Raw genomic sequence first — 72,089 nt, forward strand, 5'->3', positions numbered from 1 at the left:
GCCGCAGGGCGGAGAGCACTTCATTGCGAGACGTATGCTTGAGACTGACTGTGATGACTCCAGTATTGGACGCCATTCGTGGGGCCCAGGCGGAGGCCGTGCGACCAGAAATGCAGAAGAAAGAGCGGGTTGTGGGGTTAATCTCAGAGTTTGTCAAGGATAGTCGAGGCCTTATGACGTTTCAGGGTCGGATTTGGGTACCGTTCGTAGGCGGTACGCGTACTACCTTGATGGAAGAGGCTCATAGATCGAAATTCTCGATCCATCCTGGTGCTACAAAGATGTATTTGGATTTAAAGAAGGAATATTGGTGGCCCTGTATGAAAAGGGACGTGGCATGGTTCGTTGAGAGGTGCTTGACCTGCCGTAGGGTTAAGGCTGAGCACCAGAGACCGCATGGCAAGTTACAGCCATTGGAGATCCCCGAGTGGAAGTGGGAACAGATTACTATGGATTTTATCACCAAATTGCCGAGGACTGCTAGGGGAGTTGACGCAATTTGGGTGATCGTGGATAGGTTGACAAAGAGTGCACACTTCCTTGCCATCAGTGAGAGTTCTTCGGCGGAGAAATTGGCGGAGATATACGTGAGAGAGGTGGTATCTCGGCACGGGGTGCCGATCTCGATTGTGTCGGACCGTGATGTGCGCTTTACTTCCAGATTCTGGAAGAAATTTCATGAGGAGCTGGGTACTAAATTGCATTTTAGTACCGCATACCATCCCCAGACAGACGGTCAGAGCGAGCGGACAATTCAGACACTGGAGGACATGCTCCGAGCGTGTGTGTTAGACTTCGGGGGTAGTTGGGATGCGTATTTACCCTTGGCAGAGTTTTCCTACAACAACAGCCATCATTCAAGCATTGGTATGCCGCCTTTCGAGCTGTTGTATGGTAGGAGGTGTCGGACTCCCATTTGCTGGGGAGAGGTGGGACAGAGAGTGATGGGCAGCACGGAGATCATACTCCAGACGACAGAGCAGATTCAACAAGTGAGACAAAGATTATTGACTGCCCAGAGCCGACAGAAGAGTTATGCAGACAGGCGTCGATCCGAGCTTGAATTTCAAGTCGGCGACTTCGTTCTCCTGAAGGTCTCTCCTTGGAAAGGAGTGATTCGGTTCAGGAAGAGAGGCAAGTTGGGGCCCCGGTATATTGGGCCATTTCGTGTGATTGCAAGGATAGGTCGGGTAGCCTATCGGTTGGAGTTGCCAGCGGAGTTGGGTCAGATCCATGACACTTTTCATGTGTCGCAGTTGAGAAAGTGCATAGCCGATGAGTCGGCAGTGGTTCCATTGGAGGATATTCAGGTGGATGCGAGCCTGAATTACGCGGAGAGACCAGTGGCTATCAGGGATCGAAAGATCAAGGTTCTGAGGAACAAGGAGGTACCTCTGGTGTTGGTTCAATGGCAACACCGTAAGGGATCAGAAATGACTTGGGAACCGGAGCGCGAAATGCGGGAGCAGCATCCGGAACTATTTGCAGAACGAGACTTCGAGGGCGAAGTCTAATCCAAGTGGGGGAGAATTGTAACAGCCCGGAATCCCAGGTATTATTAAAATTATGTTTTTGGGGTGATTTAAGAGGGGACTCGGCGAGTTGGAGCCTAGACTCGCCGAGTAGGATCGCGGACTTGGTCGCGGGTCCGCGACTGGACTCGACGAGTCCAGATATGGACTCGGCGAGTCGACGCTGTTCAGCAGAAACCCTAACCGTTCAGTTTGGATCGTATTTAACACCTCTTAGGCCGTCATTTCCAGTCTTTTGGTCAATTGAGAGAAACCCTAATCGCTGTGGACGCCTAGAGCAAGGGAGAAAGCTTTGGAACTTTGGAAGAAGTGGTTAGGCAAGAAGAAGAAGGATTTGGCTAAAGGAATATCAAGGAGGATTGAGCCCTGAGATTTGGGGGACACAGAGAGTGCGATTCCAGGTAATAACTCGGACCAAATCTGTTATTTTGATGTATTTATGAAATTAGGGTTTATAGAACCCATGTAGTGATTTGATGAAGAAATGCCTTGTTACCCCACGATTATAGTCATGTATTAGGACCTTTAGAGGTCCAGAAGGTCCCATGCATGTGTACTTCGGGACGAGACCTATCTCAGGAAGCAGTTACTCGTCTGCATGGCATGGACTCGCCGAGTTGTTCTTCAGACTCGGCGAGTAGCTTGAAGATGTGCTGAGACTCGCCGAGTTGTTCATCAGACTCGGCGAGTGGAGTCGGGGTAGCCCCGCGATTCTTCCACGAGGACCTCGTCGAGTCGAGAGGTATACTCGACGAGTAGAAAGGGAATATTCAGGAATCTGTGAGGACGACTAGACTCGCCGAGTCGCCATGGTACTCGCCGAGTCCAGTCGAGTTGACCGTTGACCGTTGACCAGAGTTGACCTAAGTCTGACTTCTTAGGGATAGTCACACTTAGCTGATATGAGTGTTAATGAGTTATGTAATGTTATAGGAGGGTTGTAGCTCGTTGGTTTGTGCGCGAGTGATTTCAGGAGTTGCTAGCTTTCAGCACTTACGAGGTGAGTCTTCTCACTATACTGTACCCGGAAGGGTTTGACTGTGTGACCGGAAGGTCGGATATGATATGTGTTATGTATGCTATATGTGGTATGTTATATGTTATATGTGCTATGTGTTATGGGCCGGAAGGCGATATGATGTGTGATGGACCGGAAGGTCGGCGTGGGTAAGGCCGGAAGGTTTACCCAGCAGGGACGGAAGTCCCCTGAGACACATGGACCGAAGGATGTGTGATGGACCGGAAGGTCGGCGTGGGTAAGGCCGGAAGGTTTACCCAGCAGGGACGGAAGTCCCCTGAGACACATGGACCGGAAGGTCGGGCCTGGAAAGGCGTATGTGCGTAAGTTGTATATTGGGGAACTCACTAAGCATTTATGCTTACAGTTGTTATGTATGTATGTGTTTCAGGTACTAGCGAGGACCGTGGGAAGGCGCCGGCATGATCGATACACACTGAAGAATGTTTCATGATCTTGGGAGTTTGAATTATTGTATTGACTGAATAATTAAACTGCTTATGCCTTGGTTTTTAATGGAAATATTTATGTTTTAAAAATGAAAATTTTTGTTTGAAAATTTGAGTTGTTACACTAAACCTTAGTGAGTTCCCCAAAATACCATATACCATACAAGTAATGGGCCCAACCCATTGTTATGACAAAAGTAATCAAATTTGAAATTGGACAAACAAAAACATAAATAAATCAAATTAATATACAAAGATTCACAAATCAGAAGAGCATACTTGTATTTGGATGTTTACAACAGTTTCAATAATCACAAAATTAAGTAGAGATTGAGGTCTGCTTTGCAGTGTTCTAAGACAGAAATTTCCCTAGTAGGGATCTGTCTAGAGGATACAACAATTTGATCAAGATTGAATCTTTCTGATCAAGATTGAATCTTGATCCTAACGAAATTCTTCGTGCTTCCTTGATTTTCAAGAAAAACGAGAGTGAAAGAAAGTGGTGTTATTATGTATGTGATCAACCCTTTAATCTGTCAATTAATCATTTATTTATAGTCTGTCTTATTGCAGTTAAAAACTGTCAACCATCATACCTGTTCTAAAACCTAAATTAACTGCCTAATTAACTTCAATTCAGTTAATTAACAATTAACAGATTTTGTAATTAAAAAATCAATTTCGGAATTTGTGTATATAAAAATTAATTAATTTGTCAAGAAGACCCCAAGGCCTAAGGCCATCTTTTGACCATTAATTATATTTAATGACAAGCTTAATTCAAGACTAATTTGATAGCTCAATACCACAATTCTAGCATAAATGCCTTTTTGTCTTGCTTTATCCATTTAAGAATATGTGGAGACAAAGGCTTATAAAGCTAGTCAAGGTTCTTTCTTTCTTTAATGTGGGATAATGCTTTTAGGCTATAAGCAAAGTTCCAACACCGATATCATTCGGGCCGAGCCCATAGCCCATCCCATATAAAACATACATAATCGGGCCCAACCCATATAAAACATACATGATCGGGCCCAACCCATGTAAAACATACATAATCGGGCCCAACCCATGTAAAACATACATAATCGGGCCCAACCCATATAGTCGGGCTCAACCCATAAAAACATACATACACGTGAAAAAGTCACAAAGACAGCTAGCATTCTACAAACATAATCCAGTAGGTTGGTATTGGTGCCTTCGACTCACGAGTATAGTGAAGAGACTCACATCAATCTTGAAGACAACATAAACCACCCACTCAAGCCGACATTATCAAGCCTCCTCTTGCTAAACATATCTATAATAAAACCCTAATTAACAATTAAGGAAAAGACTAACTCGCGAAAGGTCTAGGCTCATAATTAAACCTCTTTTGAACAAAAGAACATTTTGCCCTTTCAATATTGAGTCCAAAAGTCAAGCTAACCAAAAAGTCAACAGTCAACGCTCAGTTTACTTACGCCTTGCGTAACCAATCTACGCCTTGGATAGAGCTAAGCTATGTGTACTTAGATTACGCCCTACATAGTGCCCATGATCCTAATAACTTTTATTAAACTCATAATACAACAAGCCAAACTCTCAAACTCCCATATCTGATCTAAATGAATGTCTTAACGAATAAAGTCTCCGACTTTATCCATTTTCATGGTCACAAAGAGCACAATACCAAAACCTAGGTCTGTAAAGGTATCAATTGCTCAAGAACTCATGCATGGATCAATGAGAGTGCCCAAGCTCTCACTTTTATGACTCAATAACCTCATAAACATTAGAAGGAGGCACTCACATGGCCTGGAGTAACCCATACTCACAAGAACTAAGATTATGGGACAAAAAGCATAAAAACCCATGAACTAATTAGATCTAACAAAAGGAACATCAAGATGCAGGCTTTATACTTCCTTGAGAATGTTGATGAAATGCAAGGTCTGGATCTACAAAGATTGAAGCTCGCCAAAGCTTCTTCAATGGACTCTTTTTTTCAAAAAATGCACCCAAAAACACACTAAAATCTACAAGACTCACAAATGGTGGTTAGGGTTTCAAAGGAACGATAGGTGAAGGAGGCTGGTTATGGAAGGGATCCCATGAAGTTAGAGTCCTTAAATAAGGCTCAAAACCTTAGACCTGGGGTTTTTGTTAACCTTAGTTACGAGTTACACCATACGTAGATCATTTAAAACGTGTTCCTCTATCAGCCACTACGTCATGCATAGCTTCCTTACGCCCTGCATAGGGCAAAACCCCTATCTTCCAGCTCAACTTCAAACAACCATAACTTCTTCGTTTCAACTCCATTTTCGACATTCTTTATGTGCACAAAAAGATATTGAAGAGCCCTAGAATTCCATCTAGTTACTTTTGGTTTAACACATGTCGAACTAAAATACTAATTCATGCAAGAATCCCGATATATAACTTTTTACTTTCTACCCTTTTGTTCCAGCACACAAATCAAGGGCTTAGATATCAGAACCAACATTATCAACCTTCAATAAGGTCTAAACTTTACTTCCTCAAAGATTAAAGTCTTTACATGATCGAAGTTCGGTCCACAACCCTGACTTAAGAACTGAACCGAAACAGGATGTTACAAAAAAAAAAAGGGTAATAAAAGGTGACCATTTCCTGCCTTTTGTTGAGTGAAAGGTAAGTGAGTGGAAATCTGACGTGAAACTGAAAAATTAAGTGGTGAAAGATGGATACACCCTCCAGTCTAATACTTTACATTTGGAGACCACCACCTATGGCACCCTCTTTTCACACATTGACACTAACTGAACCAACTTTAGAACTTATAGTTTTCTGAGTTTTTATATTATTCGATTTGCAGGTGATGAAGATGGTTGGGGTTCTATGTTCAAACGATATTTCAATTATCTTGAGGGTTTACGTCAATTTTAATTTTTTCACGTTTCCGGAGATTGATAATCTAAGGGTGGAAATGGTGGTTGAATTTGAATTAGGGATGAATTTTGAGGTTAGAATTTGAACATGTAATTAATAGAGATCATGGTTGAGGTTTGTTATGATTCGAAGGCACGATTCTTTGATTTTTGATGCTTTCATCATTGTTTGTTGTTACCATTGTTTCATAACTCTCTCACCTCTCTTTCTGTTGTTGCTTGTTGCTTTCTGGGGTTTGAATGACGAATGCTCATTCCTACGTTAAATGGATTTATGGGTTTGAGTTTTTCTAGATTTGAACATAGACGTTGGTGATTACTCCAACAAGAGGAGTTTTACGACGAGTGGGTGTGTGGTGGTGATGGTGATGGAGTGTAATGACAAGTTCGTGAGTTTGTCGGCGACTTCTTGAGTTTTTCAAGTTTTATGGCAAATCCTATGGTGGTTTTGATGTCTGCCAAGAAATAAATAGAAAAAGAAGGGGTGATAAGGTAAGGGGCGTAAGGGAGGGTGGGCTACAATTGTGCGATTTCCTTGTGTTGCATGGGGTGGTCGACGTTGATACAAGTGTCGGTGATGGTTATCGGTGATGTTGGTGGTGTGTGATAGTGGAAGAGGAGAGGCGAAGAAGAAGGAGCTGAGGGAATTATTCTAAATGTTGCTTATGTTTTAGGAAAAATGATTTTTTTTAAATTTATTAATATTTAAATCAAAATTTTAATTATAAAAGAAATATATAAATCATTAAATTAATTATAAAAGAAATTAATAAGGACACAATAGTCTTTTTATATCAAATAGGGACTAAGCACGCAACAAAAATGTATAATAGGTATAAAGTGTGTAACAAATTTGGCATTTACGGACTCCACAGATGGAAAACCCGATTTAGGGACTAAACGCGCAAGTAGCACAATACCACAAGGATCATTCGTGTAATTTACTCTTTAATTTATTTGATTTGTTATTATTATTAATTAATTTTACATAAACGGTGCATGATGTTTAGAGCATATGTCGGTTATTAACTAATTTTCACTATTACTGGAAATAAGAATTAATATTAATATCTTTTAATAAAAAAAGAATTGATATTAATAATAATTTGAATGTCTATCAATTATTCGAACTTGTATCAATTATTCAAACGACTGTATAAATTTGAATAGCTCTTTGTACAACACAAAAAAATTATAAGAAAAAAATGTTTTTAAAAATAATTATATAATAATAATAACGAACAAATGGTTAGCTCCGGTGGCCATTATTACCCTCCGTCGATGCCTTCATTGACCACCACCAACGGTGGTAAAGTCGCTGGTAACAACAGAAAGAAAAGGAGGAGATACAGAAGAATGTCCGGGATACAGATAGAAGAGGACACTCCCAAATCTGGAGTCAAAAGTTGGAGAAGACGTCTTGTATCGCATTACTAATTGTTGCGGAAGAAGAAAGAAATAGATTGGCAAGGTTAGGCGGCGGAAAAAACGTGGGTGTCAAACACAGGAGAATAGTCTTTCAACAAAATGACAAAAATAAATAAATAAATAAGGTGAGCTTTCTTATGTGATTGATATTAGAAGATAATTAAGCGGTAATTAGAGGTTTGGGGTACAATTAACAATGGGATACGTATAATAGTATCCTTGTAAAAAGCTACCACTAGATCCTTAGCCTTTAAGGCCACATCACATTACAAAGTTTTCTCCACAATTAAAATCTTGTGTTTTCATGGGAACAAAAACAAACATATTGTACTTCAAAGATTCTAGTCTTTCATGAGGACATATTCCTTTCCATCACTCATCAAGAAAAGATCCCATTGAACCCTTCCACTTCTCAAAGTTGTAGCTAATGATTCACTTAGTTATTATTAGATTTCATGTGAAACACCTCAAGATGAACCATGGGTAAAATGTCATCTAGGCCTTACTCATATCCTAAAGATTGTCATTATAATATAGTGAATCATATACTCACATCACATAAACCTTACTCTTTATCCAAGTATTTGACATATGATAGGTTATCATCTCTTCACAAAGTCTATGATCCTCATAATACAAACCTTGATTCTACCATGAGTCAATCAAACATAAGAAATGGAAAAATGCTATGAAACAAATAGATTTATAAGGTAAAACTTAGACCAAATCACATAAAGTATTCGGTCAACAAGGAGTAGACTTAATTTATACGTATTCACTATAAATGATATCAATGTCTCGTGTCTTGTTTATCACTACATACAACCATGGGCACAATAACAAGCTCTATAAAGCAAGTATTATCCTCAAAACAACAACTCTCAACGAAAAGCATGATTATAATCATGGTAGTGAAAGTTTTTGTGGATAAAATGAGACAACCATTTTGATCCCACAAAGCACAAAATAGCAAGAACAACAAGTGTATTCCTTGCTGCAACCGATATCATCCCTTGTTTGGCTGCAGCCACAATAGCAATTGAAGCAAGTGAAAACACTTGAAGTGACACCTCAAGTGCATTAAGACCTTTGTATGCCGAATTGCAACTCGTGCAATTCACCACATGGCTCCAATACCTGAAAGTCAACAAGTCAATAAGTCAATGAGTTTTGATATACAAAAACAAGTATTTAACCTCAGGAATAAATACAAGAAATAGCAACGTACTTTTCTTTATATGTTATTTAGCATCCTACCTTCATTTCTTTCAACTAAAACATGGTAGTTTCATTTTATTTTATTTTACTTGAAAAACGTAGTCTACTCAATTTCCAATGATAACATTGAAAATTTTGCTTGTTATTTGGATGATATTTCAATAATTTGGTAGAGTTTTCAATATTTCGATAATATGGTAGAGTTTTTAAACTACAATTGTTTCTTATTAGTATCGATACTTCTATTTATTTGTTTATTATAGCATCCTACTTTCATTTTTTTTTTCTACAACATACTTCCTATTTTTCTCTTGAAAAATCTAGGGTTAATCTCATAAAAGACCTTATATTTTGTGTTTTTTCCATATTAAACCTCAAGTTTATTTTTTGCCTGAACAAGACCTTGTATTTTTTTTCATTTTTTCCGATCAGACCCTTTTAGTCCTTTTTTTCCAAAAAATTTGTAAAATATGAGGGTTTTTCAAGAAAAACTAAAAAAGTTGAGGTTTATTTGGAAGCATTTAGAAGGTTGAGGGATTCTTCGGAAAACACGACAATTTTGAGGGGTTTATCGGAAAAAATGAAAAAATACAAGGTCTTTTTCAGGCAAAAAATAAACTTGACGTTTAATCCGTAAAAAAAAACACAAACTATAACGTCCTTTATACAATTAACCCAAAAATCTACCAAATTACAACATTATACCTTAAATTTCTTCTTATTTCCTTTGAAAAAATCCACCCAATTATAACAATGAAAACTGTTATATAATTTGGATGACATTTCTATAATTAGGTTAACTTGTCAAAGTACAATATTGTAACAACAAGAATCAAGAAATAAAAGTGTTATATTACAAAAAACAAATACATGAAATTACATTGCTATTTCTTGCATTTAACTTTATAACCTAATCATTGTTGATTTTTTTTTTTTTTGAAAAATTACCTGTCCATGAGTTGTTCTCTAGCGGGAGTTGGTGGCAGAGATCCATTAAATTTGTTTCCCCAATCGATTTTTCCATCTGAATACTTATTTAGCCATTTTCTAAATGCAACCACATTTGCATCTGCTTTTGTTGGAACAAAACATATTTTATTCCAATTAGAAGATCCAGCTTCCATCACTTTCTTTTCCTACACATTTCATAATCAAAAACAAGTAAAAATCAATATATAGCAACATACTTCCATTAATTAATTCATTATAAATTAGGGTTTTGTTTTGTTTTACCTCAACATGAAGAAGATACAAATCAGAATCAATAATCAAATTCTGCCCAATATGATACATCCATCTTGCGACAATTTTATCAATCCAAACACCAAAGTTTCTAGGCGAAATAAAGATAATTCTGCTATTTCCAGGACTCACTGGCATACATATAAAGATCAAAAGCAATTGTCGAGGTGGCTTTTGACTTAATTGCCCCTGAAAATCAATCGAATTGATGTAATTAAGTACCAAAAGGATAAAGTATAAATTAAATGCATTACCTTTGTGTTTCCTGCTGAGGTGGCAGACACGTCATCTGGATTTCCCCCGATTGTTGCACTTCCATAAAACAAACAAGGAGGAACGAATTGCCATTGACTATTTTGTTGGTTTGCAGTGAAACCATTTTTGTCTATTTTGTTTACGTTTATTTCAAGAGGTCTTCCCCCTTCCCGATCTTGCTTAACAGTGAAGGAAAAACTTGTGTTAGGCTAATGATTTTTGAAAATGGCAGAGAATTAAGAAGAAGAATGAATACAGAGTACTTATCTGGGTTGTGGCATCCTCATTATGCCATAATGTGCGTATGGAACATGAGCGGGATCCATGAGGTTTTCAATCAAGATTTCGTACCTGAAAATGTGAAATGTCAGTCTCTTGATCGATGAATGGATTCGTTTTTTGTTAAATAGGAGACAATTTGAAAGATTGAATGATGAATACCCATATGGTATGTCTCTGTTAAACATTTGGAATGTAAATGAAGGGTCGTCGAGTTGAGGAATGTATGGAGGTTTCTTCTTCGTGAGGATATCTTTGTATTCAGGATCAGTGTTAGGCCAAAACCAAACAATTCCGTTTTGAACAATGCTTGGGTAAACAGCTACACATGCTTTCTGGAACGTATGAACCTGCAATTGAAAAATACCTATGAATTCATGATGAAATCGTGTATGAAATTGTAGGGAAGAAAGGTTAAAAGGATCGGGTGTGTTACCGGAGGACCATCAGGGGGAGCTTGAGGGATAAATTTGCAGTCGCCGGAGCCGCCGAAGCACCAGCCATGGTAGACGCACTGCAGCCTTCCCCATTGATCGATCCTTCCTTCGGAAAGTGGAGCCAATCTGTGTGGACAACTATCGTCGAACACCTTCCATTCGTTATCGTTCTTATCCCACCAGATAACAACATCGAGACCTAGCACCTTCTTCCCATGGGGCGCCCTCTTGTCCAGATCACACACAGGCATGAGCGCGTACCACTGAGAAAACCAGTCGAATTTTTCATCTTGTTCAAGGGTTTCGGTTTCTTCTTCAGGTGGGGATGTGGGTTCGGTTGAAACAGATGGAGAAATGGTAGTGAAGGTTTTGAATTTGGGTTTTGTAAATTGGGTTAGATTGGGTAAGGGTGAATTGGGGGTTTTGTGAGTAAATGAAAGACTGAAAATGGGTTTGGGTAATTGGGTTCTGATACGTGAAGGTGGAGAAACAGGGGAGGGAGCTCTGAGAGCTTCCATGGCGGATGGTTTACTTTCTGCGAACTGAATTTTGGGCGATTTGCAAATGAAATGTGGTGAGCGTGGATCATGCAATTGTGGTGACAGTTATGCCACCCATACAATGAACAGTCCAACCATCCAAGGTCTTCATGAACTTGAAAGTTGTATTTGGCGCTTCCTTAAATGATTTTTATCATTTTGGCGTTAATTAATATTTTATAATGTTTTATTAACAAAGTTTTTAGAGTAAACTACATTTTTGGTTCCGGAGGTTTCTTCAATACAACACCTTTGGTCCAAAGTTCTTGATTGTTGCATAATTGAATCTTATTTCGAACTAAATTAGTAGATTTGGTCTCTCTCACTAATCCCCATTTGTTTCCATAGTTAAGAACCCTCATGTGTTGCCAACATGAGCATCGCCGAACCAATATGTAGCACAGGTTAGCATGTGCTACTCCTCAAATTTAGGGATGAGCAAAAGAACCGACCCGACTAGAACTGGTCTGAATCGGAACCGAATTTGGTGGAAAATAGGAACTGAATCGGACCGTCGGTTCTACCGGTTTTGGTTCCTACCGGTTCTTGCCATGTCTTCAATGTTGGAACCGGTTATCGAGAAATAGCAACATACGGTTCTACTAGTTCCCGGTTCCAAAAATCCACAAGAATATCACCCCGGTCCCGACCTGACGGGTTCCATCGGGTTCTGGTTCTGGTTCCGGCCGGTTCCCGGTCCATATGCTCATCCCTACTCAAATTTGTCGGCAAAACTCTTTAGTGACAGATTTTGTGATGAAAACTACAGTAGAAAATGAATTTTTTTTCTAGTAGTGAAACTCCTAGAGATTTTGTGCAACATGTGATGTTTCTTTTTGGGTCCGCCACTACACATGAGGGTAATTTCGTCTTTCATAATGCACAATTTGATGTCTTTATTTGTCTCCTTGGTTCAACACATTTCAGTAACATAATTAGAGCTCAAGTTCGTTAAACCCTACTTAAGCAGATCGTCTTATTCAAGTGCATGTTTTTGCACAATATAAAGTATGGGAAGTAAAATATTTCATGTAGACATAAAAGTGTATATATGGTTTGTAGTCTCTATTTTTCCTTTGATTCTCTATTATTAACTATGATTCTTATTCTGACTTTTGATTCTATGTTAACTATGATTGTGTGTTTGTGTTATTGCCTTTGATTCTCTTCATTTTGATTTTATGTTATTATTTATTTGTTTATCTTATTGCACTTTATTCTCTGTTTTGCTGATAACCATTTGCTTAATTAGTTGGGTTTGTATAGGAGGCTATAAAACATCTTCAACATAAAGACACATCAGAATTGGATGTTCACCCCTTCCACATGAAGAAGCTACATTAACGACGAAGTTGCCTATTTTGATGTCATTAACAATGAGGAGTTTACAATGTTTGGTCTTTTTACCATGATGAGAGAACTAAGTATGATGAAAATGTCCCTATTTCTCACCATTTCCTGATGTATGCTCATATGGATAGTGGTCTTATAGCCCTAAAAGAATACCGTTAAACGTGTCGTTTGCATTTAAATAAATAAAAATCATTGTTTGGTAGTACTATTGGGTAGTATAGGGAAGCATGACCGAATCATCACGGACACAACCTAATAGTCAATGCGTTTTGCATAAAGAACATACTAAATAACATAAAATATAAAAAGAGGAATTTTGCATAAGATTATAAAATAAACGACATTGATTAAAATAAACTTAATAAAATTCCATAATAAAAAAGGTTTTAGTTCTGCTACGACTCTCTTAATTATGCAATTAATATAGATATGGTTATTTAAAATGTGTTATATCTAAGCTAGTACGGGAAACTACTAATAAGCTCTAGCAAGTTCTGTTTTAACAATATTAATTAACCAAAACAATCTCTTTGATTAACCATAACTTTTTACTAACTTAATTAAATAAGCTCTTAATTAAACTAAAAAGTAACATTATGAACAATGTAAAATTCACAACAATATTCAATACTTTTCACACGTTCGGAAGCGTACAAATATATGATTTTCAGTTTATAACATAATTAAATCCCAACGTGGAACCAATTTGTTACTTGTCACTTATTACTAGTTGTTTAAAACAATTATGAATTTGAACAATCGGTTAACTATAATGATTTAATCCTAAATTAGGTGATTAGTCTAAAGTGAATTAAAAATTCAAACATTTAAGGAGCGCACCACGCACATCAGGGTAGAAATGTATTTTCATTAAGTGCTTAATCTTTTAATTCAAATACTCAAACTCTCATATATGAACCATATGAAGGTCTAAATGGATAAAGTTTCCCCTTTATCCAGATTCATGGCTCAAACGTGCATAATAAAAAAACTCTGACTCTAAAGAGCCCAAAATGGTCAAAATATACAAGAATGGGACAAAAAAGGACTTAATCATGCATTGCACATCAACCAAAAGGTCTAGAAATCCTCCTTAACAACCATATGGACTTGGAGTTGTCCAAGCTCCATGAAAATCATGAAAAAGGGACCAAAGAGCAAGAAACACTTAGATCTAAGATAAAGAAGCATAAATTTTGGAGCTTTATACCTTTCCAAGGTCTAGGATAGCATAAGAGAACATAAACTTTGTTGGATCATTCTTCCCAAAGCACCAAGTGGTTAACTCATTTGTTAAGAATCACTAAAAACACCTCCTTTCTCTTCAAGCAACATGCTAATGGTCACTAAGGCTCCAAAATGCAACAACAGGGGCTAGGGTTTCGGGTATCAAAGGTTTGGGGGTGATGGAGGCAGAAATATGAAGCAACCATAGAATTTAGTGCCCTTAAATAGGGCCGAAAGCCCAAGAAATCGGGGTTTTTTCTGTCATATAAGGCGTCACGCCTATACTTGGGCGCTCTGCACTCAACAGGCACCAAAAGCGTTCTACGCCTAAACCACATGCGCTACGATTAAACTAAACTCCCACAATATTCGTCTTTAAAACCAACAATTTGCTACCAAGGTCTTGCCTGGGAAAATGGGTGTTACATGATGATATTTGTAACATCCTCAAAATTACGATAAAATTTTTCATTTTTAATTTAAAAGAAACCATATTTTTCAAATCAAACCCATATCAATTCAAGTGTCAATAGAAATATTCCCAAGACCCGTGTAACATAACATCTCTAAAAACATGTCACCGAACGATGTGTACGATCACGCATTCGCCTTGCCACGTTCATCTGAAGTACCTAAAACAATAAACTGAAACTGTAAGCCAAAGCTTAGTGGGTTCCCCCAAAGTACCACCACACAATATAACATATACAACATTGCATGTTGGGTCCAATCAATCATCGGACTGGAATACCCCCGACCCAATCAGTCATCAGATTGGAATGCCACTATACAACAGGTATGCTCAGTCATCGGACTGGAATACCCTCGGTTCTACTCAGTCATCGGACTAGAGTACCCCCGGTCTATTGGCTCACGCACATAGAAGTAAAGCCTCAACCCAAAACCATAACATGTCGACATATACATAACAGACAAACATATAACCAATCAACATATAACAGGTAGATATACAGATCATTGTTGCATAACAACATCCTATATACCAGGTCACAGATCTAACAAATCACTATAACACAACAACATCTTATATATCATGATACATAATATAGTGGGACGGCATTGGTGCATTTGACCCACAAGTACAGCAAGGAAAACTCACCTCTCAATCTGAAAAGATAGCTGATCACACCACAGCTCCGCTTATCAACTCTACGAGTCACCTATACAACAAATAGTGACCTTGTCTCAAAATATTAACCAAAATACCCAAAATACCCTCAGGTCAAACTTGGTCAAACCTTGGTCAAAGGTCAAAGTTAACAAGTCAACTTAGCCATTCGTCACGTTGTGGTTAACTCCGACCACGCCATGGTGACTAGAGGACAAAACAATCGCATGGCAACCATCCATCATGTCATGGTGACCAATCACCACGTCGTGGTGACTATTTAGACCAACTTATTCTAATAAGCTCTTAATCTATCAAGCCAACCATTCAAACTTCCCATAAAGCATTCTCTCATCCAATGAACCATAAAAAGCGTTGCATTATAGACATGCATGTCCAATGCATGTATTGAACTCAAATCAGGTCAAAATAGAGTAAAAAGGGCCAAGATTACATGTAAGGGTTTAAAACTCTAATAAATTCCAGATCCATCACTCCTAACCCTAAAGGGACTCTAGGGATCCATAAAGTTGGAACTTTATGCAATTCCAAAACTCCAGTAATTCCTAACATGAAGAACAAAGCTTAAGAACCTAGATCTAAGCAAGGCTTACAAAATTCCAAAAGATGCACAACAAGAAGATGAGAAGAGTCCCATGTTGAATCAAAGGTCAAAAGTCACATTCTTATTCTTCTAATGCCCAAAAATCAACTCCAAAGATTCAAAAGGAAAGTTGGAGGTTAGGGTTTGCTTGGAGGCTGATAGAGTGTGATGGAGGCTGAGGGTGAGCAATCCTAGCCATCATATTCCCTTAAATAGGGGCGCAAACCCCGAAGATTAGCGTTTCTCATTTAACCACCACCACGTCGTGGTTATAGTCCACCACATCATGGTGGTCATTAAAACTCGCGATACCAAATGCTTCGCCACGTCGTGATGATGCTCGACCATGTCGTGACCACCGCAATTAAGATTAATACATAAAAGCTTCTTTATACCTGGACCGGATGTTACAATATTCCAAACCATGATTTATTCATCAACTTCGTCTCAATTCTATTTCTATCCATGATTCAAATCCTTTACATTAAGGTTCCAAACATAGTTATGAATAGGGGTGTGCAAAAAAACCGGAAAACCGAGCCGATCCGGCCAACCCGAAACCGAAAAAAACCGAATCCGAAAAAACCGAAACCGAAAAAACCGAGTACCTACGGGTCGGTTTCGGTTTGGATATTTAGATAACCGCGGATACCCGAACTGAACCCTTATATATATATATATATATATATATATATATATATATATATATATATATATATATATATATATATATATATATATATGACAAAACTTCAAAAATGGTCCCTGTGGTTTCCAGAAATATCAAGTTTAGTCCCTAAGTTCAAAAAACCTCACAGATGGTCCCTGTGGTTTCAAAACTTTTAACAAATGGTCCTTCCGGCTCACTCCGTTAGCATTTCACCGTTAACTCATTTTTTAATAAAATATTGCAGGGGTAATTTCGTCATTTCAGTTGTAACCTCCTCTCTTTAAAAGAAATTGCATGTCCGATTTTTGGGCAAATCCTTTAGCTTCATCAGTCGATCATCTCTCCTCCTTTCCACTGTTGCTCGACCGTTGCACCCTTCACGACATCCAATCGCTTCTGATTCAAAGATGGTGACTTGCAGATGTGGGAATGAAGCAACGAAGATCACTTCATGGACGGATCGTAACCCTGGAAGGCAATTTTGGAACTGTAAAAGATGTGGTTTCATTCGATGGTCTGATCCCCGTATGTGTGCTAGGGCATTGGTGGTGATTCCAGGTTTGATAAGATCAATGAATCGATTGGAGGAGAGGGTCGCCATTGTAACTGCAGAATTGTGGAACTACCAGCTGATGTTGTTTTGTTCATGGGTGTTTTTTTTTGGTATTATTTTAATCTCTAAGTATCTTCTGAAGGTTTGGATGGTAATGGAGTTTTGGTTTTTGGTTTGTAACCATTGCAGGGTTTTTTTTATTTTAATCGGATAGGGGTTTTTTTGCTTTCAGTTTATGTAGGTGGTTTTGGAATTGGTGTTGTTGTATTTGGTTTATGTATCAGATTAATGTGTAATGCAGTGGTAATGGTAATGGTAATGGAATGTAGTTTGTTATAGTTCATTGTTCAATTTCTTGAATGTTTTTGAAATGTAATTGTTAAGTGTATTGTAATTGCATCTTGAAGATGGTTTTCATTTGCAATTGAAATGTACATTGTTATTAATTGATTTGTGAAGTGAAGGGTAGTACACAAAACATATTAATTCATCACCAAAAAGTGCATACACACCATTACATTCAAAGTTATAAAGTTCTTAACACAACCATGATGCAAATTTTTAAAAAGACCTACAACACAAGCATTACATGCAAAGTTTTCAAGTTCTTAACACATCTTCAAACAAGTACACATTACATAAGTTTCTAAATACCTACAACACCAACATCCTAATAACCACTAAAAAGTCAATTTTCAGCCTCCTCCAACTTCACCACTGCCTCCCTGCCCTTTACATGTTCTGGAATTGTGCCCTTTGTTATGACACTTTGAACAAGTGACTGCCAAATATTTCCTGCTCAATCTACCAGCTTGGCTGTTTGGCTCATCAACACCCCTTCTTCTCTTCTTCTTAGGCCTCCCAACCTACACATGTTGATATACTATAGTTAAAATTGAATTCATTCCATGTTCACATGTATACTATATATTTTGTGTACTTTAAATACAAACCTGTGTCTTATGTTTTGGTGGAAGTAAAGTGAATGGGCAGTCACTTTTAGGCCACATTGTACGTCCATTCAATGGATCAATTTTGTTGAAATACATGGCTTTCCATGTTGATAACCTATAGCAAGGATGGACCCATTCATCAACATGTGGGGCATTTTCACCATTTTCAATTTTGTCCCATATAGCACAAACAACATGTCTACATGGGAAACCTGTAATCTCCCAAAACCTACAACTGCAACTGTGATCATTCAAATTTACCACATATTGGTCTTGCCATGTGCTTGCCACTTGGTACTTCCCTGCCCCATTGTATTTAGCCACATACTTTGATGCATCAGCCTTAATATTTTCAAACAGTGTAGTTGCAGTAGGGGTTAGAAGTCCTTCACACTTATCTATTTCCTTTTGCACCACACATAACCTCTTCATGAGATACTCTCTAATATACTCTAAGCAAGTGATAATAGGTTTATCCCTACCTTCATCTAGCTTTGAATTGAATACCTCACAAAGGTTATTCAACAAACAATCAGTATGTGCCCTTCCTGAATAATATATATTAACAGAAGACAATTACACATATAGTAAACACACAAAAGGGAAGATTAACAATTCTCAATAAATTTCTAGAAACTTACCACTAAAGTGAGATTTAGCCCAAGTGTTTGCTGGGATCTTAGACACCCAAGCATGAGCCTCTGCATTGATCTTCTTCAACTCATCCATTGCTCTGTTAAAATGATTGACTGTTGTTGCTCTACCACACTCCCAAAGCTGGTCACTTAAGTCTTTTCCTTTCCATTGCTTCTTCATGTTTTCCTGGATATGCCTCAAACAGAACCTGTGTTCTGCACTAGGGAATACTTTCTCCATTGCTGGTATTATTCCCTAAACAAAAGTCAATGTAATCAACATTAGTTAACCAAATGTATTTAGTAAAGGTAATAAAAAAGTTAGGTGGTACACACCTTTTGTCTATCTGAAATGAAGGTAAAGTTTGAATTTGGTCCCAGATCCAGATCTTCTCCTAACAGTTCCAAGAACCAGGTCCAGCTACTTGTTGATTCTGTCTCTACCACTGCATATGCTACAGGGTATATGCCATTGTTTGAGTCCAACCCTACAACAGTTAACACTTGCCCAGGGTAAGGGCCCTTCATGAAAGTACCATCCAGACCTAGAAAATCTCTTAATCCAGATTTGAATCCTAACTTCAATGCACCTAAACAGACATATATTCTTCTAAAAGTTCTTGTGGTAACAGACAGGGAGGTTTCTGGATACACATCAATCCGAACTGTTGTACCAGGATTAGTGTTGAGTAGCTCCAACACATAATCCCTCAAAAATCCATACTGTACTTGGTAGTCCCCACTAATGATACGCTTAGCCATTGACTTTGCCCTAGCGACCTTTTGCAATGACATTCCTACCTCCAGTTTCTTGCACAACTCTTCGTGTAAAGCTTTCACTGGAATTTTAGGGTTACTCTGTATTTGTTGAACAATTAAGTTTGCTACGTATCTGGAAGTGCAAGCTTTAACCGCCCTTGTTTGCAAACATTTATGCTCATCCTGTACTGTTTTCACCAACCAATCCTGATTTTCATTAGCCCTCGATATTTGGACTGCCCATGGACATGTACCTTTATTGGCAATTACATCTTTACCCTTGCACTTTGCCCTACTTCTGGTTGAGGGCCCACCACTATCAACTCCTGTAGAAGGCTTACTTACAACACCTTTACATTTCACCCTAATCCGGATTTTGTCATTTTTGGCTAGGTATAAAGACCTCCTTGTTGCTACAGCATGTGAGTTCATGTAGTTTTTAACATCAACCTTGGTTTTGAAGACCTGACCAATCTGAAATGGTTTAACATGAACCTCTCCATGTGAGCATGTACTTGACTTACTCAACTCTTTTAGCAGTCTCTTCCTATCATCTTCATGAAATCCTGCAAATTGATAATCATCAGTGGCAATAACTTCCAACTCATTATCAAAGTCAACCACTCCAATCCCATCATCTTTTGAATGATTGTTCAAGATTCCATGTTCATCTACATCAACAGCATTATGGAATTCACTCATGTCTACATCTACATCAAATTGTATGTTAGACTCATCCACATTGTATTCACTGTCATCAGAATCATCTCCACTATCCTCAGAACCATGGCCACTCTCAGAGTAGAAAGCATCTCCACTATCATCACTCACCATACCCTCTAGATAATCCACTTCTGGTTGTTTTTCAAATGAAGTTTGAACATTAAACTCAGCATCATAATCAGCATAAAGTGAGTAATCCTCTACAAATGGTTCATAGTCATCAACTGTTGTAGTATTAGCTCCATTATCAGCTTGGCAGCTTGGTTCCTGTACATGGTAAGTTCCCAATTGTTCTTCAGTTTCAACTGCACTAGTGATCACTTCTTCTTGAGTTTCAATTTCATGATTCACCACTTCCTTTTGAATGACATGACTTTGTTTACCTTGTGACCTTATAAATGGTAGAATACTCTTTGAGTAATCATGGCCTTCATCAACATCTAACACTTGTGACTGCTCATAATCAGGGTTCATAGAATTGTTTAGATCAAGCTTTCTACTACATGAGCCTGCTTCTCTCCTACAAGGTTTCTTTCTATTCATTTCAGGTGACACACTATCAGGCTCCAACTCTTCAATAACAACTTTAGAAGGAGACTTGTAATAACTACCTACCCTTGTCTGACCAGTTTCAATATACACCCTAATAAGTCTGTGTTTAGGGACATATGATACCATTTTAAGTACATCTTGATCATTACCTAAAGGCATTAAGCCATAGTCCAAAGGGTATTCAGGGATACAAAAATGGTAGTAAAGGGTTTGCTCAGTTTTGTACCCTAGTTCTCGAACCATGTCGTCAAGCTCATGAACTGAAAATAAATCAGTGTCAACATAATCTACATATGCTACAACACCATCAACGTATTTCCTTCCAGGTGCTTTGGTGAAGACACCACTGTAGTGTATCTTCAACGTGAAATAGTTCTCATAACCTTCTGTAAACACAAAAAAAAAGAAAGAGTAAAATCAATGATTTCCTTACGTCAACACAATAGACCAAGAAAAAACAAGTTTTGTTGTAGTATTGTACCGTATGTTTTTCCTAAGTCCTCCACGGTTACAAATTTTTCTCGAAAACACCATATTGATAGCACCATTGCAATTTCTGCAGCTTAAAACCCTAAATCCCAATTTCTGTTCTTGCTTCTACGATGGGAATGAACCCGATGACTAAGCCTGTAACTGGTTATCTTCTTGGGAGAGGGACGGGTAGTGATGTGCAAGCAAGTAATCATTTCATATTAAAGAGAGGAGGTTACAACTGAAATGACGAAATTACCCCTGCAATATTTTATTAAAAAATGAGTTAACGGTGAAATGCTAACGAAGTGAGCCGGAAGGACCATTTGCTAAAAGTTTTGAAACCACAGGGACCATCTGTGAGGTTTTTTGAACTTAGGGACTAAACTTGATATTTCTGGAAACCACAGGGACCATTTTTGAAGTTTTGTCTATATATATATATATATATATATATATATATATATATATATATATATATATATATATATATATATATATATATATATATATGAGATTCGGTTATATTAATATATTTGATTGTAATTTATACATCAAAGAAATAACTTTTTTTACTGTAATTCGAATATATTGTGTTTTGTTATGCGTAAATCTAGAAAATCTAGAAGTGAAGTTGGTTTTATGATATCAAATTAATTATCCTTCGTAACCAAAGAATTAGTTTGACGCCACATGCAAAAAAACAATAATTAATAAATATCAAATATCAATATATTAAAGAATTGATGATTGGTTTTATAATATTAAAGAGTTAGTTTATTATCAAGCATTGATTTTTTTTCTTAAGTTTGTGAGTTTTTTATTTTTAGAAAAGAATTGTTTAAAATGGAGTTTGTAGTTTTGATTGATTATTATTTTTTATATTTAACGGATACCCGTGAACCGAACCGTGGTTACCCGCGTTTATACGGTTCGGTTCGGTTAAGTTTTTTTAGCAATTCGGTTCGGTTACGGTTAGTGCTAGCAAGGTACCTGCCCCGTTGTCACGGTTTATAATTTTTTTACTATCCAATCCGAACCGCCCCGTAAACACCCCTAGTTATGAAGTCATGGTGTCCTAATCCTTAATAGATGTTATTAGTTCATATAAACCCTTTAAAAGTGTAACACTGAGTTCAAGGTAAATATCATTCTTGAGTTTTCGCAATTCAAGTCATAATTAAAGAAGTTTGTTGGAGACCACGATGTGGAAAATGATGCACCACAACATGGTCAAGGCCTAATGAAACACACATTTATTTTGGTCCTCACAACATGACATGATGCTGACCACGATGTGACGGAGGCCAGGACATAAAACCCCTAATTTTCGGGCCTTAGTTTCTATTTAAGGGATGTGATGGCTATATTTTGCACACCCTCATCCTCCATCACCTCGTTTTCGACCTAAAAGAACCCTTAGCTTCCATTGTTGAGTTTTTGAAGTTTTATGGTGATTTTTGGTAAGAAGAAGAAGAAGAAGGCATCCTTTGTGAGAAGATCCAACAAGCAAGCTCCTCCTCCACTTCCTAGCTTATCTTCTGGACCATTATGAGTCCTCAAGTTCCAAGCTTTATGCTTCATGCTTCTAGATCGAAGTTTCTTTGTCTTGTTCTTCATATTTAGGTTAGTTGGTGTGGTTGGAATCCATAAAGTTAGCAACTTTATGGATCCTTGAGGTCTTCTTGTGATTATATGTCCTAGATTTGATGAATGATTGAGTTTTGAATCCTTGCATGAGGTTTTGACCTTATTTTCTTCATTTTTGACCTAGCTAGAGTTTAATACATACATTGGAAGTGCATGTCTATAAAGCGTCAACTTTTATGATCCTTTGGGTGTGAGAAAGCCTTTTGGAAAGTATAGATAGGTAGCTTGAGGGATTAAGAGCTTGATACATTAAGAAGGCCAGAACAGTTCCAAAGTGTAGGGTTGGATTCCACGATGTGATGGCAGACAATCATAGCGACTATTTTGTCCTGAGGCCACCACGACATGGCAGAAGCTTGGAAATGACGTGGTGGCCGGCTGTGAGACTTTCGACTGTTGAATTTGACTTTGATCGTTGACTTTTTGACCAAGTTGGGCTTTAGGACAATTTGAGGGTTTGGGCTATAGTTTAAGGATTGGTCCCTGATTGTTTTATAGGTAACATGTAGTACCAGATTTTGGATTTGCAAGAGTTGTGTTGTTATCTGCTAGACTTCAAGGTGACTTTTCTCAATATACTTTGTATTGCAGTATGTTTTATAGCCCATTCTCCTGATTCCTTCCAAGATAGTACCATTGGCTTGGGCCCTAGGGCTTGCAGGTCATTGGGATGACTTCTTCATCTTGGTCCTCTTGCTCTGTGCCTTTCTTGTGCTTACAAGTTATCTGATGTTTGCCTTCACATGACTGGTTGTTTCTGGGACAATCGTCATTCGGAAGACGATTTTCAATCTCTTCCATTCTATAGTGCCGGTTGTTTGGTTAGTATCTTTGGGAGGTTTTGTGTCTTCTGGTGTTGCGTTGTTGTTATTGATTCTGTTTTCGCGGGGTTTTGGACCAGGTCCATTCCTGGGGAAAGCTTCTGCCAATTGCGGGCTCTTACCGTTGCTGGTAGCCTTCTGTCTGTATCTTCTTTTGCAGGGTGGTTCCCTGTCTTTCCCTCCCCGACTTTTGCGATCTCTTGGTTTTATTTTATATCAGGCTTCTTCTTCGTACTTTGTGTCTTCACTTTGCGAAGGCGTGTGGGTATGCTTAGTGGTATTCAGCCCTTCTTGGTGTTCATACTAACAATACACAATGTATTTAGCATGGTAATGTTGTTGCTACCGCGCCCTTCCCCCTTTGGGATACATGCCCGGGGCTTGTGTTTGTTCTTATTATCGTGGGTGTGGGTATCTTTCTCCTTGTCTTTGACCATTTTGGATGTGAGTATCATGGCTCATCTTTGTTTTTGGATGCGCGCGGTGGCCCACATGACGATTGCCTAGATTGGCTTTGCTCGTGTGTTAATGATTGTGACCGTTGTTGAACATTTGGTTGTTCTGAACTTGACCGTGCCATGTATTGTTGATAGGATAGCCTGTAATTGAAAAAGAGTCGGGTGCCCAAAGATTATATCGTTATTGGACCTTTGCTTGACTACCGAGAACTTGATAGTACTGGTTACTTTTTCCTTCCCATCGGCGTTGATTATAGTCAATGGTAGGTTTATGGTGTCGAGTGGCCACATTTTGTGTCCCGTGAAGCCAACAAGTGGTGTCTGGGCTGGGGGTTTCAGGTTCCTTCTCCGGCATGGCGAGAGTTGCTTGAAACAGTATTCGTAAAGGATATCGGTGTTGCTACCTCCGTCGACTAAGGCTTGCCAGGTCTTCTGCTGTGTGACCATGGCGGGGATTATGTTGGATCTTTTGGGTCACAGTCAGGCACTTACGGGTTTGATGGCGAGAAACTGATGTTTACAGTGCCTCCGGGTGGGATCGCATTGCCTTTGGCCGACCGTTGCTATTTTTCTTGATCCTTGGGTCTCGCTATTGTGAAAATCTCCTCTTTTTTGATTGGTTGTTTGCTTGCTTCCTTGCGGGTTCTTTTATCTTTTTGGTTAGCTTCGAACTTTGACCTTAGGGTTCATGCTATTTCTTTTAGGTCTCCGTTCAATTGCTTGTCCGATACTTCTCTTTTGAGTATCGCGTATTCCCCGGTATCGTGTGTTTTTCTCTTTTGGTATTCGCAGTATTTGGTTTTGTCCTTCTCTGTCCGATATGGGTTTTTTTTTTACGACGTGTATTTCCGACTTGTGGCTCCTCGGATCGTCTGTGACGAACGGGAAGAATCTGCAAGAGGAATGTCTCGAATGTCTGCTTTATTTGTTGTGGTTTCCATCGTTTCGCTCTTTATGGTTATGGCGGGAGTAGGAGTATGGGTTAAACGCTAGTTGTTGTGCGAATAGAGGGACGTGCGACACGGCAACCATCGAGGAAGATAGGTGATCTACAGGCATTGGTTGTACAACGGATGGGATGGTGCTCGAGCACCATGTGTTGGTCCCTACCTGCCGCGTAGATGGATGCTGGCGAGTTGTTGGTTGTGATTGTGTGGTCGGTGCCCTTTGGGGCGACGTGGTGGTCATTGTGGTCGGATGTGCCGTTGTGGCGGTGTCGGTCGCCATAAACTAGCGATGAACTCTGTCGCGGAGCCGAATGATGACGTCATTGGTGTTTGTGCTAGCGTTTGTCCTTCCAGTGTCGACGGTCCGCTTCTGTCGAGGGACTGCATTGGTCAAACCGAGCTAGTGATGTCACCTTCTTGTTGCTTTGGTCCTTTTTCTGTCATTTCCGGCGTCTGGTGTTGTCGAGTGGGTTTTGCAGGACTGAGTGTAAGCCTGGATGGCGCCAACTATTGTGATATGTCACCGGCTTAACTCCGTCTTTTCTGAGGGTGGAAATGAAAAGCCTGTGGCAACAAAGAAGATAAGACCATCAGTCGTTGTCTAGGAGGTTGTCCTAGAACAAGGTTCCGACGATCAAGTCAATGAGGGTCTGAGAGAGGGGGGGGGGGGGAGGGGTTAAAAGCGTAAAGATAGTGTTAAAGGGTTTTGGATCTTGGCCCCTTCTCTTGGGGGAGAAGGATGTCGTTTATATCTGTGGATAGGGGGAACAGATCCCCGATAGTATCTTCTACATTTTCAGGTTTTGCAGGGGCTGATGGCTTTTGATTGGAGGATTGTGTTCTGTGGGTGGTTGTTCGCTATTGGTTCAGACTATGCCAGAAGCGGCGTCCAGAGCACTACACCTGTTGTTCTGGGGAACTCTTGGTACATTTTTGTCTTCAACGTTAGCCTTGGCCCTTGGGCACCAAGGAACGAATACGGGGTCTCGAAGGCAAGGGCAAAGGCCCGACGTTAGTCACGCGTTGCTCCTTGGTCGATCTGTCTGTCGAACTAGCAGTTCCGTTATCTCTGACGGATTCCCAGTGGAATACATCAACAGTTACACTATCATCATTCATAATTATTATTTATTTCCGTGTTTATTTTTATTTTGACCTCTTTCTTTAAAATAAAATTTTTTATACCGCCAAGAAATGGTAAAAAATAAACAAAATTAATGTGAAAAAGTACCACCCCAATATACACCAAAATTATTTACTTTCCCAACAAATTCAGATATATTTTTTATTGATTGTGACCGAACTCCCGAAGCGAAACTTCAAGAATTGAGTAATAAAATGAGGATATAAATCCAGTTAACCGATTAATTACAAATTTTACATCCAAATTTTTTTCTAAATTATATTATGCATAAGACACAGGGAAATGCATATTGTTTCCTCTCATCCTTCGATGAAAACGAAACAATGATGATAGCTACTACTGATGCCATGGAAACATTCAAAAATGTTCTAAATTGCCTTATTCAAGAATTTATAGGAAAATAGATAGAGGATAAAGCATCCCAAGAATCTTTTCAACTCGAATCATTATGGTATTTAACTAACTTACGTATTTGTAACATGTGTTATTTAGATCCTTTCATATGTGAATATTATGAAGATTACTACAATTTAGAAAGATAACATTAGACATGTTTTATAAAAAATTACCATCATTATTAAGTCAAAGTGTATTAAAAGATTTTGACGAAGCTCTACAAGAAAACAAAGTAGCAGATACTTAGAGCACGAATTAGTATATTAAAAGCATGGATGCAAAAGAAATGTTTAAAACAAAAAACAACACAAGATGCAAAAATTAATCTATGCTGTGAAAATCTTTCTAATAAATTTAGTCAATATGGTTGTAAAATTCCAGACTACAAAGACATAAAAAGAAGATTTGGAAAAGATGAACTTATAAACCTAAATATAAACAATATTATAAACAAGGTGCACAAAAATATTTTCGTGATAGAAAGCAGTATAAGCATAAATATAAATCTACATCAATCTATTGTCCATCTAAAAAGAAAATTTGTAAATTTTGGATATGACATGAAAAATGACACAAGGCTTTTGAATGTCCAAAAAAGAGTAAAAAAGAACGAGAAACTAATTTATTAAAAATCGCTTACGATTTAGGATATGAACCTATTGAAGATTTAGATATAGACTCGAATATAGAAATTTATGCATGTACAACTGACTATAATACTGAAATAGAATAAGAAAGAGACGAATGAATAAAAGAAAAACAAACATTAATCCTAATAGCACATTTATTACGACTAAATGTAACATCCCAAAAATTAGAAGGTAAAAATTTCATTTTTAATTCAACCGTAAACACCATTTAACATTTCCAATCATTTAAAAGTGTAAGAAGGTAAAAACAGTTATCAAAGTACAATCCCAAAATCATAAAGTTGTGGAAACATGAGTGGATACAGTGCAGTGACACCAGACCCTTCCCTTTTGTATCGAAAGTACTTGAAACCATAAAAAATAAACCGTAAGCACAAAGCTTAGTGAGTTCCCCAAAGTACCACATACCATACAATAGAGAATGTTATGTGCCAACCATAGTCTTGCCATTACGCCACGAGTCGTATCATGACCTTTCCTTTCCAGGCGGGGGGCCAAAACCATGGGTCTTACAGATAAGTGCCAAGAGCCACCTCCTGGTATTCCATGTAAGTATCAAAAAGACAACTAGCATACTATTTATATATATATATATATACCTATCTACCTATCTGCCAGGATCCGATCCCTAGTCTTGCATACAATTTCCCAGGAGCCGCCTCTGGGTCTTTCATACAAATACCAAGGGCCACCCCTGGTCTTCCTATAATACATAAGCCAATGGGTCGGCATTGGTGCCTTCGACCCATAGTAAAGTGAGGAGACTCACCTCAAGCTGCTAAATATCTCAGATAAAAGCTCAGACTACTGATTCAGAAAATCCCCGCACTAACATTATTAAATAATATATAAGTAATAATTAGTCCACAACCCATAGCTGGAATCCTAGTCCGATTGTCCAACTCGCAGGTTAAAAGTGCATTTTATTATTTTTTTTTACTTGACCTAAAATTCGAGGCCCAAACCAATAGCACAAAAAAGCCCAATATGGCCCAACTTCCTAATCGGCCCGAAAACCCATCATGGGCCTAATCCAAGAAGGCCTAAAGACAAAAAACTAGGGCCCAAAAGCCCAAAATCACATCTCACGTCGTGACTAGTCCTTGGTTACGTCGTGAGAGCTCACTCGATCTGATCCTAACTCATCACGACTCAACCTAGCCAACTCAGTTAAGGAATGACACCTGAGCTGACCTCACGATGCATACAACCTTTCCTCACGTCGTGAGCCCTAACAAGCTCATCAGAAATAGGATCAACCACTCCTCACATCGTGAAACCTTGTGTCTCACATCGTGCGAACAGTCTGAGGCCTAAAATCCAACTTTTAAGTCCTTAATCTATTAAGCCTTGAACTCTAACTTTCCAGAAGGTCTTATTGTTGGATTAGGTGTCTAAGCCCATAACTATATTTGGTATTACTTGACCCGATAGTAGCATGGTCCTTTTGGGTTGCCTTCACCAAAGCAACTTGACTGGATGAATAATGGAGAAAGAGGACAAATGTGATTTATTAATATATTATGAAAATAATGTATTAAAAGATAAATCATACTATTTAATTAATATTGGTCAAGAATTAATTTAGAATTAATTTTGCGGTCAAAAGAGATTAATTAAATTAAGGGGAATGATATTGTAATTATGTGATAATTGCAAAATGGCCTAAGGAACCCTTTGGAAAGGGGTGGACGGAATCTTATAGGAGCCCATAAGGATTTCGTCCAAGGCTAGGGATTCTGGAAGATTCCTATGGACTGCTTAGAGTCTAAGCAACCGGATTAGGTCTTTGACTGAAACCCTAATTCCTCGCCTATATAAAGACCACTTGGGCATCTAATTTAGGCCACTTGAACCCTAAGGGTCTTAGAGCCGAAATTAGAATCCCTTCCCTCTCTCTAACATTCTCCAATTGCTTGTGGTGTTTGTGATCTATTAGAGGTATTACACTTGTGATACTAAGCTCTCAAAGGTAAGGATCTTCAAGCTACAATTGAAAGGTAATATTCTTACTTGTTTAATTATGTTGATTTCGATTTCTATATGATAGATTTAGGGTTTACAACCTTTGGATGATTATTGCATGTACAATTAGAAAAACCTATATCCAAAGCTTTAGGGTTTGAATATGCACCATAGAATTGTTGTTTTGCTCATAATCCAACAGTGGTATCAGAGCGTAGGTCATTTTTCTATTGTATTTGATGCATAGCTAAATTGTTCAAAGTTGAAAAAGTCGAAAAATCTACTTCTGCCGGATGAACTCGACGAGTCCAGTCTTTGACTCGGCGAGTCGGCTCGTCTGTTAGCAGATTTTTCGGGATTTTGACTTGAATTGGGTTGGGATAATTACCATAAATGTTTTTAACCGATAAAATTCGATTTTTTCAATATGGTATTGATTATCCTCATCCAATTAGAAGATAGTTGGTAAATAATAAGATAATTACTTATTTATATGATAAAATAACTTATTTGTATTATTTAATATGAATTATCTTGTCATAACTGAATTAGGTCAAATTTAGATAATCACAAATTATTTGATTAATTAAATTGTCTGAAATTTGATCTAGAAGGTTTTGAAAAGTTTCAAAACTTGCTCTCAAGTTTTGGAATTTAAATTTTAATTAAAAAGTTTAATATTTAAATTCTAAACCCTAGAGTTTTAAAAGTTTAAAATTCAACCCTTATACTATTATATAATAAGATTAATGATTATATATATATATATATATATATATATATATATATATATATATATATATATATATATATATATATATATATATATATATATATAGGTTCAGGTTCATTTGAGACCATTCTTATTTTGTGAGACTGTGAGACCAAATCTAAAAATAATTTTAAAATGCAAAATAAATGGAAAAAATCCAAAAATTCTTTTTTTAAATATTATTTTCGGAACTTGAATTAACTAAAAAAAATAAAAAAAATAAAAAAAAAATTCTGTTTTTTTTGAAAAATAAGTGTAATATGCTAAATAGAATATTACACTGATATATTCTAAAAAATAATTTTAAAATGCAGAATAAATGGAAAAATCTAAAAATTCTTTTTTTAAATGTTATTTTTGGAACTTGAATTAACTAAAAGAAAATAAAAAAAAATTCCATTTTTTTTGAAAAATACGTGAAATATTCTAAATAGAATATTACACTGTACATATTCTAAAAATAATTTTAAAATGCAAAATAAATGGAAAAATCAAAAAATTCTTTTTTTTTTAAATATTATTTTCGGTACTTGAATTAACTAAAAAAATAAAAAAAATAAAAAAAAATAAAAAAATGCGTCTCACGGTCTCACAAAATATAGGTGGTCTCAAATGAACCTAACTATATATATATATATATATATATATATATATATATATATATATATATATATATATATATATATATATATATATATATATATATATATATATATATATATATATATATATATATATGAGTCAGTCTTACCGTTAGTAGGCCTCATTCACGAAGCCGGTCTATAAGGGAGGTATAAGGTTACTGCCTATAAAATGGTGGTTTAATGGGTGTCTACTCTCACCCACTGCTTCCTTGATTGGTGGAGGGTCGTTAGCTGAATGGGTAGAATATGACAACTAATTGTTCGTTAATAAGTATAATGATTATATAAGGTAACTAAATGTTTTTATAAATTTTCAATCTTAGTTACTTTAGGAAAAATGTGAAAATGTATGTTATTCAATGAAATTGCATTTTGCACTTGCCAAATCGTTAGTGGAGCTTATGTGGTTAAACTAATTATGTGGGAAAGGTAAAGCTTTGGGTAGTAAAGTGTAACAAATTCTAAACTACAGGGACTAACCTTTAATTATGACATATTTACTACATATAAAACACAGTTTGTTCTCCTTCTCCAGTCCCAACTATCATCTTATAAGCTTTCTCCTCGCCGCCGTGCGCCCTTGTCGCCTCCTCTTCCGCGGCCGTCTCTCTCGCTCATACTTCCGGTACGCACGCTACTTGTTTTCTCGTTTGAGCTTCCCCAAGTTTTATGTGGCTGTTTTTACATACCCTTACTTGTTTGCCCTAATTAAATCGTCAAATTTATTGTTAATTAGTGCGAAAACAATGGTGTTCCTGTGATTTGTATTTCTTCTTCATCAAATACTAGAGTAGTTAGTGTTTATAATCACCAAACAGAGTCAATTTTTTCTTAATATCGAACTCATCGTTCTCAGAGAGCTGCATTGCATTAAGTTCAAGGTTGCTATATTGTTGAACCTTTTGAGAAAAAAAATCGGTCGCAGTTTTCATAATCCCTAATATTCTTTTCCTCACGTCCGCCTCCTCCCTCTTCTCTTCTGATCATCGTCGGCCCCAATCTTTTCCCTCTCACCCCCCTCTCGTACACACTCCTCCGCCATCGACTCCGGCAGATTCATGTAATCAACTTTTCTTAACAGAGATCGTTTTTTTTTTCTCGTTTTTTTCTGAAATCGTTTTCAGTTCATCTGTACATGGCATTAGATCATCATGCTTCTGATTCAGATCATCACTTTTCCCTAACTTCCGTTTTCAGCCTTTCAATATCAGTATTCCATCTATCCTGAGATTAATCTGGGTATTCAATTAGTTGATTTCATTATCTCGCTTTGATATGTCAGCTAGGCTTAACTTTACTTACTCTAGCGACACTTTTTCCATTGTTTCAATCTTACAATTAGGCTCACTAATCATAACATTAACTTCTGAATCTTTTTCTTCAAAGGGTTACAATCTAAAGAACCCTTTCTCTCCCTCCATTGTTCTTTGCAGTTAATCCTTGAAAATGTCATCCTTAAAGCATGCTGTTCATAGACGGGCCCACAAGGAACGATCTCAACCGTAAGTAACATACTGACATTTCATCCTTCAATAAATTTCATCTTTTTTGTTACATATTCTTCTTACAATTTTTTTATAATGAATTGAATTACATTCAGAAAAGAAAGGAAAAGGTTTGGACTTCTTGAGAAACACAAGGACTATGTTGTTCGTGCAAAAGCCTTTCATAAAAAAGAGGATTACTTACAAGTAAGCAAAATTAAAACTACTTTTTCTTTGAAAATATCTTAATTTCTTATTCAAAATATAACTAAAATTATTACATTATTGCTAAAATTCATAACAGAAACTCAAGGAGAAGGCAGCATTCAAGAATCCAGATGAATTCTACTTCAAGATGATCAACTCCAAGACTGTTGATGGAGTACATAAACAGGCGTAATTTTCCATACCCCACCTCCATCTTTTTAAAAAAAATCAAAACCAATTTTTATTTATTTATTTATTTATTTTCTTCAGGGGTGACCCAAACAAATACACTCAAGAAGAACTCCTGTTGATGAAGTCACAAGATATTGGTTATATCTTGCAGAAAGTTCAATCTGAGAAAAAGGTTAGTAATTTGATTTTTTTTCTTTTTGATTGTTTTGTATATTTGAGAGTGTGTTATAACTTATTTACTTAAATTATTTTAATTTAATGCAGAAAATTGAAAAGCTAACTGCAACACTACACTCACTTGATTCTCAGCCTTCAAACAGACATGTATATTATGCTGAAGATAGGTCTGAACCTCTTTTAGTCTCTTATTTATTTATTTATTTATTATCATAAAAAAAAGAAAAAAACTAATTGGAATTTATGCTATCAATAAATATGTTTTAGGGTTAGTCACATAAAAGACCGTATATTTTGTGTTTTTTCCGGATTAAACCTCAAATTTATTTTTTGCCTGAAAAAAAGACCACCCTTGTATTTTTTCATTTTTTCCGAAAACGCCCTTAACTTTGTATTTTTTTTCCAAAAAAACCCTCAACCTTCTAAATGCTTCCAAATAAACCCTCAACTTTTTAGTTTTTCTCAAAAAACCTCACATTTTACAATTTGACTAAAAGGGCCAGATCGGAGAAAATGAAAAAATACAAGGTCTGTTTCAGGCAAAAAATAAATTTGAGGTTTAATCCGAAAAAAACACAAAATATAAGACCTTTTTTGAGATTATGTAAAATGTGAGGGTTTTTTCAGGAAAAGCTAAAAAAGTTGAGGATTTATTTGCAAACATTTAGAAGGTTTAGGGTTTTTTTTTTTTCGGAAAAAAAAGACAGTTGAGGGCTTTTTCGGAAAAAATGAAAAGATACAAGGTGTTTTTCATGAAAAAAATAAAGATGAGGTTTAATCTGGAAAAAACACAAAATATACGGTCTTTTATATATATATATAATTTTTTTTTCAGGGAAGATGCTAAGAGAATACTATCAGAAACAAAGAGTGTTGGTGGATTTCACGCTTTTGAAGATTTGCCTGATAAAATTAAAAGGTAAAGTAGTATATTAATATATTTTATTTTAATTCTATAAACATAAAAATATTTTGTTTAAAAAAAAAAATAATTTTCCAAATTCTTTTGCAGGAGGACAGCTGCTTCCTACAGAGAGTTGGAAGCAAGAAGAGGAAGAGTTCAAGAACTGGAGAAAGTTTATAATGAAATGGCAATGAAACAAGAATTACAGGTATATATAGTTATGTACTTTTATTTATTTGTATATTATAGTATTCCAAAATTGCCCCTGTGGTTCTAAGAAAATAACGAAAAAGACAAGGGCAGTATAGTCTTTTTATGTCTGGCTGGAACGAAAGTAGTAACAAAAAAATACCTTAGGGATGGTCCGAGTGCAAAAATAAAAAAGTTAGGGACTAAAAGCGCAATTTTGACCAAACCACAGGGACTATTTGAGTAAATATTAATTTGTATATGCAGAAAAAGGGTAAAAAACGAAAGCTGCGTGAAGATGAGATTGTTTGCCCGAGTTCTAGACCAGTATACAAGTGGAAAACAGAACGCAAACGTTAAAAGAAGGTAAATTTTTTATTTTATTTTCTTTTATTTTTAATTTTTTTTATAATCTTTACGATTTTCATCTTTTTTATTATATTATAAACAAACCAGTAACAATTTGTCATGTTTATTCAATGCAGATAGAAGCTTTTTGGGGAATTAGTATTAGAGTTCCTATGTGTTTTGTTGGTGGTATTTATTATTATTATTATTATTATTATTATTATTATTTTTTTTGTATTTTTTTTATATGATTGATTTTGACATATACTTGTTTTAATGTTATCAATGTATGAAACCATTTAGAATACAAATTTTGAAGCAAATGTGGGTGGTATATGTATGTTTATTCTTTACTTTATTTTGTATCCACAATAGCAACAAATTATTATTATTTTTTTTATTACCTTTTGCAACATGAAACCTACAAATTGTTGATGAGAAATTGTGTAATCATGTTATGTGTATGTTTTAACAAAACGTGTTCTTGATTACAATGACTAGATGTTGGTTTAGATGCGAGTAGAAAAAAGTTTTAAGTGTTTAATGGTTGTTTGTTTACTTATATTATCTCATTTAGACCCGTATGTTATACGGTTTTGATAAAACAAAAGTTAAATATAAAAGTTTAAACTAAAATTTATTTAAATTTGAAATTTAAAAGGAAACATATTAAATATTATCTGAATACTAATATCGTAATTTATTGATTATTTTTAGTTAAGGCTATGATTAATTGAGATGTAAATATGATGTATTAATTACGCAAAGATAAAAAAAAAAAATAAGAAAATGACAAATGAAAATAACAATTAATCAAAAATACCAAAAAATGACATGTGTCCAAGTTAACGAGAGAGTGACATGTGACAATTATTTTGATTTTTTTATGGAAGATTTTTGGACTTAAGATACAACTATGAATGATGCTTGAAGAAAGTGACAAATAGTTATAGTTACAGTTTTTTGATTACAAGAGTATGATATTTTTTTGCTTGAATAGAAAGAAAAATATAATATTTTTTGCTTGAATATAAGAGTAACAAATTAACAATGGGCTTGATGCAAAGGGTTTGCAAGTCCAATGGTATTAGGTATTATCAAAGAAATCAAAGGTTCGGTTTTGGAATAGTTTAAATTTAAATGATTTGTTGTTCAAAATAATAATAATAATAATAATAATAATAATAAACAATGAGCTTGATCCAACTATTTTATGCATTTGATCAAATTGACCCATACCTCATTATAGCCTATATCTAAATATGGCCCATCTCTTTCAGTCAATGCCAATGGATCTCTTGAAAATGACATCAAATTGTCCTCATGATCCATTAAAACAGAAATATATGAATCAATTTTTATACAATGTTTGCACATTGCCTCTACCTTTAAATTCTTGCTTTGAGCCAAATATTCCCTTAGTTTGATCTAACAATGCTAGTTTACTTAAATGTGAAAGACTTCCAACATCTGCTTTGTTAAAAAAAAAATTGAAAGTCTTGTTAGGGATTTTAGTTTTTTTCGATCATTTTGGTTATTTTGAAATTCATTTGAGAGTCAAAATGAGATCAAACTGTGATATGATACAAGTCTGATAACGTAGAATGCACATTTATATAAGATGATTTTAGTCGATTGAGAAGAGGTGGGTGGGGTCAAGGGGCAACTCCCCTTGCGGTGATCCCGAAACCTAAACAACATTTGGATGACAAGTGCAATGGAAAAGTATAGACAAAATAAGAGAATAAAAGGTAAAACTAAAACTTCTTGGGACTGTATAGGGAGCATCCAAGCTACTCGATAACCCACCCAAATTGTCACGTGTAGGCCTAGCTGTCAACCCTATATCATTTGTATCGGACAGTTCTAGTTGTCAAGTTAACAAACGGTTTTTGATGTATATAAAGTATTTTAACTGTTGAAAACCGTTGTTTTCATCATTCTTATCCAATTTCGGATAGAATGTGTATATATATTCTAGATACACCACTTTTTGGAACATTCATGATCTTAGAAGTTCCCGATATGAACCTGGTACTTTGTTTTATTTCTTGTGCCTAAGAAGTATGCATTTAAGTATTTTGTTCTACAATTGTGAAAAATATTGTAGATTCTTGAGTAGAAAAGAGTTTTTAAAGAAATTATAATCTATCCAAACATTTTTGACCACCAGCATACTTCCTTTTCACACAAAATTTCCAACACCTCTAACTGTCTCAAGTTTCTTTTAGATCACTAAGCACATCGAAATTATTTTTCGTGATTTCTTAGGTTGTCATGTTTAACAAACCAAAAAATTGATTACGTATTAGTTTCTTAAAAAGCTACACAGACTAACGATATAATGAATTTACTTACATATTTTAAAATGTTCCCAAATATACTCTTTATAAATTATAAAAATAAACTCATTGTTCCGTATGCTATTTTTTTTTTTGTCATTTTACATATTTTAGCTATACCTTATTAGCTATTTTTCAAACGTCGTTTTTGTATGAGCTAGATTCCAGGTTACAACTATTTTTTCAGCTAGCAACTAACTTTAGCTAATCCACCAAACATAATCTAAATGATATAATTAACAAAACAACGTGTAACGCAACTAGTGCTTGTAGGTAATTCTGATTCCGAGTTATTTTATTTTATCATTATTATTTTTTTAGAATACCATAACATCGAAGGCAATCATAACATGTTTTATCCACAAGTAGCACTTTTTTTCTCGAAATTATGAAACTTATATATATATATATATATATATATATATATATATATATATATATATATATATATATATATATATATATATATATATATATATATATATATATATATATATATATATTATTAATCACAACGATTTAGACATTTAAGTCAGTAGACAATGTATATAAATCGATAGACAATGTATATGTGATTTTGTATCCATTCACAATACATCAAATAACAAAGATCTTGATTCCTTATATGTTATAATCCTTTCTACCTTTCATGTAACCACTACATATTATTTTTGAAAAGTTTTCTTGTAATATTAACTACCAATATATACACATCACTAGTAAAACAACACAACCGTTCATAACCCACCAAATTCCCGTATAAAAACAAACAAATGACCTTTTTTAAAACATGTATAAAATCAAACCTTAGAAACTGCTATGATTTGATTCTCACCTTGGTGTCTTGTCCGTTCTTTGAACCATGAAGATTTACAAGTATAAAACAAAATTCCATGATCATAAAAACAGTTTCTAGATTTATAAGATATGTCTCTACTTTTAGAAACAATTTGAAGCCTTCATCCCTGTAAATGTTGTTTAAATAATCACTTCTTTCCAACATTTTGCATCTCAGTCTGACTCCAACCAGATGCTTGTTTCTACGTCTTGGAGTCATGGAGTTCCCAATAATGCTTGCTTCAAATTTACATATTCACCCCCTCAAAAAATACAAGTGTGTATTAGTTAGAGAAAAAAAAGTTTTATTTATTCTATATAAAATCAAGAGTTTAGAAAATTTAAGACTTCAATATAAGATTTTTGAATGGGTACTTATTTTGACTTTATGCCTCGTCAACACAGCTTAGTGGCTGAGATGCAAAATTCTAAATAGTAGGTTTAGAGTTCAGACTCTGACATGATTAAAATATTGTTAGTGTTCTGCAATTGACCTACCATGTGGGCCTTGAAGAGGGTTTACGTGAGCCTCTCAGATGATAAAATTTAACTATTGTTAGTGTTTTGCGATTGACCTATCACGTTTACCATTTATTTTGACTTTATAAAAATTAACATTTTTGTTTGTTTTTTCGTTGCTCTAGAAAGTATATTGTACTCTTTAGAATGTTTTGATCGGAGAGTTTAGTTAGTTAGTTGTTAATATGGAAAAATGTATCTTCTAGACAACCCACACAAAACCCACCGTAAAGTCCATTTGAGGCATAAATCGCAGAGCACTAATAATATTTTATATGTGTCAGGTTTTAAACTATAAACTTGTTTGTGAAACTTTATCACTAACTCCTATATGAATTAAAAAAACAACCATTATCTCTCATATGGATTTAAGTTTTACTTTGTTTTAAATATATTTTGTTAAAAGACGTTTAATGCATTTGATTATTAGTCAAACAATCTCCTTAATCATGTTTCAATGATGAATGAAGTGCATATTTAATTGAGTTCAATTATATTTATTTAATTATATTAATCATGCATATCCATATGTTGAGAATGTACATCTAAACCCTCAAAGTATTTAAGAAATGAATTATTATCAAGTGGCAAGTTTAATGTTTCTATTATATATTCATATTATTGTAAAGTCAACATAATGGACCCTTAAAGATTCATTGAACCAAAAGTGAACAAAAGAAACCGAAACTTAAATAAGATTTTGAGCATATCTTGTTGTAGATTGTAGATCATGCTAAGTGTCATTTTGTTTTTGTTTCCTTGACCTCCAATCTACCACGTCAGTTATATTCTTAGATTTCATGCTTTTCACTCATTAAAATATTTTATATAACTTATAAATCTTAACTATGAATCTGGATTTATCAATGATATATTGATATGTTATGAACAAGTGAAGAAAAGTATTTAACAAAAAAGTGGCTTAAAAGAAAAAAGATAAAAGTGCATATTCTTTCTTTCAAAAGACCAACTTTATTATTTAAGATAATATATGTAAAAGTCATTATATTTCTTTACAGTTTAACTATTATATTTTATTTTGGTTAATAAAAATCATGTATTTTCAAAGAATTTTCCACCACAACTATTGTGACCCTTTATTTTCCTTATGGTTTATAATGTGTTAAAACTAATATAACTTACTTATCTACATGACATCATAATATGTAATCTATAAATTAACATTATGCTTCTTGAAATGGCTCTATATTTGCTTGTTTAGCAGGTTATATGCATAGAATGTACGCATATAAGAATTCATTCTAGAAAGTTCATGTAGATTAATAAATATTTTTTTAAAGATATATGACTTTAATACATGTTCAACTGAAAATATAGGATTGCAGTGGAGTTTTTTTTAAAGATATATGACTTTATTGATTGACTAAAATAAAATAAGGTTAAAATGCAACAAGAAAAAACATATATAATGACTTTTATTATATATATTACTCTTGTTATTATATGAAATATTAAAAACATGGCACAATATACAATGGCAAAATGCCTACAATTATCAATAGAGGTATGTTGTGACAGATCATACCTATCAAACATACATTAAATAAGGAATCAAATATATAGATTTACGTGAAAACTTTTGTGACCTAAACTCGAGACGTCCCTAAAGTCTGACGTCATTTATTTTTATTTTTTACTTTTAGAGTAAATTACAAATTTGGTCCCTAGGTTTTACTAAAGTTGTAAATTCAGTCTAAATTTTAAAACTACACCAATATCGTTTTTAAGCGTGCATTTCATTACAAACATAGACACACAGTCCTTGTTCTTTAAACAAAATCGTAAGTTCACTACAAATTTGAAGTCATTTTTTATGATATTCATAATGAAATACAAACTTAAGGATGACATTAGGATAATTTCAAATTTTAGACTAAACTTGCAATTTTTGGTAAATATGGGGATCAAATTTGTAAATAACCATTGCTTTATTTATGGTGACAAACGTGAAAACATGGAAGTTGAAATTGGTGTCAAGCTTTAGAAAATAATTAAAAATGAAGATTGTGCATCTCAATCACATGTACTTTCCATGTTCCACTGCCTAACGAAAATGTGGACCTTCAAGATAAGTAGAGCTTTTTAAATTATAAAATTTGAAATAATGGACCAAAATATTGGGTTTTCAAGGACTTTTGTGGGGGGTTCTAAACCACACCTTTTGACTTTTATTCTATTGATCTCATTGTGGTACATAGAAGTACACACTTGTTATTTATTTCTTATTGTATTATTTAAATTGAAATTATTGATCCAAAATAATATAGTTGTCTTTTGAATTCATTAATCATGTAACCCAATTGGTTACTTAAGGCCTAATATCGTTGTAAACCCATCTAATATTAGAATGTTTAATTTAATGTTTTAAAAAGTTATTGTTAGTTTCAACATTTTTTTAACTTTCACTTTTAGTTGAAAAACCCAAAATAAATAGGACATATTACAAATGTCAAATTGTCATCCTATTTATCGTAGTGAATTTTTTTAATTTAATTTTTTAGTTGTAGTTTTTCTTGACTATTATTATTATTATTATTATTATTATTATTATTAGTGCCACTCCATCATTGTCTATCAACCCCTCCCTTTTGATATATAACAAGGACCATTTTTGTAATTTAATATGCAAATAAGCATAAACTTATATTTTTATAAAAAGACACATCATTTCAATTATTTATTGGGAAAAAAAACCGTTTTACCAAATAATAACCAGAGAAAATGGCCAAAATAGAAAAGGTAAGAAAATCTTGAACTTATACCGAAAAAAATACCAAAAATGTTGCTTCTATTTTAAATTAACTCTATCATAAATTACAACCCAATATTTCCACATTTGCAAGGACAAATGTCAAAAAAGAATAATCTTTCATTACAACCCATGTACACACATCTACATTTTCCTTTTCCTTTTCCATATGTATTTTGTACAAAGAAGAAGAAAACTAAAGGTTGTATACATGATTGAACTTCTAAAGAATCCCTAACATCAAAACAAAAAAAGAATTAACAAATTTTAATCAAACAATTCCCTAACTCAAAAATAAAAAATCAATGACTTTTTCTAAAAATCTATGCATCCAATATCTAATGGAGTTGATTGTGTCCTATAAGGTCTCTTATTTCTTCTCAACAAACTCCTATTTTCAAAAGAAAAAGGACTTGTACATAACATTGTGTTAGTATACCTAAGACTACATGGGGCACTTTTTGGTGACAAATTAGCTTCTTCTAATGCATGTGATTGTAACTCCGAGGGGTAATCTCGTAAATAACCTATTCGAGGTCCAGCTCCTGTACTCCATTTACAAGATAACTGTCTTCCTAATTGTAAAGAATTTGAATTTTGATTTGAATTAATCCTTTGAATGATTGTTTCCTCTTCATCTTCTTCATCATCCGAAAGTTGATGATCATGTGCTAATGGAGTTTTGATTTCTTGTAAATTGAATGAATCTTCTGCTGCTTCATATCCATCCAAGATTGTTTCTTGGTTGTTTAGGGGAATAATAGTTTCATCGATGTTTGGTATCTCGAGGGTAATTTCGTCTTTTTGAATTTGTTTTATAATATGATCATCGTTTTTTGGTTCTTCTTCTTCTCCTTCTTCTTCTGATGAATGTGTTCTTACATGAACACTATTGATGTGATTGACATGAAATTCTTTATCTTTATCTTCATCTGAATCCATCTGAGAATATAAAAAAAAATATATATAAGAACGAATATTGTATAATATGTTTTTTTAAAAAAAAGTTTTATACAGAAAAGTCTCATTATTTTGGGAAATTTTTTGATAAAGTCCTAATTTTTTTTAACAGAAAAGTCCTGATTTTTATTTTAATAGGAAATGAAAGATCATCTTATAAAATTAAATAATCGGGACTTTTCTGTTAAAAAAAAAGTTCAACTTTATCAAAAATTTTCCCAAAATAATAAGACTTTTCTACATAAAACCCTAAAAAATGATTTTGAATTGTGTGTTTTACCTTAACATTTGTCGTATCTATATTGTTTTCATGGAGAAATGAAACAAAATCTTGAAAATTTTCTTGTGTAGGACGATAATGTCCACTATGAGGCCAAATCGCCTAATGAAAAAAACAAAAAAACAAAGTAAGTTAGAATTTCAATGCAAAAAATAATAATGTACTCTGAAATATATATTCAATTATACCAATTTCATATTTATATTTTGTACATTTTTTCGAAATATAATGTCCTAATAAAAAAAATTGTTACTAAAAAAATTACCTTTAGGGTTCCTTTTTCAGCAACGATTCTCCCAGCTGCTAACGTGGCCCCACCAGCAAGAAAACTTGAATGTTGAAAAGACCCTTTTTTCTTTATTCCAACATATAAAATTTTTGATGTGCTTAAAACAAATATCCACTTGGCACCTTTTGGTTCGCCTGTTGTATCAACAAACTCACCCGTCTGTTTGTATAACAACTTCCCATCTTCCATTTCAACTTCATACGCCTTTCTCTCCATCTATACATCGACATCATAAATAATAAATTTTTATAAAAATTTTGTATTTTAAAAAAAAAAAATTTGACTTAATAAAAAATTATTAAAGTACATACGGGGCCAAGGTATTTGATGCATTGTTGTTGAAGCTTTGATCGAGGACATTTATCAACGAGATTTATTTCTTTTCCTTCTCCTATATCCAACCTTTAAAAAAAAATTATATATTAGATTTAAAGAGTTTTAAATATTATAAAATGAATAATATAAATATGGAAATATTTAATTACCAATAAAAGAAAGGCTCTTTGCTTTGAGAGAGCAACCATTTTCCATAATAAAAATGAAGATTGTGGCCATAACGATGTCTTGGATCAATCTGTTATAATTATATAAATATTGATTATTAATTAAATAAAAATTATATATTGAGTATCATAAATCATAATTTAAAATATTTGAGATTAATTAATTAATTAATTAATTCACTTACAGCCTCGAGCCAATGTTGCAACGCAAGTTTTTGGGCTTTACTATTCTTTGATAAACCTTTTCCTACCTGAAAAAAAATTATAGAACTTGTTTATTTATTATTATTATTTTTTTAAAATATGTAATTAATAAAATATTTAATTTAGTTTTTCAATTTATACCTTTGCAGCCCTTGTTCTAGCTCTTGACCAACGTGAATAAACAGTTTCTTGTTTATCAAGATTGAAAAATGAAATAGAACTTCTTTTTAATTCTGCAAAATCTAAAAGCTTCCACCTATATAATTATATATAAAACTACGTTAATGAAAATTAAAGATGATAAAATAATTGGATTATAAAAAAAAAAAGAAAAAAAAAAAAAGAAACTCATACAAGCTTTGCTCAATTTGAACTGCACAATCTGCGAGCTTTCTTCTCGTTCTAAAGCTTTTATAAACTTTCTGTAACTTTATTGCAGCTTCATGTTCAGGGCTTCCAGGATCAAAAATGGAGGTTTTCGTGAATTCATCAATCACATTGTCGAATCCTGATAATCCGTTACACATTTCCTTCATTTTCGCGTAATCTAATTCTGTTTCTTGAGTCGAAAATTCAGAGATGATAGATCCATCGATACTGTTAACTTCATCTTTCTTCGAACTGATGGAATTTGAAATCGTTTCTAAATCTGTGAACGCAGTATAGGGGCACGAAAATGATAGCCCCATGCAACTCAGAAAGATGATTTGATTTTGAACAGCTGTGAGATTTGATTTCCCCTGTAAATTAAATGCGACGCATTAATTACCCAATTCGATAATTAACAGAGATCGGATCATACATTTAACATTCCCATCAAATTCGTACAAATTCGCCATTTACAAAGAGAAATCGAAGGTTTGACTATCAATGATTTGAAATGCGCAGACGCAAAAAGATACGCCATTGACGCATTTCGTCGAGAACCTTATAGGCATATACAAAAAGCAACAAGGATACTATACTGATATATGATATATGATACATGATGTATCCCATATCTTTGACTAACAAAAGAATTCCACAAGAATGGAAGAGATTAAGAGATAAGAGGATGAATGAGTGAGTTACCTTTGAAAAGGATTTGATTTGATGGGTAGGGTTGAAGATGACAGATTTTGATTGGATGCTCTGTTTTTGTATCTTTTTGTTGCCCTTTTTGAATCAAAGATTACAAAGCAAGTAGAGTAGTAGAGTCAAGAGAAGTTGGTGTGTGCTTGTTGTACTTTCTTCAATGTCTATAATCGCAAAAGTTGGAGTCTTTATATAAAAGCCATCACATAGTCATGGTGTTAGTGTGTGAGAGAGAAAGTCGTGAAGAGAGAGAGAGGGGCACGTGGAATAATAACACTTGTTTTCCAAGTTAAAAATTACAATGAGACTCTTTATATAACAAGTGGCCTTTTGCCTAAACATATAAAGCCAAGTTAATGAAGACTTTATAGTTTATATCTTTTCTTTTCCAATAATACTAACTATTTTTGAAAAAAAGAAAGAAAGATATATTGCATGTTTGAAAATGGTATCTAATAAAATATGTAGTTTTCGATCTTTTAGGAAAGAAAATGAGATTTATGGTTTTATAGTATGCATGCTTACAATTGTCATATCGTGTAAAGATAGCTATTTTGGAATAACAATTATGATTTTTCAATAATACTAACTAAATCTTTTAAATTAAGCATCACATGTTTAATGAAGTATTTGATAATATATATTTTGGGATTTTTTTAGAAAAAGAAATGAGATTTATGGTTTCATGCCATGCATACTCACAATTGTGAATTGTCATATCATAGAAAGATACTGTTAGCTTCAATATCAATAAAAATTTGAATCCACAAGTTAATAAAAACCTTATTTTTGAATTAAAGGTCAAAATGTGGAAGTACTTTGCCTCAGTTTATTCATTAACTTTTATTATAAAACTAATTTATATTGAGAATGTAAGTATTATTTTTTTTTTTTTTAATTACACTACTACCTATTTTTTGAATTTATTTATAATGCCAAGTGAGCATTGGTTGAAAGAGGTGCGGGATCTTAAGACTAGGTCACCAAACAACCAAGCACCTATAAAGAGAAATCAGTATTTATTTATTTATTTAATGGATTTTATTAAATCTAAAATGAAATAAAATAAATAAAAAATCATGCATTACATTGCATGGTCATCTACAACTGTCATGATATTAGTATTTAATACAATGGTTGATCTAAAAGTTTATTTTGTTTTTTTTTTAAAAGTCTTAATACTCAAAATTTACTTATGTTATAAATAAGGAGGTAACATTTTGTTTGATGAAATTGAGGAAATTAAAAAAAAAATGGTTATTCTAGATGTTTTTTCAAAAAATAATTTGCATTCAATAATTTTCACAACTCTATCCATTATTTATTTTCTTTCTTTAAATTTATCAAAAAATTTTAATTAAATTGAATGAATGAAATTGATCAAATAAAAAAAATATACAACATATTGAGTAAATCATGTTTGTTCGATATGTTACTTTGAACACTATTTTATGTATTCTTTTTAATTATTATTTTTTTTTTGTTCCCAATCATAAAAATTTGAGATAACAAAAGTTCAGTAAAATGTAGATAAAAATATAATACGAAATTATGTGTAGATCAGAAAATTTATAATTTCACTAACATCATGCAATTACAAATAATTTGTATGGTTATATAATAGAAAATGTTACATTAGAACTTTTATCCTATTCAATAGAAGTGAAAAAACATGCTCATAAAAATAAGCAAAATAAAATAAATCACTGTTCATACGAAAACGCTTCAATGATTCCATCATGACAAAAATAATTATTTCAATTAAAGTAACCATTCAACTTTTTCCTTGGGAGATCATAACAAACATGCCTAGTGGAATAAACAAGCTAATGGTATTAGTTTATATAAATAACATTTTATATTATATATAAATAAAATGCACATATGATTGAGGTAATTAAGATCTTTGAGGAACTAAAAAAATTCTAAGAATCCTATAACTTTTTTATTAATATAATATTTTTCATTCAAAACACTACCTAAATCTTATGTGTATATCATCTTTCAATCGTAAAACAACCGGTTTGGAAAAACACAACAAGTACGTACTTTTCGGATCTATGCACATATGCATATTACCAAAATAAAACAAAGAAATTTGTTAAACAATTGGCTTAAAGATGATGTGTATATATATATGATTTTGATTCGTTAGTTAAGGGCGTTGGATAACAATGTGATGAGTGATCGATTCACTCAAGTTTCAATGAGTTTCATGGGAAATGTCCTTGTTTTCAAGAAGTTAAGATGCTCCTCTATGAATACAACAAATTAGACTCAACAAATCACTTACAATGGTTCAAACATCAATCCAATAATAAGTTGTTTTAATTGAAATATGTGGTGTTGCTCTCTTTCTTATGCTTATACTGCTATTTTGTAACTTTAACTAGCACCTTGCTAATTGTTTGTAATTATATCCGCCCTTCTAAAAAACTAAACACTATATCACATTTCAAAATCCTATTTATCCAACAAAATTATCTAAGTTTGTAGTTCCAATCCTAGAAAAAGAAAAAGTATATTTAATAAACTAATTTAATATTTAAAAAAAAAACACTTTTAAAGTTTTGTTAGATAGACATTTAATGAAATAGGAAAATAGCAAATGTTAGAAATGTAGATCCGGCATTGAGAGCATTCTGTCCCATGCAGGGTATTATTCTATATATTAGATTTGTACTGGTAGGAGTTGTACGTATTAAAGTTGGCGTACATTATACCGTACAAGATTGGTCTTAATTATGGCCACGTTGCCCATCCAGCATTCCAGCTCCTCTAAATTAAATTCAAATACTTAAATTGAATTTCTCTCCCTCTTTGTGAAATTATATACAGATCTCAATATTCATCTAAATTACACATAATCATCCCTTAATATATATATATATATATATATATATATATATATATATATATATATATATAGAGAGAGAGAGAGAGAGAGAGAGAGAGAGAGAGAGAGAGGAGTTCAATTGAGAAAAAAAAGTTGAGAATAAAATCATTCTCAGCCAATCATTTAATGTAAATATAAAAAGACACGTAGACAAACTTGGAAATATGATAATAACATTCAATCTCAATTACGTAACTGTAGAGAATTAGATAACAGTTCAAATCCATTCCTAATTGATCGTTCATCATCCAAAATTTCTCCTCCAACATTCATCAATCATCCAGATTTCTTCAATTAAACCCTCATCAACGTCATCCAGTGTTAATCAATCATCGATATTCGTCAATAACACGTTTATCAACACCATTCAATAGTTGACAACAAAAATTCGTTTTTGGTTCTTTTAATCCAACATTCAATTCTGCTTGAATACGATCATATCTTCAACATCTACGATTAATTATACTCCCAACGTCATTAGATCAACATCATCGATAATCAACAAAAAATCCACTTCATATCATTCATTCAACATCGATTATCAAACAAAACTTTAAAATTAAGGTTAGAAAAAGATCAAATTGTTTTTTTTTTTGAAAAATTTCATATAATTCTCTATCAATCTACTATTTTGTAAGATTTAAATAGTCAAAGTATCATGTTTTTAACAGTTTTAAAAAAGTTAACTTGTATGCACTCAAACTGTTTGATAAAATACATAAACAAAATCACCACGTTATATTCGCATATGAATATAGACGTTTCGAATAAAAGACGATACCCTTTTCTTTATTTTAGTTATTATTGAATTTCTAATTTAGATTGTTTTAGATATTTTTTTGTTATATCTCACCTAAATCAGTATATGATTATTAAAACACAAAACAAATATGCAAATTTGTATGTTATTCATATGTGAATAACATATAAAAATTATATATATTTGTAAAAACACATTGTAATATTCATATGTGAATATACAGTGCAATATTCATAAGTGAATATACAATATAATATTCACAAGTGAATATACTATGTAATATTCACATGTGATATACCATGTAATATTCACATATGAAAATATCATCTAATATTCCTAAGTGAATATACCATCTAATATTCACAAGTCAATATACTATGTAATATTCACAAGTGAATGCATCTTCTAATATATAAATATGAATATACTATGTTTATTATATGCTATATTCATATATGAATGATACTTAAATTGTAAAAAAATTAATCATACTTTTTATTCATAAGTGAATAACGAATGTACTGTAGCAAAAATCTGATGTATTTTTATTCACTTATGAACAATGATAGCGGAAACTAAAAAAAATAAAAAATGTATTTTATTTTAAAACTATATCAATATAGATGTCTATTTATAAAGAATAAAAAATTATGAAATTTGATATATTTAAAATCATTTTTCGATAAAAATAACTCCATAAAAAAACGAACAAAACTATGTTTTTGTATATATTAAGGTAATGATTAGCATAGTTTAAGAAAACATGTTTTGTTGGAAAACACACCTGTATTTCTTTCCTATTTCCACCACATTTTCAACCATTGGTGCCATACCAACATCTACATCCGATCCAAATAACCAAAAAAATTCGCAGTTTCGATTTACCCGAGATCTCTCTGGTTTCGCACTGACCCTTTAAATAACTAGAATACAGAATTCCCAGCCGAATACTGAAGTTGAAAACTTGACACCTGGCCAAACATCAAGACTCCAACCAAGAGTCTAATCGACAAAGGTTGTCCTAGCCCGTTATCGACACGACTCCCACAACCCTCCAGTCTAAGCAAAGAATGACTGTCCAACCAACATGAACTACAATAAGTCCGTTTTCACTCCAAGTGAATGCTATGGCCAATTTGTAGCCTTACATCACACTTGGACCAAAATTGGCCTATGACCTACTTCAATACTATGAATGGCGTGGTCCTCCCACATTCTTATAACCGCTCATGTAGTGGCCTAACTCGACATAATGAATGTTGCGGCTAGACTGTAACCTTTCCACACTTACCCACAACCTATCCCAACCTAGTGAATACTATGGGCCAACCCGCAGTCTTACAAAAATTCCACAATTGCCTACCAAGCTAGTGAATTCCACGGACCACCCCACAGTCTTACAACACTTCCATAACTGCCTACCAAGCTAGTGAATGCTACAAGCCACCCCAAAGTCTCATAACACATTTACAACCGCCATGGGTCGAGCCCATGGTCTTTTGAACTATCCAAAATACCTGGTCAAAAATCAAAACAAGCCAAAACCACAACCCACTAAACCCAAACAGGCATTCGGGTCATGCTTCGAACCCCAAAACTTTCATCAGACAAGAACAAGCAGAGTGGTTCTAACACAACCCTCAACCTGATCCTAGACATGAAAGCATGGGCTACTGCCGATGTTTCACATCCTTGAACAAGATAACTTGAATCCTCAATATTTGCTTCCTTAATTACAACTACCCACTGAACACTATCCCTTGCATAAGCTTCGATTCAATCTGAACTTGCTATCCTCTTCTCCTCGAGCATAAAATTCCATGCTGATTCACACTTGGAAATATTCCCATTATTCCCAAGAGGTACTCTCCCACTTGGATTCAACTACATCCTGCCAACTACATAACCATACGAATTCCTAAGCCATCCCATAACTTCACTACTCATGGCTGTCACAAACCTAAGCTTGCAAGAACTAAAATTCCATAACCACCCGACCTCGCATATATATATATATATATATATATATATATATATATATATATATATATGTGTGTGTGTGTGTGTGTGTGTGTGTGTGTATATATATATATATATATATATATATCCCAAAATTAGGATAAATACACCTTACCATCTCGATGAAAGCTTAACGCCTCCAAGCACCTTCCCATGACACAACTCCAAAATCCTCAAACAATTTCAATAGATGAAAAAGAATGAATAAACCAACTGTCGAAAATGGATATATAACCAATCTGTAAGGTCACACGTTATGATATGACGAGTCAAACACTCAATACGCTGACTGGCAGCACTAGCGTCAACGTCTTAAGACATTATCAGCGTCATCATGAAGATCAACATCAGCATGTAGTTATACAATCTAATGTAATCTTTGTATATTAGGTAATTATAAATATATGTATAGATTAGATACCAGATCCGATATCTTTGTGATAAGGATCAGTTCTTAGTATATATTAGATACAATCCCTTCAATCAAGGGATACACTAGTATAGTTTAGTATATATTCAACATTGGGGTGAAACCCTAATGTTAATGTCTTGGTGAAACACAATTTGGTGAATTCTCTGTGTTCTTTACTTTTTATGTTCTTTATGTGTTTGTTCTTGTTTATTATACTTGAAGTGTATCCGATCGATACAAATCTTTAGTTGGTATCAGAGTAAGTTTTTGATACACTTAAGTAATCATGTCGACTTCCTATAATCCTAAATCTTTTGGTCTTAACAAAATTCCTCTTTTCGATGAGCACAATTTCGCCCTGTGAAAAACTAAGGCCGTGGTTGTTCTTGAAACCATGGACTATGAGATGCTTAAAATTTTTGAAAAAATTCCTCATGTTCCTATGTATAAAACTATAGTCAACAATGCTCCCATTGGCCCCTTAAATAAAAAACCAGAGACTAGTTATGACCACGATGACAAGAAACTGATTAGTCTAAATATGATAGCTAGAGAAGTGATAGAAAACTCTCTTCCCTATCACGTGTATCATCTTGTAAATAATTATGAGTCAAGTCAAGATATGTGATACGCTGATAGTGGCTTATGACGACACTATGGAAGTTGAAGCCACTACCATCAATAACCTTAATGAGAGATATGAGCACTTCTTTTCTCATCAAGGTGAGTCACTAACCCAAACATTTAACATATTTAACTACAAGATTAATGATTTGTACAAGATAGGATTCTTCTAAGTTGGTTATGAAGTTCCTAGACCCTCTTGGGAAAATCTAGGAATATCACACTGATGTCCTTAAGAATAGTGAAAATATAAATGCCATGGATTTGAATTCCTTTTTTGGAAATCTATGAAATTACGAAGAGACAAATGCTCTTCATAAAGACATCATGAAGGAATCTAGAAAGGAAAAGTCTGTAGCCTTGGTTTCTCGAAAGGAAGCAACAAAGCATATCAACAACTCAGATGAATCAGATCAAGGCAAAGAGAGTGGTGAAGAAATCACTGATGAACTTGTTGCCAACGCTGCACTTATTGTTAAACGATATGAAGAAAGCAGATCAAATGTTGTTTGAAGAGCTTAGTTTAAGGGAGGTAGTTTAGCAAGGAGATCACTCCAGAGAAGAAAAAATCAAGTACTTTTTTTAACTATGGAAGCCCTGACCATTTTGCCAGGGACTGCAAAGAGAAGAAAGAAGCTCAAAGTCCAAAGAACTATGAAGTGTTGTACAAGAAGCTGTTAGCTCACACGAAGAGGGAGAACATCTCTCCGCTAAAAGCTTTCAATGCAAAACAAGAGGATTGTGAAGAATGGGTGGAAGAAGAGGAGAAATATGAAGATGAGGGGCTGAAAATTAAGGATCTAATGGATCTTATCAATGATTCCCATGATGGTAATCTCAATATCTGTGATGCTGATATCTCTCAAGTTGTCCAAGGATCAAGTCAAAATCTAGAACATACTTGGTTCCTAGACAGTGGGAGCACTAGACACATGACCAATCTCAAGTCCCTCTTAACGGATTTTATGGAGAAAGATGGTCCTATGGTGGTTTTAGGAGACAACAATGAAGAAGCTGTCATGGGAATTGGAACTTTTGAGTGCGGCGTTCAAGCTGAAGGATGTGCTCTATATCAAGGGTCTAAAAAGCAATCTTATCTCCGTCAGTCAACTTTGTGACACTGGTTATAAGGTTCTCTTTTATTTCCATGAAGGAAAGGTTTTTGACTCTAAGAACAAAATTGTGCTTACTGCTCTCAGGGACAAGAACATTTATATGGTTTGATTTTACTTGTTTAGACAATGTTACTATATGTTTTAAATTTTGTTTATGCTTTGATACTTTAAAACTTCAGAACACAAGCTACTACCGTTTTAGTTTATTTTGATTTTATGCTTCAAAAATTCCTTTTAACTTTTAGTTTACCAAAGAAGTATACATTGTACATTTTGCTGCTAACATTTCTGATGCATGTTCTTCTCTCTCGATAGTGACCTGAACTGATTTGTACCCTTGAAAAGGATCAATGTATCATCCCTTCGGTGTAGCATCTTTAGACTAGAGTTAGTTGATGCTCATGCTGATCGACATGAAGCATCGTGTTGATGAGGCAAGATAGGAGAGAACTGTGCCAAAATGTGTTCTTCTGGACACATATCTCTTCCTTCCTGGAAAGCCTATCTCTATTGCAATGGGATGACGTGAAGCTAGGTGTTTTAGCACATCTATTTTCATAGGTGTTGTCAATGCTACACTGACTCCCTTCTTAAATCCAAAGACCTCTTCAACACGACGATGGTCATCATCACTTCTTTCACTGATCACAATGAGTGGAACCTTCAATTTTTGTCTTGGTGACTCTCATAACTCGAAGGTATACAAAGATTGGATCCTTTTAACCTGAAAAATACTGTTTCATGCTCTTCTTTTGTTCTTGGTGAACATGATGCTTGGAATCAATCTGCAATACTTCAACGGTTAAAGCCATTTTCTATTTGGCTCTATGAATTGTTTTTGGTTTGATATGTTTGATCTTGTTTTTTCATTATTTTATAGAAATTATGGATGGACATATTTCTCAGAAAGGGAAGTTCATTTATGACCATTCAATTCAAAGGATTTGATGAATTGGGTCTTTATCTTATTTATGAAAAAGCTGCAAAAATATCGCTTTTAGAATATTTCCTTGTTTGACTAACTCTTTTGTTTGTAATCTTATTTTATTTATTATTTTATCTTGTACCTTTTTTTTAAGATTTGACGGTGGCATTTCATAAGCCAAGTATGTAACTATTGACAATTCATTATCCCTAGAAGCATGTTGCTGTATGTGTCTATATCTCTCTAAGTATCTCATCAGCGAGACTATTTTCTGATATGACATCAAGTCACTCCATCATGCTGATTGTCTAGCATCGTCTAAACTTTCAAAGTGAGACTGCCTGGTCCAAATAAAAAAATTATAAAAAGTATTGGGTGTTTATTCTTAGATAACTATCTTACCTGACTCTTATCCCTGGAAGCATGCTTACTGTATGCATCACGTTTCATGTTCTCCTGAAACAGTGAGCATAACCCAATGGCTTACCCTAATTGCACAGTCATCATTATAAGAGATACTTGTCTGGTCCTTTAATGACAAATGGTTGTTCATGTCCTTGACCTCCAAGACTGGGGCATGACATGGTACCATTACGAATTGATGGCGAATCTTTGATTCTAGACTGTAACTAACTCTATGATGCAAGGATTAAACCACTTCTTTCTTATGGGTTATCATTGTTAATGATTCATGCTATTCCACCATAGTGTGATTGCAACACTCTATTCTCTCCTTACATTCTTCTTTAAAGCTTTGTGATTTAGTGTAATGTACCATACACCGATGAGAGTTTGAAAAATCTATTCCGATGGTTAAGCTAAAACATCATAGCTTATCACACGCATCAATCCATCTCTCCATATATTCTTCTTTATAATTTTATGATTCAGCGTATGAAGCCAAATGCTGATGAGTATTTGAAAAATCTTTGTCGATGGGTACATTTCAGACCAGAATGTATTCCACATATCATACCAATCTTGCCATTTTCTTCTAATAAAAATGATCTATGAGTCAGCGTATGAAACCATACGCTGACAAAATCTCACAATACCATGGCAGTGAATGGTAGTTCAAACCTATATTATTAGGAGACATCACAAACTTATTGGATTTCAAGCTGCAATTCTGATACGCCGATTGCATCCACTGATCTCCATTGCTGCAGATGGTATGTCTCACTGATGTAACTTACCTATGTTAACGATAAATTTTGGATAACAATTAAAAGATTGATCAATATCTTGGGATACGATATTTTTACGGCACTGATCTCTTCAATCATTGGTCACGTAAAAGGTAAGAAAATTTATAGACAAATTAAGAAAATTCTCTCCTAGGTCATCGTCACAAGTCATTCAAGCAATTGTTTTTCTCTCGAAAAAAGGCTCTTTCAACCATCATCTTCCTTAAGATCTCACCATGTCAAAGCCTTTGTACGAGTTTACCGTTAACGCTAATATTGTAAAACGTCCTCATGCCCCTAATTCTCCCATCATCATTCAAGCAAACAATATGGCGTATTTTGATGACACCCCAAAACAGTTCATGAACTCAGGAATTGAACACTTTGTCGACTAACTCAAAAGCTGCCCTCTTCAATATGCCTTATGCGACTTCCCAGAGCCATTCTACCCTAAACAAGTATGTCAGTTCTATTATTCCTGCTCTATTGATTCTGATGCTCAAACCATTACTTGAACCATTAGCGATGGTCAATATAGGGTTACTATTGATGTGGAATATTGTCAAACTGCTCTTCGTCTTCCTCGATTAGAAAATTATTCAGAAACTCGTTCGAAAGAAAAGTGCAAGTTCGTCCGTGAAAGATTAGGGTATAACTTTTATCTTTAGGGAACCTCTCGTGATCGATCCAAATACACTCTTTGTCAATGTTTTGGTGTAGGGTGGAAGTATTTAACAGGGGTAATTGGCAAATGCCTTAGACACAAAACAGGGAGCTTGGATCAACTGAATCTCTATGTGAAAAAAATTTGTTTTCCATTGTGTGCAACAAAAGACTGGATTTTTCTCAACTCTTTCTTGATCAGGTGATTGATTGTATCACTGGGAACAAAAATCCAGTGTATGTTCCCTATCCCTGTTGACTTGGACTGAATTTGGCCCGTGATGAAGGCTATATTCAAATTCATGGGATCACCATTCCAATTCCTGCACTATCATCTAAGATCACCAACGTTGCTCCTTCTGAAGATGATTTTCATATCACCCATAGAATGAAAAAGTGGATTGAAAAACCCTATGTTGTTGAATCCTATGACTTCGAAGAAGAGGATGATAACGATAATGAAGAATAAGGGGCTGATGAAGAAGAAGTGTAGTGACAAAGAACATGGTTTAACATGTGGAATTAAATCTTGCATAATTGAACATGGTGATTTGGGTGTTTAAGAGATATATTGAATGTATATGGTGTTACACAAAAAGGATCTAGATCTAGACTACATAAATAACACACACTTACACACTCACTTTTACATCTCTCAAGCACACCTCTACAAGTGGTATGAGCCCACTATTTATAGAGGTGTTTACATGTCTCTCTCTCACTCTCTAACAAATGGGTCTAAAGGCTAAAGCACCACATGCAAGTGGGTTTTACAAAAGTCAAACATTTACAAAGTCATGAATGAATAACTTTGCACCCCAACATTCTCCCCCTCAAAGTTAGGAATGAATGACCCGCTTCAAATCTTCCAAAATCAAGCACTACGCGGTTCGAGCCTCAAAGGTGACACATGTCGAAACGAACTTCAATCTTCAATTCTTCCATGATTCTTCAATTTGGGCTCTAGGATGTGAGACCATACAATCCGAGCAGCAACGAATGATCAAGAGTATTCCAAACTCAAAATAATCACCCCAAAGTTGCGCATAAAAACACACCCCAAAAATCTTCAATAATTCCAAACCCATTTCGAATACATCACTTCCAAACTTCCAATTGCATCATCTCGTAATCTTCAAAACTTCAAGATCACTTTGGTCTTCAAATCCGCGTAATGTGAAAAATTCAAGTTCGAATTTCCATATAAAACTTCTCCCCCTTTTTATAATCGAAATTTGATTATAAAACTCCATAGGAAAAAGAACGTGCTCTATTTGGAATTTTTCGTGTCAAAACTCCCCCTTAACATGTGGCATAAACATTGTGCTTCAATCCGAAAAATCCAAAAAATATTGAATTTTTAGCTTCGTTCACAGATCGCCTTGACAAAATTTCTCAAAAATGGGTAGAAATTGTCAATTTTAAAATTCTGCAGTGACCCGTTGCGCCAAAAACAACCAAATATGCGAAACACACCCCATTTGCGAAACTGGGTAGAATGTGGAAATTCGCACAAACTGCAGGGGCCTGATTTGAATATATTCCAATTTCTTAAAATTTTTACCCCAAATGCGAAACTGGGTAAAATTTGCCATCTTGCGAAAACTGCAGGGATGCGAAATGAAAATTCTGCACTTTTGGTCATTTTATTATCCCATTTTGCGAAGTTAGACCATTTATATTATTTCGTGAAAAGAGCAGGGACCAAATGCGAAACAATTTACTTTCTTCTTCATTAAACGGGTTATAAACTTTGCATGTGATTGAGACATGAATGCGAACCAGGTATAAGAAAACTTCGCATCTTTATCCAAAGTAACCAAATGCAAACTGAATTTCAACCTTAATCACCTTCGCATTTTTAACCCCAATCAACCAAATGCGAACTCATATTTTGATCTCATATGCGAACCATATCACCATTTGCGAACATTCAATCCAGTTAATCAAATGCGAACTGCTGTTGAAGACAAATGCGAACTCCATATCACATCCTTATACCCATCGATTGTTCGCATTTCATTCCCAATCTAAGTTTTCTTCGTCCCCAGATCATCAAAAATTAATGCATCACAAACTTCGTTTTCGTGTAACCCAACTCATCAAACTATCGACTCTGTAATCAAATCGATAACTTCAAAATTGACATCACAATCCGCTTAACTGTTCGAACATTGACACCAAAATCGATTTTAAAATCAACCCAATAACAAGTCTTCATTCTTTGACAATCGAATCATCCGATTTTCAGAGTTCGCATTTATCATTCAAATCACGAACTCAGCGAATAATCGAGTCCAAACATTCAAAATCGATGCTCATAACCATTCTATTCCTAAACCAAATCATCTAAGAAAAATCGAACACTGTTCTTCAATCAACCATTCAAGAACCAAAAGCTAATCATAAGAAATCTTTGATTATCAACCAACGACCTTAATAAGCCATTCTGATTTCTAGTTCTACAATCTAATTAGAAATCGACTCCAAATCAACCTTGATACAAGCCATCGATATCAACATCATTGATTATGACTTCAAAAACCTGTTCGTTATCAATCATCGATACTAAACCATCAATAGTTAAAATCGAAATCTCAAAATCATCAGTCATCAATCGATCGAACATTCAGTTGAACACAGTATCTGAGTGTGAATTTCAATTTGATTCCAACCGAATAAAAGAACACCATTTGATCGAGAATTCAGATCTTGACCAATTTCAACAAAATCATGGATTCACATATCGACTTATTTCTACTGTATTGATCATGATCGATCAAAGAGATAAACTCAATACTTATGATCGATTCACAAAGTTGGAATTTCAAACCAAATTAATCAATTTCAACGGATTATCAAGTTGATGAAATCAGAACACAGGAAACACGAACACGATGAGAATCAAGAATGTACAACTCAGTAAAGCGTATAATAAAGTCGACTGAGAATCGTATTTCTTTTGGATTAACTCACATAGATCGGATCTTTTAATTGAATGATTGGGCCCCAACTGATTTATCAATGAACAGTGAGATTGGACTCAAGATTTGGACATGAACAATAAACAATCTTAGGCTTATTTTGTTTGAATCTAAATTTTGATTAACAAAGGATCGAAGAATCAAACTAATTTAGAATTAAAATTTGGATTCAAGTGAGCAATTTCAAAAATTCAAGAATCGAATCAAACAACAAATATGATTGGATCGGGCTTGATCATCGAAAAATTATTGGATCAACAATGGGGTTTTTCAAGAAAAATTTGATCCAATGAGTCAAATGATCACAAATCAAAAACGCAAAGCACGAATTCAATGAAATTAAGAGAGATCATAGAGAGAGACTCACAAAAATTGCTCAAATTACGACAAAAGTTGCCAAACCGAGAATCGTTCTTCAAAAGTCACGTTGATCGTGAAAACCAAGCTCTGATACCAATTGTAGTGACAAAGAACATGGTTTGGCATGCGGAATTAAAGCTTGCACAATTGAACATGGTGATTTGGGTGTTTAAGAGATATATTGAATGTATATGGTGTTACACAAAAAGGATCTAGATCTAGACTACATAAATAACACACACTTACACACTCACTTTTACATCTCTCAAGCACACCTCTACAAGTGGTATGAGCCCACTATTTATAGAGGTGTTTACATCTCTCTCTCTCACTCTCTAACAAATGGGTATAAAGGCTAAAGCACCACATGCAAGTGGGTTTTAAAAAATTCAAACATTTACAAAGTCATGAATGAATAACTTTGCACCCCAACAAGAAGATGTTGATGATGAAGAAGATGAGAATGCCACAAATAAATATGAATTTGTTCTGGGAATGAATTTTCCTCCAAGATTGAACAAGCACATTCGATTCTCAACTACTTCTTCATCCACTCATTCTACAAAAGATATGTTACAACGTGGATAAACCCCACCTCAAGTGGAAACTGTTGACCCACTGATCAAAGATGTAATTTCTCCAAGATCATCGTCTCCATCTCCTCAAGCTGAGACTGTTCCTCCTATGCTAACACCTATTCAGAGCGATGCCTTTTATTAGTGGGAATCCAACTCCAATTTTCAAACTACTATACTTTCTAAACTCTCTCTGTTAGTGCAGTTAACTCAGTCTTCGGGAGAAAGAATGACTAGAGTGGAAAAGGATGTGTCTGATATGAAACACATTATGAACCTGGGTGATGATGATATGGTGATTGATGACACTCATCAAATTATCCAAGTGATAATCCACTTCCACCTCCACCTCCATCATCAAATCCTCCTACACCATCTCATCCTCCTCCTCACACTCCTTCACCATCTCCCAGTTCTCCTCCCTAATCTGATGTTGCCAAAAAGGGGTGAATAATTAATAAATCCCTGATTAGAAAATGCAAATGGTGGTAATTTCATCAACTTCATCTCAACGTGAATTGTCTAAATCAGAAAGGGTTGAAAAGACAATCATTGTAGCTGAACAAGAGAGCAACATTCCATACACTGATGGAACAAAAGCTGATCAACATATCTCAAACTCTAGTGATCAATCGGAGACTGATGACTATGAAGGTTTTCTTGATCTAGGATTCATGCCACAAGTTGTTGTTCCTACTGTTCCTTTGAGTTTCATCAACCCCAATTCATAATTTGAGGGGAGATTCCTCAAGGAACTAACAGTGACATAGAGTCTAATAATGATCAGCTCAATCTTCAAAAGAGGAAGGCTTCCTTCTTAGGGGAGCCCATGACGCTGAAGCTGGAAGCTCTTCTACTGTTGGTGATCCTTCAGCCTTTCCTCTTTTAAAGAAAAGCAAGCTCATTACTGATCTGAATGTTTTAGCTGAAGAATGGGATATAATTGTTGAGGAAGTTATAGAAATTATGATAGAGAATAATGACGCTATTCGAGCCAAAAAAGAAGCAAGAAAAGGAAAACGTATGTACTTCAAACTTGCTTAGGCTCTTGCTTCTGCTGATGAAAGTGTTGATGTTCAAAGCACTAATGATCAAGTCAATAAAATTTAGTTATTCAATAATAGTGTGGACAAACTTATGGGTATTATGCAAAACATATAATTCCTAGTTGTGCATGCAACCCTAATACTTGATTTATGTTTTCTCTAATTGAACATACAAATTTGAACAACAAAATAGAAACCCTAGAACACTAGCATATTTTCAAACACATAAATAGGGTTAGGAGAAACATACCTTGATTGATATTTAGTAATAATAGTGAAAATCCTTGTGTTGTTGAAGACTTGAGAGCAAGCGTCACAAATGTTACGCCTCTAGTGCTTCATACCCAACACTAGGAAAGGAAGATGATTCAGGAAGAGGAGAGAGGCTCTAAAATTTGGTTAGCACTTCAAAGGAATAGGTGGCCGAAATTTCTAGGGTTGAGGCTTTATTTATAGTGTAGTCAGGAAATCCTAGATAAGCCCAAATCCAAGATCATCTTAAACCGGATAATTATTCACTTTCCTGATTATCCACCAGGGATTATTCTAAAATCCCTTAGGCTTCAAGAAACTGTCCAAGCCTTATTGAGGGTTCTAGATTGCTTCTTGCTCACCTATTGAAAAATTAGACTTCAGTCCCTACACTTTTAGTTAATCCTTTTAATCCCAAAATTAATTCCAATTAATTTCTGATTAAATATTACTATTTCTAATTAATATATTATTATCACAATATATTAACAAATTTCTTATTTCAATTTATTAATCAAATAATAAATCAACCTCCCTCTCCAAAAATCATCCTTTCTAGTTGCTAGTCTTGAGGGCAACCCAAAAGGATTGCGCTACTATAAATTCAAGTATATACCAATTATACTTATGGGCTTAGACACCTAATACAACAGTCTCCCACTTGGATAAGTTTAAAAACTATAATTACCAGTATATTCTTCTAAAATTGATCAGCAAATTGTAGCTCTCTAAAGCTATTGTCAAACTTTGACCTAGTCAGTTACATGTCCTAAGATAAGTGATCATATAATCCTACGTTCTACAAGATATCATGCGGATATGAGAGATGGAATGCATCTCTATGTGTTTTATTATTTTCTGACCAACCATTGAGTAGATTCAACAACAGTTGAAAACTTGCTAGTTCTGAACTATAATGCATTTAGCTTATGGATCTTTAGCTCTTAAATCTCCAAATTGCTCCCACTTAGAAATGGCACTTTGTAATCACTTGTCTTTTGGAATGACAATTAGTGGGATTAGTAGAAACTTCATCCTAAACAATCATTTAGGATAATCTACAAAAATGCAGTTAGTAGATGCTTGAATGGTTAAACCTATTGTCTAACATAAGCTCTATAACTCTATACCTTTTAGATAAGGATAAACCATTTCATCCTTAGTCTAATATAAGTATCTAATCCACTTGTTTGGTTGGAAATATATATTTAATATATATTTGTTGCAGTGAGCATAATTACAAAATTTTGTAAAGTAAATAGTTCTTTTAAAACATCATACAATAGATTGCAAGGTCTATTTATATCCTCTTCAAAAACTTGTACTATCGACATTCTACTAGTGGCTAGGTGACCCTATCCCACTAGAGAATACGAAGACTACCTCAAATATCTAAAGATAGATTCAAGTGACTAGGTGATCCTGTGCCACAAGGAACCTACTAATGACGAGTGAGTGTTTTTGTCGGAATGAATTGTGAATCGATTCCACAACTCCTAAGATATTCCAAGAAGACTTGGTTTACAAAACTCATTTTCTTTATCACAACGAAAGGTAAATGATGATCTCATTAATTTGTATTTCAATGTTCACTATGAAACAATTTAAGCAAATAAAAGTGGTCAGTGAAATTGATTAAGTATATATCACCAAATCTATTCATAGATTGAAAATATTACATACATCACTTATGTTTAATTCCTTGTCAAGCCCTTTGTTCTTTAACTACTAATAGATAAAGACATTTGTGAATCATCTTCCCATATAAATATGATTCACATATATCAAATGAATCAAGCTCATTTACCTTCAAAAATTCCATCCTTTTGAAGTTGGTATATGTATTTCTTATTTATATTGTCATGATGATTATGACATAGATAAGTTCCAATCAAATATCATTTGATCATATAGGTGTTATGATCAGAAATATTAATTTAATGAAGGATTATAGATTTACTTCATAAATAACATTATGAGAAAATATTCTTTAACACATAATACATCGTTTTAGAACATGAATGTGAACATCCGTTAAACGATAAGTAAATCTAGATTTATTCATAAATTACAACTGTTACATGTTCCTATAAGAATAGGTACAATACATCTATTGTTTAAATAAAAGACCATAATAACACTTGTTATATCTTCAACACAAAATACCATTCGTTTGTAATCAGTTGATTATTTCTTCCAATCATCAACACATAATATCAATTATTAGTGTCACATGAAGTATTGCATACACAAGTGAACGATGGAAAAATATATCATATAGATATTTGAAGTCTTGTCCAACTTAGACTTCTTCAGCTTGATGAGATGAGAGGTGCAATTCCTCCTTTAGTGTTCAGTTTCTTCCACAATAGAAACAACACTAATCATTTGGTCCTTTCTTGATTTCTGGGTTTATGCTGTATTTCCCTAAACTGAACTATAATTCTATATGAGTGCACAATCTCTTAGACTTCATTTTATTGAACATACTTGAAGCTATTTCTAGTGTTCTGATTAAATATCTGCTTTACTTGATGAGACATCTGATATGTTTCATAATTATCCAAGACTTTCTGCAAGTCATGGTTAATTTCTTTAGTATGATGTGAGACACATCAACATCATCACAATAATACTTTCATCTAAGTATCATGATCATACTAACTAGTTGCAGAGGTTATTCAGGTATGAGATCTTTCATTATATATAATTTCTATTTATCTTAAAGGTAGAACCTCAAAATACTAGTTATATAAATTATAACCATCAAATGTTACTGTCTCTTGAAACTCAACAAGAGAGAGATTTTGCAGGGCGTAAAATTACTAATAGTTATCAACAAAATTTACAAAGTTTCATTTAGTATTTTCAATATCTTGTCTTTAAAAATTAATACCTTATATTGTTTCTTAAAATATTAATTTATCCCATAAACTTAATCAAACTTGGTAGGTAGCGATTACCAATAGCATACGATATGTAACTCCTAGATTATGGGATCCTAAACAACTATTGTTCAGTTTGGCATTTTTATCCCATATATGCCTCATAACTCTTATGCTTAGGCGACCTTTATCACATAAGGAATTGATCAAGTCATCAATTTAAAAAACATGTGAGTTCTATTTCACAAATGGTTAGGTGACCTTTATCCCATAAGCAAATACAAAAACACCTTGACTATTTTTGACAACTCAAATGAATGAGGTGACCCTAAAATCCATATGAACTGCACAAAAATCCCAAGTGAATTTTAAATGGATTGCATAGATTTGAAGTTTTGTAAATAAGGCTTTATATTTGTTTTATAATTATAGTTTATAAAAACATGGTCTCATGAATATTGCAAGCATCCAAAAATTCATGCACCCTTTTGTAAAATTCATATCGCTTGTTATGAGGTTCTTTAGGTGCCAAATAAAATTTCATTTTATTTGCCATTAACTGCGATCAATTATAAACTAAAATCCTGTTGTAGGGTTTCAAAGCACTCCATGGATGATGGCAATGGGTCCCTTTGATGAGTTCTAGGTTAAAAGCCCAAGACTTGTCTTTTCCCTATAAATAGTCATGTATTATTCACAATTAGGGTTAAGAGTGAGGCAAAATGTTGCCGCCACGTTGTGAGGTTTCTTGTAGAGTTAGATTCTTATTTCTTAAGTGTAATTTGTTCCTCATAATTCAATAAATCGAGTGATCATTCGACCTAATCTTCATATTTGTGTTTGTTCTTATTTTCCGCATCTTGTTCATCAAATCTCAATTAGGGTTTTAATCCTAACAAGTGGTATCAGAGCAGGAGGCTGTGTAATTCATACACATCTTTTCTGTGAAAAAGGTTGCGATTAGGGTTATTCCGCATTAACTAATATTTATTGAGCCGTCATCCCATAATTGACGTAACTCAACATTTATTTATTTTGCCCTAATCTTATATATATTACAGTCTAATCTTTCAAACAGGTTACGATCAAGCATGGACGAGTCACAATCAAATCCCATAAACATCTCAAATAGCATTGGATCAACGACGAAGATTCCCATCCTTTACACCCAGGATTACGAAGTCTGGGCACATCACTTTGAAGATTATGTCATTGGATCTGAAGACAATGGATACCTTATCTGGGAAGCAATCGTGTCTAGACCATTCGCTCATTCAGCAACGTCTAGAATCATTAAAACACAGAAAGAGTATAATGATCTGTTGAAGGACGTAAAAGATATTGCTCAAGACGAAAAGGATAAGTTTCAGTGCAATATTAAAGCATTGAGACTAATCAGATTTGCTCTTCAATCGGATACTTTCAGGCTAGTGAGTTCATGCAGCACTGCCAAAGAAATATGGGATAGGCTACGAGAGTTATATTCCACAGACGAAGATCTGGAACATTCCATTCAGACCTTACTCTTGTCTGAGTTTGGCGAATTTAAGCAGAATCCCGAGGAAACTGTTACTCAGACATTCGATCGCTTCAATCATCTTCTCAGTAAGATGATTAAACACGATATTGAAAGGAAGTTGATTGAACAAAAAGTTACATTTTTGAATGGTCTTAGATCTGAGTGGAGAGCGGTTGTGTCCACTGTTAAAGCTCATGAGCAATTCAAATCTTATTCGTTGGCTAAACTGGTAGGAATTTTGAAATCCCAAGAAAAGATTGTCTTGCAGGAGAAGAATGTGGTTTCAAGCTTGGGTTCCTTAGCTCTTTTTTCTAAAAGCAAAAGTGTGATGGAAGATGAAGACCTTAACTTAGAAGACTATGACCTTACCTCTGAAGACTATGCAATGATGGTGTCAAATCCAAAGAGGTTTATTAAGAAAAGGTTTCCTACCAATAAGAACCGAAATTGGCAAGGAAGCTATAGTTCTGAAAAAGTGAGGGAGGAACCGAAGGCAGAAGAAGCAAAGAAAGAGCCGAAAGCTGAAGGGGATTCTGGGGTGAACTGCTATTACTGTGGAGGAAAGAACCACTATGCCAAAGACTGTGTCCTAAAGAAAATGGCAGAAAAGGATGAAGAAGCTGTGTTGATGAAAAAGCTGGAAGAGATCAAGAGAAAGAAAACTGCTGCTAACCCTTCTATGAATGCTTTAATTGTGTAGGGTTCGGTAGCGGATGATGAGTTCGGTGGCGTTGAGGTCTGGTCAACCGAGTCTGAGGATGATGAAGTCAGAAAGCCATCTCATGGAAAGGCTTATGTTGCGAAAGGTGAAGGAAGCGGTGGAAGGTGTTTGATGGTGTCGGATGTATCTAAAATGAGGGGATACAACACAGACGGTGGGAATGAAGACATGAAGGAACGAGAGGACTTGTGCTTCACAACAAAACCTCTCAGTGTGCAGTTTAATGAGCTTGATGAATTAATCAAGAAGGTACAATCCATTTTTGTTTCATTCAAAGTCCCACAAAATTCATATGAAAAAGAACTAAAAAATGTAAATTCAAGAATCTCTCATCTAGACAGCAGTTTAACTCAAACACGGGTCACCAATTCTAACATGACTGACCAATTAAGCAGGGTGTCTTCAAAGAGTGAGGAACGGAGGATGTGGATAGAGCTGAAGGAGTCAGAGTTGATCAAATCCAAAGAAAAAAACATTTATTTACAAAGAGACAATTTAAAACTTTTGAAACAAAGAAATGTGTTTTGTTTGATTGCTAAGCGTCTTTATTCTAACATCACTCAACTTCATCTTAACTGTGAAATAGGACAGAAAATTAATCGCATGATTTTGCCCTTTCTTGAGTTTAAGGAAGATGAAATTGACGTAGAAGCATATAATTGCGAAAGTGTAGTTTCGTCTGAGGATGTAAATCCGACGTATATGTATGGTCTAGACAAAATCGAATCTTTCATAAAGTCCAAGGACCATAAGGACATGCTGAAAAATCTTTTGGATGAAAATGACAAACTGAAACTAAGGACCGAAACCATACAAAAGTTTGACTCATTAAATGCCAACTTGAGCTCAGAGAATAAAATTGATGTTGAAAATGCATATGAGCTTAATGAGGATGATGATATGAGTGAAATTTCTGTAGAGGATGAAATTGACTGTTCTGAGTTTGTCAAGAGCGAACCTGAAAACCACAAAAATCTTATTTCAGAAAATTCTGTGGAGTTTGCTCGTTTGTCCCACCAAAAGTCCCCGATCCTTGAAGAAAAAGTTGTTGCATACCAAAAGGTAAGGACGACTCCAAATCAGGTGTATAAGGTCACAGGAGTAACCGAACATCAGACAGCCGAACTCACAGCCATTGTAAATGAAGATAATACTAATGGCTGTGATGAGTTCTTCTGGTCTGCCCCCATCAACAATGCTGATGAAACCCTTGGTCTGTCAGAACGGACGTCCTGGAAAACCAAAGGCAGATATGTGCCAGAGCCTTTGAACAAACCTGATAACTTCGATGTGCCAAGTACTAGTGGTACAAAAGACGTTCCTGAAGAGAAAGGAGTTCCTGCAGAAAAAGATGTTACTCCTTCAAACGAAACATCATCAGTTCAAAGTGAGCCAGTTGATAAGAAGCAAAAGCAAAAAGCCAACATCCATCGATAGCCGAAGCAAGTAAAGAATCAGAAGCAGCAAAGGAATCAGAGATACAAGAAAAATCTCTCTGAACGAAAACATTTTTGGCGATCTCAAAACGCCCATTTCTCTTATCATGACAGAAATCCAACGTCAGAGAAAAATGCTGTTAGAAAGCAAGAAAGTAATAACAACCAAAAGGAAAGGTTCGGTTCTGAGGATCACAATAACCGAAAGGAAAGGTTCGGTTCAGGGAACACCAGCTACCGAAAGCAAAAGTTCGGTTCCGAGAGCAAAAACAATCAAGGTTCAAGGTTCGGTCCCACTAATAATCAAAAACAAAAGGGATACCTAGAACCTCAAGTCAAACAAACTTCTTAGTCTAACTTCTCTCATTCTAATTCCTCTCAATCTCATTCTAAATCCAATTCTATTCATAATCAAAATCCAAAATCTTCAACAGATTTGAAAGGAAAATCGAAGGTTTCCTCAGTCAAGACTGATCAAAAGCATTCCAATGTCCCAGTGCCTAAACCTGAATCCAAACTGTCTGTAACAAATCCCAACAAAATTAAGGTTTTCACCATTAAAAAGAAAGATGAAACAACTTTAATAAAAAGAACATATCTTGTTGACATCTCTCTTACTATTCCTGTTCCTGTGAAAGGCTCACGTGGACCCAAGAAACTTTGGGTTCCTAAATCTGCTTAATTTTTTCAGGTTATTAGTGACGAGCAGTTTGACGAAGAATGGTATATTGACAGTGGCTGCTCACATCACATGACAGGAAGGAAGGAAGAGCTGAGGGAATTTCGGTCTCTTTCAAACGGAGGAAATGTCAAGTTCAGGAACAACTCATTCGGCACGATAAAAGGCTATGGAATGATAACAAATGGAGATTTCACAATCAGAAAGGTTGCATACGTTGAAGGACTACAGCACAACCTCATTAGTGTATCTCAGCTTGTTGGAGGAACCGGTCTCAAGGTCTCTTTCGACGATGAGGGTTCGGAGATAATTGAAAAGAAAACAAAAAGAGTAATTCTCAAATCGGAGCGCAAAGGCGAAATGTTTCCCCTGAATCTCAAACCTATCAAAGGAAATCCAGCTATCTGCCTGTTATCCAAAGCACAATCTGACGAAAGCTGGCTGTGGCACCGAAGGCTCTCTCATCTCAACTTCAAGGATATCAACAAACTTGTCACAGGTGGTCATGTTCGAGGTCTTCCATTGCTCACATTCGATCGAGAACATTTATGTGTTGCATGTGAAATGGGGAAGCAGAGTCGTCAAAGTCACCCATCGATTGTAAACACTAAAGTTGTTGAACCATTAGAGTTAATTCACATTGACTTGTGTGGTCCATCATCTATCGAAAGCATCGGCGGTAGCAAGTATATTCTTGTTATTGTTGATGACTTTTCACGCTTTACATGGGTGTTCTTTCTGAAGCACAAATCTGAAGCAACTCTCAAGCTAAAGACGTTTATCAAGCAGGTTGAAGTGCAGCTGAGGAAAGTCGTTCGCAACATCAGGAGCGACAATGGACTGGAGTTCAAAAATAAAGAATTCGAAGACTTCTTGGCAGAAAAAGGAACCAGTCACAACTTCTCAGCTCCCTACACCCCTCAAAAAAACGGAATTGTCGAAAGACGAAACCGATCTTTGTGTGAGGTGGCCCGAACCATGCTAAGTTTTGCTTCTTTACCTTTATATTTTTGGGCTGATGCTATTGCTGCAGCATGTTTTACGCAGAACAGGTCATATCTCAATAAACGCTTTAATCTCACTCCTTATGAGATCATCAACAACAGGAAGCCAAATGTCAAATTCTTCCACGTATTCGGCTCACGGTGTTTCATCTTCAATTCTAAAGAACATCGTAACAAGTTTGACATAAAAGCCGATGAAGGGATATTTCTGGGATACTTTCTCACTTCGAAAGCATACAGGGTTTTGAACAAACGTTCGAGGAAAATTGAAGAAACTTATTATGTGACTTTCGATGACAGCTATGTCAAAAAGCTGAAGGCCAGTGAAGACAGAGTTGGAGAAATCTTTTCTCAAACAGGCCAAGTCACAGCCTCGATTGCAAACCTATTTGAGAAGTTTGTAGAGTTATTCGATGAACCAGAGAAGGCCACTCTCTCAGAAGCTGGTGCAACAGACAACAAAGTAGATCATCTGAAGAAACTCATCAAAAATGCTGCCAAGCAAATGAACGAAGGAGGATCAATTTCCAACGACTCTCCACAACACGATGCTTCAGTTGAGGGGGAGGATCCACCTTCTTCTTCACAGCCGGACTCACATGTTGAGGGGGAGAACTGTTCTCCAGCTGCTCCCGAACGCCCAGCTATACCTGAAAGCCAATCTGTACCAAAAAGTCCTGTGGTACCCGAAAGCTCAACTCCACCCGAAACTCCTGTAGCTCCGGAAAGTCAAGATATACCTGAAAGCTCATCTGTCGAGGGGGAGAATGCTGATATGTCTTATGACGATGATAGTCAATCTGAGCTAGAAGAGATGGTAAATGCTGAATTGGATCCATCCTATGATCCAAATTACCCTCCTCTCGTCAAATGGACCAGAGATCATCCTGTTTCACAGGTTGTCGGTAATGTCTCTGAAAAGGTTCTCACCCGATCTCAACTAAAGGCAAAGCAAACTTCCTTATTTTCAAAAGTCGAGTTCTGTATGTTTAACTCCTTCGTCTCAAAAGTTGAACCAAAGACAGTTAACACTGCTCTTGATCACTCCGATTGGGTTCAAGCTATGCAAGACGAACTTAATGAATTCGAAAGAAATAAAGTTTGGCGCCTTATTCCAACTCCTCCAGATGCCTCGGTTGTTGGTCTCAAATGGGTCTTTAGAAATAAAATGGACAAGGAAGGCAATGTGGTTAGAAACAAAGCTCGTCTAGTGGTGAAAGGATACTGCCAGGAGGAAGGAATCGACTATGAGGAAACTTTTGCTCCGGTGGCTAGGCTGGAATCTGTTCGAATATTTCTTGCCTATGCTGCACACAAGAACTTTGAGGTCTTCCAAATGGACGTAAAGTGTGCATTTCTAAATGGAGAGCTCGAAGAAACGGTGTACGTGGAGCAACCTCCTGGATTCATCAATGAAAAATATCCCAACCACTGTTATATTCTGGACAAAGCGGTATATGGACTGAAACAAGCACCGAGGGCCTGGTATGAAACGCTAACCAAGTTTTTAAAGATGTCCAAATTCAAACAAGGTTCGGTTGACCCAACCTTCTTTCGTAAGAAGGAAGGTAACCACCTTATGATTGTTCAAATCTATGCCGATGATATCATCTTTGGCTCGACGAATCCTAGCTTAACAGCTGAATTCAGAAAGTTGATGGAGACTAAATTTGAAATGAGCTAAATGGGTCCAATTAACTTTTTCCTTGGTTTAAATATTAGACAAGGACCCGAAGGCATCTTTATTAACCAGGAAGCTTACACAAAGACTCTCCTTGCTAAATTTGGCATGATGGGAGACTCAAAGGTTAAAGTTCCAATGGCGTTCGGCACCAAGCTCACTCCATCCTTGGATAAGCCAGCAGTCGACATTACGCTATATCGCCAAATGATCGGTTCTTTAATGTACCTTACTGCTAGTAGGCCTGATATAATGTTTTCTGTTTGTTACTGTGCTAGATTTCAGGCAAATCCCCGTGAACCTCACATGCTTGCAGTGAAGAACATACTCCGGTATCTCAAGCGAACTACCTCTCTCGGCTTATGGTATCCATCCAACTCAGGTTTCTTCGTTCAAGCCTATTCAGATGCAGACCTTGGAGGTTGTGGACTCGATAGGAAAAGCACCACTGGAGGCTGCCAATTCCTTGACGGGAAGTTGGTTAGTTGGCAATCAAAGAAACAGACCTGTGTGTCTCTGTCTACCGTTGAAGCAGAATACATCGCAGCTGCCTCCTATACTTCTCAAGTGATTTGGATCCAAAGCCAACTCCGGGACTATGGACTCAATATGAAAAAGATCCCACTGCGACTCTGAAAGTGCAATTAGGATCTGTCATAACCCAGTGCAACACTCGAAGACTAAGCACATAGCACTGAGGTATCACTTCATTAAGGATCATGTGGAAGATGGGAACGTCGAAATACACTTTGTTCGAACCACTGATCAACTGGCTGACATCTTCACCAAAGCTCTTCCTGAAGCATCTTTTAACAAAATACTACAAGGGCTAGGTATGATGGAATCAGAGTCAGTACCAAAAATTACCTCTTAAAGCTCAAAAGCAAGAAGCGAAATAGACCGAACGTTCGGGTTCGTGTCTTGTGCTAATGTACCGAAATAAGCCGAACGCTCGGGTTCGGTTGCATTATATGCTTTTCGCTCATCACTCAAAAGTAGTTTCCTTGGTTGTAGATCTTATGTATAAGTTTTCCAAATTCATTTCTCTTATTGTCAAAGTTATTCTCTTTTTCAAATCTATTTTCTTTGGCGACCGAAATCAACCGATCGTTCGGGTTCGGTTCCAAAATTTTTCTCACCCGAAATAGACTGAACGCTCGGGTTCGGTTCCAAAGTTTTTCTCAACCGAAATAGACCGAACGCTCGGGTTCGGTTCCCAAAATTTTTTTGTGTGTCTTAATTTTTTTTATTATAAAAAATTCCAAAAATATTTTTTTTCTTTCATAAATTCAAAAACTCCGAAAATATTTTTTTTATTTTTAGCTTGGCTTTCATTTATTTTATTTTATTTTTATTTATTCATTTTTTTTGTGGGTATATAATTTCATTAGGTAAGTGTCCCTAGAAGCATGCTGCTGTATGTGTCCAAAGCCTCACCTGATTCTGAATAATAGGCCTTACTGACTTGGTATAAACAAACCTTGTCTTCCCAATTAGACTTTATTATTTATTCTAATCATGAGCTACCTAACTCTCTTCTCACATGAGATATGAGTTTTCTGCTTGGTCCTAATCTTTATAGCAGAGGTACTTTGATTTCTTTACACCATCTACGTTGCATTTCTCCATCACATTCGCTTCACAAACGTAACCCTTGAGACTCTTAGAAATTACCATTGAGGTTTATGGTTGCACAATTTCTGTGTTCATGATCTTAGCTTCGTGTCACTACGTGCTAAGTGAAACCCAAAATTCAATACCCATTATGCATTGACGGTGAACAATTAATTTGCTCAAGCTTTCACTAATGAATTGACGAAAGTACCACATGAAATCTCTAATTTTCTTTTGAGTGATTCCTATGAAATTGTTAATACCCATAACATTTCTTCCCTTGGGATCCAGTTTTAACTTTTGTTGAGATTTTATAAATTTCCTAGCCAAATTAAAATTATCTCCAACCTACTTGTTCAACAGACTACACCGGTCTCACAAGTACTTCGTTTGATTTCTTTCTTATATCAAGATTAGGAATTTTGGATCGAAGCGATATCCACCCTCATAAGCCTAATTAAAAGAAGCCTTTCAACACTTCTTAATAAGTGTCTGATCGTTATTCAACGGGAAACCACACAAACACTTTAAAGTCTCTCTTGACTTTGAAGGAAGAGATTCGTGCCCGGGATCATTTGTTTCGTGTCTTTATTGACATCACATATTTTCCCAAAAGTGTTGCTTTATTTCTTTTCTTACACCCTAAGCACGAAAATCTTTGATTTTCCAAAATTCAGGTTCTATTAATTACAAGGCATTTTAAATAGATTGGTGATTTATTAAAGGATGTGGTAAATATTGATCCATGTGGGCGATTTTTTTTAAAAAGATGATGTTTTATTCTAAAGGGATAAGATGACGACATGATGACTCAGGCGTGAGTCTAATCGATTTGATTTCAAACGGCGCAAGAGGGACGCGTGCGAATCTGAACCGTTTCATCTCCAAACGGCGCCTGATGGGACGGTGTGTTATTAGGGGCCTGACATTCTCTCTCATGCGTGTTCATCGGCAACCCCAACTGTCACGCATCAGTCAACTCCGAAAAACCCTTCATTTTTCAATAGAAGATTTGGGAAGATCTTTCTCTCTCCTTAAACCACAGTATAAAAGGCAACATCCTCC

At 35.0% G+C, this 72,089-nt stretch overlaps 3 protein-coding genes across 4 annotated transcripts; 1 reads left to right on the forward strand and 2 right to left on the reverse strand.

The window, feature by feature from the left end:
• Positions 1-8,097: 8,097 nt before the first annotated feature.
• Positions 8,098-11,420, reverse strand: LOC111898594 (protochlorophyllide-dependent translocon component 52, chloroplastic). Of its 2 annotated transcripts, XM_023894488.3 has the most exons (7): positions 10,773-11,418; positions 10,499-10,686; positions 10,325-10,408; positions 10,057-10,243; positions 9,794-9,991; positions 9,509-9,696; positions 8,098-8,479 (listed from the first exon to the last, which is right to left on the reverse strand). In XM_023894488.3, exons 1-7 carry the CDS (start codon positions 11,289-11,291, stop codon positions 8,224-8,226), a joined length of 1,620 nt encoding a protein of 539 aa, XP_023750256.1. In that variant the 5' UTR covers positions 11,292-11,418; the 3' UTR covers positions 8,098-8,223. The 2 variants fall into 2 exon arrangements, with proteins under 2 accessions (XP_023750256.1, XP_023750255.1); XM_023894487.3 differs by having other exon boundaries at positions 10,325-10,686; positions 10,773-11,420.
• A 19,482-nt stretch (positions 11,421-30,902) lies between these two features.
• Positions 30,903-34,212, forward strand: LOC111898592 (probable U3 small nucleolar RNA-associated protein 11). The gene is made up of 10 exons (XM_023894486.3): positions 30,903-31,013; positions 31,822-31,890; positions 31,989-32,079; positions 32,177-32,268; positions 32,350-32,443; positions 32,536-32,615; positions 33,284-33,367; positions 33,461-33,560; positions 33,809-33,907; positions 34,027-34,212. The coding sequence occupies exons 2-9, from the start codon at positions 31,835-31,837 to the stop codon at positions 33,899-33,901; spliced, it is 690 nt and encodes a 229-aa protein (XP_023750254.1). The 5' UTR covers positions 30,903-31,013; positions 31,822-31,834; the 3' UTR covers positions 33,902-33,907; positions 34,027-34,212.
• Positions 34,213-40,415: 6,203 nt separating this feature from the next.
• On the reverse strand, positions 40,416-43,904 carry LOC111898652 (IQ domain-containing protein IQM2). The gene is made up of 9 exons (XM_023894551.3): positions 43,665-43,904; positions 42,948-43,333; positions 42,735-42,849; positions 42,575-42,640; positions 42,372-42,460; positions 42,198-42,288; positions 41,863-42,102; positions 41,598-41,699; positions 40,416-41,299 (listed from the first exon to the last, which is right to left on the reverse strand). The coding sequence occupies exons 2-9, from the start codon at positions 43,280-43,282 to the stop codon at positions 40,673-40,675; spliced, it is 1,665 nt and encodes a 554-aa protein (XP_023750319.1). The 5' UTR covers positions 43,283-43,333; positions 43,665-43,904; the 3' UTR covers positions 40,416-40,672.
• Positions 43,905-72,089: the final 28,185 nt, after the last annotated feature.

Source organism: Lactuca sativa, chromosome 2, assembly GCF_002870075.4.
Source record: "Lactuca sativa cultivar Salinas chromosome 2, Lsat_Salinas_v11, whole genome shotgun sequence".
Classification (NCBI taxonomy): Eukaryota; Viridiplantae; Streptophyta; class Magnoliopsida; order Asterales; family Asteraceae; genus Lactuca; species Lactuca sativa.

Coding starts and splice junctions, on each gene's coding strand:
- LOC111898594 (XM_023894487.3), bottom strand. CDS start 11,291: ATGGAAGCTCTCAGAGCTCCCTCCCCTGTTTCTCCACCTTCACGTATC. Junction 10,687..10,772: donor CTCCCCCTGATGGTCCTCCG/GTAACACACCCG, acceptor TTTCAATTGCAG/GTTCATACGTTCCAGAAAGC. Junction 8,480..9,508: donor AGAGAACAACTCATGGACAG/GTAATTTTTCAA, acceptor GTTGACTTTCAG/GTATTGGAGCCATGTGGTGA.
- LOC111898592 (XM_023894486.3), top strand. CDS start 31,835: ATGTCATCCTTAAAGCATGCTGTTCATAGACGGGCCCACAAGGAACGA. Junction 33,368..33,460: donor TTGCCTGATAAAATTAAAAG/GTAAAGTAGTAT, acceptor ATTCTTTTGCAG/GAGGACAGCTGCTTCCTACA. Junction 33,561..33,808: donor CAATGAAACAAGAATTACAG/GTATATATAGTT, acceptor TTGTATATGCAG/AAAAAGGGTAAAAAACGAAA.
- LOC111898652 (XM_023894551.3), bottom strand. CDS start 43,282: ATGGGGCTATCATTTTCGTGCCCCTATACTGCGTTCACAGATTTAGAA. Junction 42,461..42,574: donor TGCAACATTGGCTCGAGGCT/GTAAGTGAATTA, acceptor TAATTATAACAG/ATTGATCCAAGACATCGTTA. Junction 42,103..42,197: donor GCATCAAATACCTTGGCCCC/GTATGTACTTTA, acceptor GTCGATGTATAG/ATGGAGAGAAAGGCGTATGA.